The sequence below is a fragment of the Mauremys reevesii genome, linkage group 3 (genome assembly GCF_016161935.1).
Source record: "Mauremys reevesii isolate NIE-2019 linkage group 3, ASM1616193v1, whole genome shotgun sequence".
Classification (NCBI taxonomy): Eukaryota; Metazoa; Chordata; order Testudines; family Geoemydidae; genus Mauremys; species Mauremys reevesii.
Genome location: NC_052625.1, coordinates 88,350,423 through 88,422,511, shown reverse-complemented (window position 1 = coordinate 88,422,511; position 72,089 = coordinate 88,350,423). Strand labels below are relative to the sequence as shown.

Here is a 72,089-nt window from a genome sequence, read left to right as displayed (position 1 = left end):
TTTGCAGTCAATTAGAAAACTCTGGGGATTTTTTCCTCCATTGGAAATTTCTCAGAATGCAAAAACCACAGAACCAAAATGCCCACCACATCCTATAAAACCACAAAACAAAGTCTAGCTAATAATCAATGCATTTGGGATGCATGTAAAACTAAATTAAAAATGTCAGGTTCACAATCCCCTTAGCTAGATGGAATATCTCCTCTGTGATTAGCTGCTGCCTTGGTAAGCATGTGGATTGTGTTACCACCAATATGTAGGGCGGTATCTGCCCATCCCTTTCTCCCAGGCTTCCCATTCTTTATCTCCAGGTTCTCATGCATGCACAGTCGAATTACATTACTGCAATTTATAGCTGGCCCAAAAATGTTTTCAGAAATTTGAAATGTTTACCAACATTCCAAGTATTCTATAAAGCTGGTTAAAACAGCCAAGAGGGTTTGTGAAAAATTGGTCATCAAAATTTGAAACATTTGAGAATTTTCAGCCTGAGATTCTAGCTTCACTCTGCACAATGTACAAACAAAGAGTAAGAGATAGTCCCTGTCTCTCTCTCCCCCCCCCCCGCCACCATCCGCTTGAGCTTATGGTCTAAATAGGCAAAACAGACACTGGGTGGGAGGGGAAACAAGCGTAAAGAGGAGAGTGATTTTCCCCAAGGTCTCACAGCAGACCAATGGCAGAATGAGGTGCTGCTCCAGAGTGCCAGTCCCATTCTGTGGCCACTGCACTATACTGCTTCTCAAGTGATGTGGGGTAAAATGGGAGAAAAGTGATGCTGTTTTGGTCAGTTTTTACTTTGTACCTTCTATAGTCTTGTGTTTTTTTAAATGCGTGCCCAAGGTGGTATTTGGGGAGAAGCTTATACAAGATTGAAATCTAAATAAATATAATTCATTTCTGAACTAGGTGGCTTATTCCTAAGATTTGCTCTTGTATGGTGGTAATTATATCTGTAGAACTCATAAGGAGTAACACTCAAGAACCCAGAGATGTGCTGAAAGATCCTCTTTCCTGATGCATGTTTTATTTCTCTTTCAGAGGCCCCTGTTCATGAAAATATTGTTATCCTGGAAAGATCGCTTCCAGAAAACAATGCAGCTTGGCTGTGCAGCACACATGGCATGTGGGTGTTTTAAGGGCATGATGCTACTTGCAGCAAAAGTTAGTTCATTCTTTTTTATCTTTAAATAATAAAATTCAAATAATGTAATAAGATGATTGAAAAGGGAATTTCTTCCCACCTGATTTAGCCCTATGAACACTAATGGTCAATGCTTTTTAAAAATAAACCCACTTAAATGAGGGGACATGGCCAGATGATCTTATACTATATAACTGATGGGTGATGTACGTATTACTATATGCTTCCAGAGCTTCATCCTAAGCCCACTGAAATCAATGGGAGTCTTGCCATTCCCAGACACATGTAGCTAGTGTTCCATAATCAAATGGATTTGTCTTCACCAGACAATCATATTGCTAGAGGATTTATTTGACCGTGTTCATCTTGCTTGGGGTATCATCACACCAGAGCTAGCCATTTGGTTTATAACAGATTTAAATCACATCCATCATTATTGGCTGATCTCTGTTACCTGAAACCACAGCTCTTTTGAGCATGTGTGTCACTGTGCCATGGGCATGGGGTGGAAGATCCAATTTATTTAAGAGTGTCTGAGATGTGGTCTCAAGTCCCCCTCATTTTTAAACAAGTTACATTTCTCTTCCTTGCTTTATATTTGGGGACCATTTGCTTCTCTGGAATGTGGTTCCTCCCCCTTGGATTTTGCACTTCTCTTAGGAGGTCTCTAGGTGAGGATGAAAGGTTAGAAGTGTTAGCTAACACATTGTAACTAAGGGTATATCTATACTTAAATCACTTCAGCAGCACAAGTGCAGTGCTTCAGATATTACCTACGCCAACAGGAGGGGGTTCTCCCATTGGCATAGGTAATCTAGCTACCCCTTCTTGGGGAGTTGTGTCAATGGAAGAATTCTTCCATCAACTTAGCACTCTCTATAATAGGGGTTAGGTCATCAAAACTATCACTCTCAGGGAGTGGGATTTTTCACACCCCTGAGAGACAAAGCTATACTAAAGTAAGTTCCGAGGGCAGACGAGGCCAAACATGTTCTAGAGCGCTAGTGTAGACGTGGCAAGTTGTCCTTTAGCAAGTGCTAGCTGGTTGAGCTGCGGGAGAGTCTCAGTTCATCTTTACCAGCTAACATGTAAAATAAATTTTCACTGACTATACTAGTTTTTCAAAACACATTGAAGGTTGGAGCAAACACATTAAAAGACCACACACCCCGCTTTTATCCTAGTTTTGAAAAAAAAAAGTAGGAGCTTTTCTAATCACAAAGTGCCTGGTTTTTGGGGTGTGACTTCCAGTGTTGACTTTGCTACCTACAGATCCTCCTAGTTTCTCTTCATTTTTCTTAGCCTTCATTAAAATCTGGGATTTGTAAAGTGGGGGGGGGGGGGGAAGAGAAAGAGAGCCAAACTGAAAACACAAGCCAACAACATTAGTCATAAATTTTAGCACATTTTCTTCATTCCAAACCTATATAAATTATAAGGTTTCTGAGTCATTAGTGCACCAGTGTGTGGCTGATCATAACCTTTGTCCTTGCCTTTTTTGTGATCATTGCTGCTGATTTGTATTTCAGCGTGTGGGGACTAGAAGCAGAGACAGTACTGAAATGCTGTTTGGGAGGCCAGATTCTGTTCTCAATTGCAACAGTATGAATCTGGAGTAACTCCACTGAAGTCAGTGGAATTATGCAGACTTAGAAGTCTGACTGAGATCAGAATCTGGCCCCAAGTCTGCAAGATTTCCTTTCCACACCATCTTGCTGATGAGGGAGATAAATACATATTCATCAAAATGTCCTGGCTAAATAAAGGATTAAATAAAAAGCTGCAATAACAATATATTTATTTTTTAAAGCCAGGATTCTCAACCGCTTCAAAATTATTTCCCTCAGTTACTCATTCCTAAAGAACTCTTCTCAATAAAGTTCAGAGAACAGACAAAGGCAAACAGGAGGCTGTAAGTAATGGATGTCTGTGAAAGCTGTGTTTAAAAACAAGTACACCTGTGAGGAGCAATTGGCAGACTGTTGGGACTTTATAGGTAATTACATTACATGGGCTTTCATAATGTCAGATGTAATGTAATAAATAGGCTGCTCATTTTGGTGTTCCCTATAGTGAGCTAGAGCTATCGCAGAGACAATGCCTCATTTTTCCCCATTTGTCTGGAAATTATGGCTTTTAGTCTGCAGCTCTTTACTTAACAGAATATCACACACCCCAACATTTCTTTTCTCTCTTCACAGTCTTAATTAGATTATACCAAACTGGCTGCACTGAAACACTGGTGCTTGTATTGTTTCAGTTATATTCCTGGACTCCCTTCAAAATTGTTTCATTTGTCACAGTGACCTCTACGGATGAAAGCAGAGATACTCAGATGCAGTGAGCTAACACCCAATCTTGAGAGGTTCTGAGCAATCCCTTGTAAGGTGCTGAGCCCTCTCACATCCTATAGGTGCTGTACGGAGTTGAAGGTGATCACTACCTTGCAGGAGGCCCTCATTGTCTTGCAAGATTGGGTCCCTAATCTTGTTCTTTCCCCGATGGAGACCATGAGCTACTCTAATGCCGTGGTTCTCAACCAGGGGTACATATGTGTACTCTGGGGGCGGGGGAGGGATAGGCAGAGGTCTTCCAGGGGGTACATCAAGTCATCTAGATATTTGCCTAGTTTTACAACAGGCTACATAAAAAGCACTAGCAAAGTCACTACACACTAAAATGTCATACAGAGAATAACTTGTTTACTGCTTTATACAGTATCCACTGAAACACAAGTACAATATTTATATTCCAATGGATTTTATAATTGTATGGTAAAAAATGAGAAAGGAAGCAACTTTTCAGTAATAGTGTGCTGTGACACTTCTGTATTTTTAGGTCTGATTTTGTAAGCAGAAGTTTTTAAATGAGGTGTAACGTGGGATACGCAAGACAAATCAGACTCCTGAAAGGGGTACAGTAGTCTGGAAAGATTGAGAAGCAGAGCTCTAATGGTTTTGTTTTAGCTAGAGTAAGGCTATTGCATAGAAAACAGCCTGTGAAATACATAAGCAAATAATCTCAATTTTAAAGATAGGAAAACTGCGGCAGAGTAAAGTGACTTGCCCAAGGCCAGAAGATAATTCAATGTCAGAGCAGAAACTACAACTCAGGACGACTTCATGACTCTTACCAGGGGCTATTCTAGCTATAGGCAAACTTGGCAGCTGCCTAGGGCAGCAAGGCCAAACCGGAGTGGCGCTGTGACCCCACACGCCAGGTCACAATGTCACTCACTCAAATTTGGCCCCGGCCACCTCCCACCACTGTCATGGTAGAGGGGCAGCTAGGCAAAACCTCAGTGAGTTGCACTGCAACCTGGACCTTGGCCTTCCCATTTCTAGCAAAACTACTGAACCATCAGAAGTCTCATGTGCTCCCACCCACAGTTCAGAACCTCTGTTCTAGGGAAGGGGCAGCACAATGAAGTTTTGCCTAGGGTAGCAGGCCTCTGCCTCTTACCAGTTTCCTGGCTCCCAGTCCTGTGTACAAACTACTAGACCATGCCTCTCAAGAAAACATGTGGGGAGAAGTAGGTCTCAAGTCCTAGGCTACGACTTGACATAAGATTAGTTGAACATGGACAACTCAAACCCAGACCTCTCATCCTCTTTTGAGAGCTCCAAGAATGGGCTCTCAGGATACAGAAACCTTGTTGGCCAACCATAGCTGGTTGGCTAAACAAACAGCTGGCTGTCTTCTCAGCTGAGTGCTGAAGAAGAGTTGCTGGAGTATGGATAATTAAATGTGCAATATATACATCCAGTTGGCAGTCTCTATAGTGACTGGTTTGTGTTTCCACTTGAACCACGGCCCAGCCCCAGAAAAAAGGGGCACTGCTCTGAAAAAGAAAGCTGGAGTAGAAGATAGCATGTGCCCTTGTTTTAATATGGAAATGTTGGCAACATGCCCAACAGCAGCAGCAAATCAACCTACCTGCTCTTCTCCTCCCATTTCTTCTCTACCCTATGCAAAATAGTCACATTATTTAGTCCGATGAAAATCAGCTCTTTCCAGTTAGACTTAGCTGAATTTCAGGCCTCTTTGGAATGATGCCATTGTGTATCAGTCTGGACTCTTGTGCACTGGGAATGGCATTTACTGAGAGGGCTTGAAGACGGAGAAGTCTGTTTTTTAACTACATCTAGCAGTCAGGTGCCTTTGAATGTTGTAGACCTACAGAAACAGCAGGCCCTCATTTCACCAAGCATTCATTAGAGTTAGACACTTGCTTTAGGCATTTCGGAGAGCTGTATAACGGAGGGAATAAAACAAACCAAACCATCTTTCAGAGTCTGTTTTAGGAGCCAACTCTTTTTTATGGCGTGATGACACATGCATTTAATAAAGATATACAATATTCTGAGCAAAGTAAATCTACACCCTTATATTACAGAAACTTAGAATGAGGATTTCATTTAATTGTGGCAGATTGCTGTGCACAATTTACCAAAATGGCGTAAACAGCTATTGAACTGTAACATCTAAAGATGTCTAAGTGCTTAGATAATTTGTGTCTTATTTTGCAGATATTAACAAAATAGATAAAAATAGCAGGAAAATCTAACAGAGGTGCCCCAAGACAAGAGGAAAATGGGGAGTGGGGTGGGGGAGTCACAAAATATGGGGTTATTTGTTGCACTGTCCCCAAATTTGGTAGATGTTGTCTAACTACTTCATTTTTTATTAGTTAATTCTTCTTCACAGAGCCATAGGTGTGCATTGGGAACTACCGGTCAGTAAGATGACAAGCATGTACCGCAGAAAATGACAGTCTAGATTGTATACATTTAGAATAGTTCCATACAGCACCTAGCACACTGGGGCCCCTAGGTTCTACCATAATATAACTCAGCACGGGATGGCAATAAAGCAAAGGGCTGGAGGGAAGAAAGCTAAGCGACAATAGAAGTCCAGCAGGGTATTTCCACTTTTAAACACATCATAGTTCTTGGCTTGCTCCTCACTCAACACCACATAAGCACCTCAAGCTTCTCCTGCCAGATAAGGGGCTAACTATAGGACCCATAATCCTTTATCCTAGCCCACACTTGTAGAAATTCTTTCAGAAGTCAGTAAGAATGCATCAGAAACTTCCCCAGAGCCCATTTTACAGGGTCCCAGCCCACCCCCCAACTTCCCTTCCCTACAGCAGGACATGCCACATTTTGTATCAACTGCAGCTGTACCTGGGTCTGTTCCTTCACACACTCCTGAAACAGTTGCTGCTGCTCCGCCTGCCAGCCCAGCTTGTCACTCTGTCTGTTGGAGCGCCTGCAGCATCCTTCTGTTGGTCTACCAGCCATTGCAGCAGCTGTTCCAGCTTTTCCCCAGTTCAGGCGGTCTTCCCACAGTTCCCCCACTCAACCTTCTTGGCTCTGGCTGACAGGTGAATCCCACACAAGCCCCCACTTGTGAATGAGCTCCCCCCTCAGCTCCTGGAACCCTTGGTTGATAATCTTTCTTTGTGATTTAAGCAGCATGCCTTGTCCAGTGGGACTCCACCAAATATCTTTATTGCTGTTTATACTCCAGCTCTAACCCAATATATTATCAAGCCCCCTAGTTCAGCCTTTTATAGTGCTTGCTTTCTTCTCAGTGCTGTCCAGCTGGTGAGCAAATTAGCTCATCAGGCTCCCTACAGGTGCAAGTGATCCCTTCTGCCCTTCTGAAGCCAACCAAGCCAAGTCCCTCCTATTCTAACTACATCCAGTGTGCCCTGCGTGGTCTAAGTTACCAGGATGCTCTAAGTCACCAGAGTGCTGACTTTCAAAGGACTCAATTTATAGCTTCTAACAGCTTGTCACAGATATGCTGATAGTTATGAAAGCATCTCATTAGTCCCTGAGATTTTTGGAGTTGCTGCTGGTGTTTTTTAATGCAGGAGGGTAAAATTCAGGATACTTTCCAGAAGGAGGGACAGGGAGTTGGGAAAGGAATGCTTATCTGCCAGTAATGCTACATATCTATACATACCAGCAAGGGGAAAAAAAGGTTAGGTAAAGGACACTAATTTAAGAACTTTTCTTTGCACATATAACAGCTACCTTTTTATCTATAAGGTGGGAATTTCCATTGTAGCTATTAGACATAGGCCAGGCCAAAGGTATTTAGTATATGTTTCAATGGCCTTGTCTGAATTTGTTTCTCAGTAGCTTGGGGTGACAACTAACAGAGTCTGTGCCCTTTGATTTATGCTGACTAATGCAAAATCAGTAATCAGTAAGTTTAACACCATGAGTGATTTAATTGTGGGTGACCCCACCCACCAGTTTTGCATGGCTAACCGAGACCTATCTGGATGACACTGCAGAGCCATTTTTGGCCCAGATGTCTCCCACTGGGCATTTGGCTGTGTATGAACCAAAAGAGCATCATGGAGATGGTATGGCCATGTTGGTTGCATCAAGTATCAAATGGAAGGTGAGGTCCCACTCCAAACCTAGGTCTAACAGCGTGTGTCTGCCTAATGTGTGAGCTAGGGGATGCAGTTAAGATAGGACCAGTGTTATGCACAAAGGAAGGAGGAGGAGAGGGAAGGAGAAGGGTTATAAGCAAAAGGAGCAGCCTGGAAGATGGCACAAAGATGAGAGTGGGAGAAGGATACAATTGGCTGTTGAGGAAGGAGGTTTAGGAAGAGTGTATCCATGGGAATGGGAGTAGGAGGAAACAAAAACAAAAATGTAAACAGGGCAGAGTTCTGCAGAAACTTCAAGAGGCCGTACTGGTGTATGATCACCCAGTTCCTCCTTTACCTATAATTGGCCAATTTGACAGAAGTAAAAAAGCAACAAAGAGTCCTGTGGCACCTTATAGACTAACAGACGTATTGGAGCATGAGCTTTCGTGGGTGAATACCCACTTCGTCAGACGCATGTAGTGGAAATTTCCAGAGGCAGGTATAAATATGCAAGCAAGAATCAGTCTAGAGATAACGAGGTTAGTTCAATCAGGGAGGATGAGGCCCTCTTCTAGCAGTTGAGGTGTGAACACTAAGGGAGGAGAAATTGCTTTTGTAGTTGGCTAGCCATTCACAGTCTTTGTTTAATCCTGAGCTGATGGTGTCAAATTTGCAAATGAACTGAAGTTCAGCAGTTTCTCTTTGAAGTCTGGTCCTGAAGTTTTTTTGCTGCAGGATGGCTACCTTTAAATCTGCTATTGTGTGTACAGGGAGGTTGATAAGCATAAGATGAGGATCCCTTAGAAGCCCTCATGTGTTGACTGGCAGTGCATAGCACATACTTAGGTCACATGGACTGTACCATGCATGACATCTTTGAAATGCAAGGAGAGAGTACACACTTCTGTAAGGCCATATAGGTATCAGTATTCAGTCTGTGATTTTCAGATCCACTGGGCATTGAAAGGCTAATTACAGCCAGAGTACATGCTGTTATGCTAAATGATGGACCCTTTATTCATAAAGAGGATAAATGAGGTACTTCCAGCACCTACCAGTCCACTGGAGTGAAGAACTGAGTCCCAAAATCTGGTAGATAATAATGTAAGCCACCACTCTTATTAGGCCAGTTATCTATTCAGTTCCCAGACACCTGAGTATTGTTTATCAAGGGTATTATGTTGAAACATAGTGCTAAGACTCTGTATCTTTCCTTATTCTTATTAAAAGGATGTATAATCCACCTCTCAGAGATAACAAAAAAGTAAAGTTCATGGATATTATTAGCTTCCACTATGTGCAGTCAGAAAATTACACACTGAAAGTTATCTCACATTCATGTAAATTACATTGAATGGAAAATATCTAATTATCTCTCCAAGATAACAAATATATATGTAAATGTTTTAATCTAATGATAATAATATGTCTAGGGAGGGATATTACAATTTGAAATCTAGAGTAATCACAAAAAGTTGAACTGTGATTGTATGAACTTCCTAGGTAATGGATCTGAACTCTTGTTTGTTGATGAAATAAAAGCTATGGGGTTTTGTTGTGTTTAGATCATTCACATGCTTTGTTATTTGCTCCGTTTAGCATTCAAAGATAAATGGCAAAGTTCAGAGGCAAAAACAAACAAAACTCATTCTGTAGCAAGAGCTGAATTCCATTTTTAATTATGTCTTGGGGGCTGGAGTAGGACAGGACTACATACCCCTTTCCTTCCACAGTGAATTTGCCAGTTATGTCAATTTACCTCTCTTCCCTTCCTTTGGAAGCTCATTTTATATATTTCCCCCGCAAGAAAATGATGGATTCATATCCCTCCCACTTTTATTACAAAAGTGAAAAACTAAAGATAGGTGAATAACTAAAAATAAATGAGCTGAATGATTAATCTGAAAAAAATATTGTGAATATTATGTGAAAAATTTAACAATTATTTCACCAGCCCTATGGAAAACTATCCTGCAACACTGAAGAGTGTGTGTGCAGGCATAAAATTACAAATACATGCTGATTTTAAAGCACCCTTCACCTGTCAAGACCTGAGATCAGGATTTGCTTTTTCCGTTGTGTTATTAAGTGGATAGCATCCAGTCAAACAGTGGGAACAAAGCAGGAAGGGAAGGAAAATGACTCCTCTGTTTCTTTGTGAACGTATTACATTTTTAGTGGGGATGAAAGGTGCTAGACTGACATCCCTGGAAACTAAAATCCTTTATGCACACAATAGGTACAGTGGAAGCATTCATATAGGGTCTTGACAATGAGCCTCAGCCCTGACCTGGAGGGATCACCTCTATTAGTGGCAGAGTAGTTCCATTCTCTGTGGCTCATTCAGTCCTTGGCTTCATTCAAATACCCAAAGTTTTTAATTAGTGCCAGTTTTGGTGCTGGTTTCTCTGATGTAGACAACTGGCCATTGGAACCTCCTGAACCCACCAAACTTGTGTCACACAGATCCCCAAACAGCCTTCAAATGCTTACAACCTACAGTCACAGCTAAACAGGACCAGATTTGAGACAGCTTCCTAGAGATGAAAGGCTCGGTATGCTATTGCAGCAAAGTTTTGGGTAATAATTGTCCAAAACCACATTCTGATTGGATGGCTGAGTCTTTTCTTGTGATATTATGACCATTCTCCCACTCCCACCAATGCACAGCACAAGCAGCAGTAGCATAGTCAAGGGTAAACTTGGATAAATGGAATTTACCCACTTCTCATTTGAGGAATAGGGAGTTTAGTTCAGGATAGTTTAACCCACTTCTTTTTTTTTTAAATCACGACACACTGTGAAGTAGCCTACTCATTAGCAGTTTCTGAACTTTCAGACACTGTTAGTTCACTTTTTCATGTAACACTGAAGGCCCTGAACTAGCAAAGGAGTTCTATGTGGGGTTTTGGAGAGGAGGAGAAGGGGTTAAATAGTCCTGGGGACCCTAAAAAAGCAAACTGATTAGAAAAAATATATATATTCAAAATTGTAGATGAAGGATGGTTTATACATAATAGTGGAATGCAGCATGGGTCTAATACTGCAAGAAAGTGTTTACATAAATGAGCTGAGTTTCCAAATGGTTCTTCAGTTTAACCTCGTTTGTGCCCATTTTACATTCATGTGATGTTTGGGAACTGCCTTTTTGTTTTTTTAATACAGATACCTGCATTTGCATGTGAGCAAAAGTACTGGTGAAGAACCAGATGTGAGATGCTGGCCCCACTGGAATGTATAGGAGTTATGCCGTTGATTTCAAGAGATTCAGATTTTCACCTCAAGAGTATTCTGTATTCAGTAGACATCATTAATTATTCTCCTGTTTAAAAGGTTTTCAGTCATCCATGGAACAGAATCTATACTTACATGACCAACCACACAGGTATTAACGAATAGTGAAAAGTGCACAGTTCATGAACAACTCCCTGCCAAGAATTTGTTCAGTCAAGAATTACAAAAAGAATACATTCTGAAAAAATAAAGTCTGTTCATGAGCACTGTGCGACCAGAAAAAATTAAAAGGATGAAATTCACTGAATAATTTATTTGCCACAAATAATGGAACCAGAGGATACATTGAAAAACTCCAGCACATTTTCCAATAAAAATAAAAAACATACAGTAGTGTAATAGCAATAATCCATGCCTGGATGTGCATAGGCTATTTCTATACTTCTCAAAAGGCTATTACCCTGAGGCAGACAAACTAAAACCATGTACAAATAGCCTTCTAATTCAAGACCTTTTGTGCCTCACAACTGTATTACTATTCCCTTGAGCCATCGGTCCATCCTCCCCACTCTTCATGATGACATCAGCTGATTCTGGTGAATTAAACAAAAGAATCGTGAGCCAAAGTCTTGGCAAGTAACTGAAAGAGAATTTGATTTTCAAAAAAAAAAAAAAAGTTTCAAATGTATTTAAATTTTGATTTGCGGATCTACACATTTGCCATTGGCTTTGAAGATCCTTCCGATTCTCTTCCCCTTTCTTTTTTTTGCTCTCAGAATATTTTGGCTACAGCAACTGTGCAAATGAGAGAGTTTTCTTCCTGTCCTCTTTTCTTCCTTAGCAAATGGAATCTATGTTAAATTAGTAGCTCTAAAAGGAGATCTGTCTCTAACAGTTGCTTTGGAAAGTTGGACTCTTTATCTAATAACTGACATATTAGCTGTTATGTGTAGTGTTGTTGTAGCCGCGTTGGTCCCAGGATATTAGAGACACAAGGTGGGTGAGGTAGTATTTATTAGACTAATTTCTCTTGGTGAGAGACAAGCTTTCAAGCTACAGAGAGCTGAGGAATATTGGCTGCTGACATTTTGGCTGCCATCTGCGCTGACTGCCGATGTGTTCCATGATCTGAAGCAGTGATATGTTTTATGCATGTGTTATAATGAGTCTGTTGCCCTCAGTTATTCTCATGCAATTCCCATGGATTGCAGCGGAAGTCACAAGCATATATCTGAAAACAGAGGGCCTGAGTCAAAGCCCATTGCTGTAAATGGGAGCATTTCCATTTAATTCAGTGGGCTTTGAACCAGACCCAGAATAAGGCCTCATTGTATGCTGTATGTATGTATGTATGTATGTATACTCCACTGTAATTAGTACATTGTTCTATGTTCCCTATAAGGAGAAGAACACAGGCAGAGAGAGCTAGAAAGGCCTCAGAGAAACAAGTCTGGAGAGGGAATGGTTTTCTTCTTTGCCTTACTATATTTGTTTGTTAGTAATAATTAGCACTGTTCAGGGTGACAAACACTGCAAGGACTTGTCAACATGTAGAGCTGCACTGGTTTAATTTAAGGTGTGAGCATAAACTGATTTAGTTAAACCAGTGCAAAAAAACTGTGTTGACACTCTGATTTCCGTTAAGTCTAAGGCAAAATAAACTGGGTTTAACCAAAATAAAAGGGTCCATGCAGTCGTTTCCACTGCTGTAACTAAACTGGTTTAAAAATCAATTTTAGGCCATGTCTTTACATACAGTGCTGCAGCAGCACAGCAGTACTGTGTCTGGTGAAGACACTCCATGCTGATAGGAGAGAGCTCTCCCGTCGGCATAAAAAACCCCCACCTCCACGAGCAGCATAAGATATGTCTGTAGGAGAAGGTCTCCCACAGACAGTAGCACTGTGCACACAAGCGTTTGTGTCAATGAAATTTATGTCTTGCAGGGGGGTGGAATATTCACCCTCCGCGTAACAAGTTTTAGTGTAGACATAGTTGAAGTTAAACAAGTGCCAACTCGGTGTGCAGACAAGGCTTAAGTTATGGGGCCTGGGGAAGGGAGGTGGAAGAAAAGTAGTAGGCAGCAGAAAGGATCCACTGTATCCGCTTTTCCTATTGAGAAAAGCCAATAGCTAGCCATACAGGGTTGCACTCCTCAGCATCCCAGGAGTGAATAGTGCCTGCTGTTGTGTATGCAAACATATGAAGCTCATCCTTCTAAACTGGAACTAATAAATGAAATGGAGTGTGGGGAGTTTTAAATTTCATGCACAATTACAGCACGTATACATTCAAATCATTTTCCAATGCACACAGAGTTTTTGGCACCTTGAAATGATCTTACAAACAGGAGTAAATCATCAGCCATTTGTGAGGCCTGTCCGAGTAATCTCATGAAGGAACTGGTGGTTCTTATGAGAGAGACATAAACAAAAGTTCTCTGGATTGCAATAAAGCCCTTATGATGTATATAGAATATACCAATACATGTGATACATCTGGAATTGCTACTCCTAATTCTTTTGAAGCTACAACCAGCTGGTAACAGTTTTAGAAAGTGTCACAATTTATATTCCATTGCATTTGAATAAGCTTAAGTAGAACCCATTAATTTTATAATTTGTTTTTATTGCTGTTACTGAATTCATATTTAGTTAAAAAAGATTACATTCTCTATGATATTTTATGATCTTATTCTGAATTAAAAGAAAAGTATACTGTTTGCTCCACAGATAAAATATGGCTACAAATGAATATTTCCCAAATCTTTGTTGTTTAATAAAAATTATGTTAAATACAAGTTATTTTTAAAAAAAGAAAAATTGACAATATACTCAAGTTAATGGTCAGTTTTCAGGCAGAATTATTAGCTAACTGCACATAAATTCCCTGATAAGTACTGGTATAATTATGAAAGCTCATATCATATAACATGTATGGGTAATTCTAATGTAATTAAGCATGAATTACTGGCCACACTTTTTTAAATTCAGGTGTTACCTATACATACTGCAAGCAGAACAATTAAATAGTAATAGAAGCCATTCACACTGATTTATACATCTCTGGTTCCAAATAGAACAGAATCCCAGGTGGGTCACAGCTTTAAATTGTACTGTAGCAAAAATGAATTTACTTTGTTCCATTTCCTTGCCCTACTTTTTTCTGAGAGTACATGATTTCACTGTCACTTGTGGTTCTAATGCACAGCACAGGCTTTTTTATCCACTTAGCAGTGGGTACTCATACCTCATAGCATGTGATGTGCTATAGAAAATACCAGTTAGTGTTCATCCATCAAAAAGCATGGTAGTATTTAAAAAAAATATATAGGAAAAAAATCAGAAATAGTTTGCATTATTCTAAAACTCAGTGCTCGTATATACAAGAAACACCAAAGCCTTTTGTTGTGTTCTTTTTATTGTGATTGAAATAAAAACTGATGTCATCCACTTTTGCTTTGTTCTGTTGTTAATCTGAGCATATGTCATGCTTTGTATGGGAGCATAATGTAGTAAAATCTCATTTGGGGGCAAGTTAGTGGTAGAAAGGTAAGGGAGATGTCATTTGGTTCATAAAACAGTCTACAAAATCATAACTTCAATGGCATCACTCTCTTTGGTATGGCAAAGGAGAGGGAGTTGCTGCTCTCCCAGCTCAAAGCTCCAGATCCTTCAGTTGGTGGGAATTTTGATAATACAATGTTGTCAGAAATGGGTCAAGTTGAGTATCAATCACAAGTCACTTCTCCCAGGAACACAATGGTACCAAACATGACAAACCTAGAACAATTATATAGATATATATTTGAAAAAAGTGTTTAAAAATCAGCTTTAAATTATACTTTAACACAGGGATGCACTGCTTTCCTTGAAAAGGACATTGATCTTTGGCAATTCTAAGGAATTGACATATAGGACTGAAAACATACATTCAAAGTCATCATCAGTGTCATCTCCACCTAAGGCACCGCAGCTAGACATGTTGTCACACTGATCCACATCCGCACAGCACTCACATCTCTCTACAAGGCAAGCTGCTGGCCAAACATTTGCAGATTGTAAGCATGTGGTCTTTGCATTCAAGCATTTGATTTGCTGAAGGATTGATTAGGGAGTGGATGGTATTTCACACGTAAGTGGTGTGGTCAGTCCATCCTCCAAGAACCTTCCATGCCCAGTAAGGGAGGGTAGCTTTGGATGAACTTGATCATCCTGGAGCCATTCCATTGCCTGATCATTTGCCCTCTTGATAGCAGGTATAAATGTGCCCTTTGCTGGTGGCAGTTCATCTTCATTTGTCTGCTTCTTGGAAAATATCCAACAACATAGCTCTTCAAGTGTTGTAATGTTGGTCTTCAAATGGTAAACTCAGCATTAGAACACTCCCAGTGCATTTATGGCCGCCTCAGTGACAGTCTCAGCCATTCCAAGTACCTTCAGAACAAGGACAGTGTCTCTGGAGGCTGAATCAAATGCCTTCCAGTAAGATAACTTGGTCTTTCTAGCCAACCTTCCAGCAGTGTCATATCCTGAAAGGGCATGAAAACTTGGCAGTCTGGCAGCATTTCATGGTGAAAGTGATAGGAGCACAACTTTGAAGGATGTACAGTGATTCTGTTCCCCAGCAGCAGGCATAAAAACAGAATCACGTGGAAGTCTTGGGTTGCATATCCAAGAAAGCACTAGAACATCTGTTATTTTGCAAAATTCTGGAGTTTAGTAGCACCTCTCTGTGGCCCTGATGACATGCAAGATAGTTTTAAGTATCAGAGGGGTAGCCGTGTTAGTCTGGATCTGTAAAAGCAACAAAGAATCCTGTGGCACCTTATAGACTAACAGACGTTTTGCAGCATGAGCAAAAGATAGTTTTAGTGCCAGCCTCCTCATGGGAACTACCAAGAAACTCCACTGAAACCTCAGTCATCAGCTTTACTACACCATGCAATGACAAGATTCTTCAAGCAATTCTTCACATGCTGGAGCATTTTTCCTACAATGTATGCTATTAACTCAGCCTTTGTGAAACTATGAGATAGTGCCTTCTTCATTGTGACATTAGAGATGTTTATTGAGTCAATGATTTTGTGTTGGACAAGTGAAATACCATAGACTTGCTTCTTTTTATTAAATATTTTAAATTGATTCCTCTGCACACATATCAAACACAAAGTGGACTTCATCATAGGTCCAGAATTTTCTTGGTAGCCTCAGAATGAAGTGTTTAGCCAAATTGCAGAAGATGTTAATTTCTGATTTGTCAAGAGCCATGCCATCTATGACTATTACACTGAAAGGCCTTTGCTGGCATATGGTACTGGCCACATTGTCAATAGGTGCTGTCTTAGGAAGACCATGCAAGATGTGTATTAGTTTGCTTGTCACCTGGCACACATGTATTGTTCTAACACATTCAAACATTGATCATGATACCATGGAGAACTCGTACTTTCCCAAAGTCTCATGTAGATCAACATCACGCTGAGATCTGGACATGACCAGGAGACAAGCAAACAATGACCTGTCTGTGGTTAGCTCTGTTACATTAATTCATCTTTGTTAGCTCTGTCCTTCATTCTGACTTTCTTCTTTGCTTTCGAGCACAGCTTTAGCCTGTTCTTCATTGGAGCCTATACATTGATGGAGCCTTGGATTTTGAAGGCTTCATACAAGTCATGACCCATAATATCCACTCAACTGATTTCTTTAGCTATCTTCAATCTCCCTGGACACACAATAGCAGATTTAAAGGTAGCCATCCTGCAGCAAAAAAACTTCAGGACCAGACTTCAAAGAGAAACTGCTGAACTTCAGTTCATTTGCAAATTTGACACCATCAGCTCAGGATTAAACAAAGACTGTGAATGGCTAGCCAACTACAAAAGCAGTTTCTCCTCCCTTGGTGTTCACACCTCAACTGCTAGAAGAGGGCCTCATCCTCCTTGATTGAACTAACCTCGTTATCTCTAGCCTGACTCTTGCTTGCATATATATACCTGCCTCTGGAAATTTCCACTACATGCATGCAACGAAGTGGGTATTCACCCATGAAAGCTCATGCTCCAATACGTCTGTTAGTCTAAAAGGTGCCACAAGACTCTCTGCTGCTTTTACAGATCCAGACTAACATGGCTACCCCTCTGATATTTAGCTATCTCGTCACTGAAGACTGCTTTCATCGTGATATTAATTAGCTCTGGTCCATCATTCTTGAATGGGTTGCCAGTGCCAGTAAGCTCATCCTATAGCTTTAAAATTGCCCCCTCTTGGCATTTAACAGCACCTAATGAGTCTAGATGGTGCTTAGTTACTTTTGGGGAAGTCATCCCCAGCCATGCTTAATGTTTCATTTGAAATTTAATGGAGTTCTGGTGTGAATGCTGTGTTATGCCCACCAATCCCCCATGACTTTTAGTGCTCTGTTTTCATGTTCCAGGGTTCGTCTGAACCAAGTGCACAGAAGTCAACTGGCAATCTTTTAACAACCCAGTTTCCTTTTAGAAATTCCTCCCATGTGCCAGGGTCAGACTTTTCTACACATCTTATTTAAGCATGGTATCAGGCAATCATTTCAGAATTGTTGGTTAAATCTAAAGCAAAAACATATTTCTCAAAGTCATTCAGTGCTGAGAGGTGCAAGTTCTAATTAGCAACCCTGACAGATCAAATAAAGAGCAGCAAAAACTCAACCATCTTCATGTATTACTGTACCAATTATTTTGAGATTGGAATTAATTATGTTATGTTATGTAACTATGTGCATACTGTTTGCAGATGGATTCCAGTAATTTCTAACTGGATACTGACATCTTAACCAGTGCCTTGTTAACACTCTTTTGGCATTATGAGCAAAGCTGATAATAAATACCACTGAACCACTTTTTTGCCAATGATTGCAAATCAAGTTGAAACACATCTTCCATTTATAGTAATTTGTAACATTAAAATAAAATCAATCAGGTTGTGACCCAAGGTACATAGGATAGCCCACATTGAAAATGCTAAGGTCAGAGCATGCTGCAAAAACGAGAGCAGATTCTTCCAAAACTGGTGGTTAACACTGTAGTTTGTGCTTTTGATCTCCCACCCTGGTTATCAAAAAGCTAAAAAAAGAAATATCACATCCCCCTTTATTGCGTTCCAGTTCTCTGGTTCCCAATCAGCAAATAGGTCCAGTAAGGTGAGGAATTATTAAAAACCTCTGCTCACTAGACAAAGTGTTCTTCTGATCCCCAAAGGGCCAGCCACATTACCAGATCAATATTAGTTTGGATCTTACCCAAAATACCAGGCTGCCAGCCAATCCTTAATATCTAAAACTAAAGGTTTTTATAAAAAAAAGAAAAGAACTGGAAGAGAATTATTAAATAGTCGAGGCAATCAGATACACACACAAAAGACTTCAGAGTCCACATATCAGGTTCTTAGCTGCATTGGTGAGCTGGCTGGCTTGTAGAGTCCCTCTGGAACACATCCAAAGTTTGGAGGGGGTCTGTCAGTCCTCTGATCAGTTTGTAGAGACGTTACTCCAGAGGTAAGAAGCAGGACTGAAGACAAAATGGAGAAGATGCAGCTGCTATTTTATATCCTTTGCCATGTGGCTTGTACATCCTCTGTCCCAAAGATAAGCTAAGAGCACATGGGCAGGAAAAAAGTACTTGGGAGTCCCCTGTCCACAGGCATGCCCCTACATGTCCTGCTGCCTCATAGGCATAGACCCTGGCTTCTTTCATTAGGTTCATTGTATAGCTGATTTCCTTGATGGGCCATCAAGCAGGAGCAGGTTTAATGCGAATGATAATCTGTCTGGGGATGTCACCCAGATACACAGCACAAGTTTGAAATACAGATATACCATACATATTTATAACTCAATACAAAGAGGATACATATATATAAATGTGATTATATTTAGCGAATCATAACTTTCCCACTGATTCCTTACATGGCATATTTTATATAAGATTATTGCAATTTTATAATATTGGTGTGATATTGCAGTCTATATGATTTTATAAAATATGCTAATTAGCGAATATAATGTAACGGGAATATGCTTCATGCAAAAGGTCTCTTGTAAGGTATCATTACAAAGCTTATAATCTACTGAGTGTGTTCATCCTATATCGATAAATGTATCACTCTTATATCTAAAACTAGAAATATGAAATAACACTCTGAGGGCCTATTGTAATTATGCAAAGTGTGGGCAATGAATGGTGGTTTGGAATCTTGATGGCTCCGATCAACCAGGACAATTGACTATGGATGGCCCTGTTTGCAGGCAAGCCTTCCTGTGAGTCAGGCTGGGATGAATGAAGGCTTGGGGGTCTTAAAGTAGGGTGACCAGATGTCCCAATTTTAAAGGGACAGTCCCGATTTTTGGGTCTTTGCCTTATATAGACTCCTATTACCCCCCACCTCCCGTCCCGATTTTCACACTTGCTGTCTGGTCACCCTCTCTTACAGTGACATGTGATCATGTCACCTGAACTGGAATCCATCTTTAATCTGGTGCTTTTCCAGTGAGGAGGGGTGGGAACCCAGAGGGACAATGGATTCCCACCTTATGCAAAAGATATATAAGTAGGTAGAATAGAACAAAAGAGGAGCCATCATGAGGAATCCCCTAGCTACCACCTGAGCTGGAATAAGAGTTGTACCAGGGGACAGGATTGTGCTCAGACTTGGAAGGTGTCCAGTCTGAGAAAAGAAATGTATTGAAACATCTCTAAGGGTGAGTTTTTACCTGTATTCAGTTGTAATACTGTATTAGGTTTAGATTTGTGTGATTTATTTTATTTTCTATGGTAATTCACTTTGTTTTGACTGTCACTACTTGGAACCACTTAAATCCTACTTTCTGTATTTAATAAAATAACTTTTTACTTATTAATTAGCCCAGAGTATGTGTTAATACCTGGGGGGCAAACAGCTGTGCATACCTCTCCATCAGTGTTATAGAGGGTGAACAATGTATGAATTTACCCTGTATAAACTTTATACAGGGTAAAACGGATTTATTTGGGTTTAGACCCCATTGGGAGTTGGGCATCTGAGTGTTAAAGACAAGAACACTTCTGTAAGCTGCTTTCAGTTAAGTCTGCAGTTTTGGGGCAAGTAATTCAGACCCTGGGTCTGTGTTGGAGCAGATGGGTGTGTCTGGCTCAGCAAGACAGGGTGCTGGGGTCCCTGGCGGGGAAAATGGGGGCAGAAGTAGTCTTGGCACATCAGGTGGTAGCTCCCAAGGTGGGTTCTGTGATCTAGTCCATCACAATTGGTATCGGTAATATTATAAATGGTCACTCATATTCCATACAGTATCCGCAGGTATCATGTTCTGAGCATTAACTGACAACAGCACTGTCTGTTGAGGGCCACAATTTAACTCTGTGAGGGCCGCATGTTTGACATGCCTGTGTTAAAATAGAATTTTAAAAAAGTTGATTTTTAAAAATATTTTCTATCTATCTATCTATCTATAAATATTTGTTCTAGGTTTGTTATCTTTGGCACCATTGTGTTCGTGGGCGAAATGACTTTCAAATGATACTCAATACAACCCCTTTCTGATGACACTATATTATCAAAATTTCCACCAACTGGAGGACCTGGAGCTGGGAGGGTGGGGGGCAAGTGACTCCATCCAGCCACACTAAAGAGGGTGACAACGTTGAAATTATGATTCTGTACATGTTCATGAATCAAATGATACCTCCCTTACCTTTCTATCATTAACTTTCCCATGGAATTACACATGCTCACAGGCTAGCTCTTGGGGAGATACTCTCTTTTCTGGCCACCTTTTTTGTGATTGTGGTAAATCTCTTGTCTTACTGGGCTTTGCTGAAAATGTCTGAGTGAAATATTACTGAAATAGCACAGCACTGCAGTGACTGTCAAGTGCTGCCTGTAGCTCTCTGGGAATTGGGCAGACAGGGATATGTTTCTTTCAGACATCATTTACAACTTGCTGTTGTGATGCTAAAAAATCAGGCAGGTAGCTTTCCCCACCCCCCTTGTGTGGAATTTTGGAATCTGCTCTACCAGACCCCATTGAAGGATGAGAGCTTAAGTTGCTAAACAAATAGAAAATACTAAATGTGATGTAGGGTTGAGATATGTTTGGACTCTGTTGCTTTTTTCTTAAACTTTGATTTTTTTAAACTTATTGTGTAGTGAAAGGTGCTGATTCAAAGCCATAGAGAAAGAAATCCTTTAGCCTCAAAAAAATGCAGTAAATGAAGTTTTCTCCACACTGCCCCATCTGTAGGCCTCAACTCTGATCTATTGGGATGAGGGTCTGTATACTCTACAGACTCATTCAATCCTTGGATTCTATACTGAGACACCCCATAAAAAGCATACCAATTAGCATTACTGTTATTTAAGAGGTGAACACCTTTGCAATATGAATTGCACATGGACCATCAACTCATTTTATATAGGTTGCCAGTTGGCTATTAGAGGATCACAATTTTAGGTCATTGGACATATTCAAAACTCAAATATTCCTTGGTTATCTAACTTTTTCAACATAAGCATTTCCTCAGAAATCCTATTATAATGCACCTTATACTGAGATAACCCATTGGAGGAATGTGAGGGGGTGAGAGGGAGGGGAAACTGTTTCTAGCCAGAGGACTTCTGCTGTCCATATGTGAGAGGACAATCAGGCCTGATTTCTGCTGCTCAGTTAACATGTCTGTCTAAACCAAATGTTCATTTTCACTCTGACATGTCATGTGTGAGCTGTGCTCCCTACAATGTGCTAATTAATGGCCTCAGTCTGAGCATGCTGTACACCTTCAAGTCATGAGGGTTGCGAGTACTCTGATCATTTCAGAATCAGATCTGATCCTCGGAGGCATCCTGTATCCCTAGGTATTAGAATAATTCACCACATCCTAATTTTGATTTGCTACACCTCATTGTTGTGCATGAATTTAACTGGCCTTTGAGAGCAGCAAACTTGGACCTAAAGGCAGCCTTCGACTCTGTCAATAGTGCTGCCTTGTGAAAGGCCCCATGAGGCATCAGCATTCCACACGTCCTCCTAAGGCTAATTCATGATGTAAATAATGACTCAGGGGCAAGGTTGCATTGGGGGACCCATAGGTTTGACAGGTTTCACACCAATCTGGGGTGAAGCAAGGATATGTCTTGGCCCCAGCCCTGTTCTGCTGCACAATGGATTGACTCCTTGAATGTATCTCCACAAACATGGGTCTAACTGTCAGTTAAACCTCTGTTACCAATAGATTGACCAGACAGTAAGTGTGAAAAATCAGGGTGGGGGGTAATAGGAGCCCATATAAGAAAAAGCCCCAAATATCGGGACTGTCCCTATAAAATTGGGACATCTGGTCACCCTAGTTGTGCTCTCTTTGATTGGGATGCAAAAAAACATTGTCAAAGCTCAACTAGAGAGCTTCCATCACAAGGAAGCTGCGCTTGCGATAAGGGTTTCTTGGGCAAAAACATAAAGCATTGCCACAAAAGTTGGGATACAAGACATCTGTGCTTCCAGACAAACCATGGAAATAGTAAATAACTTCCTCTGTCTAGGCAGTATGCTGTCCTCAAACGGGTGCAGCCAGGCAGACTTCCTAAGGAGAACTAAAAGGGTAATAATTGGAGATATACCAATCTCCTAGAACTGGAAGGGACCTTGAAAGGTCATTGAGTCCAGCCTGCCTTCACTAGCAGGACCAAGTACTGATTTTGCTGCAGATCCCTAAGTGGCCCCCTCAAGGATTGAACTCACAACCCTGGGTTTAGCAGGCCAATGCTCAAACCACTGAGCTATCCCTCCTCCCTGATTTAGCAACCTCAGCCATGAAGGATCTGCATAGAGTCTGGAGCCAAAAGAAGGTGAAACTATATACAAAAGTACAGATTTCTCAAGCCTGCATACTTTGATCCTCTTAATTAGAAGTTTAAGCAGCGTCCATGTTACACAAGACACCAGGAGGTTGGAGGCAGCAGCAACTACTGGGTATAAGATGGTTTGATTTTTATCAGTAATAGGGCTATACCACTGAGAACTGTATTGTTGAGAGGACTGAAGCCTGCTGGCCCTTTTTGGTCATATTGCCCGCCTCAGGAGCAAAGTCCTCACATATTGAGCCCTGTAGATCAAACCTGAAGTCAGGAGGGGACACTGCCCAGTCACGCAGTCACTGACAATTAACCTGGCTGCACCAAATCAACGATAGCCCTGCGGAGCTCTTAGACTCCTGGAATAAAGCTGTGCAGTGCGGTAATGGACATTCAGTGCTATGGACCTCCACTGTTTAAGTGTATTGTTGATGGTGGTGATAGTTAGAGACAGACATTGTGGCTACTTTATTTGCATTTCTAAATACAGTCACTCCTCACTTAAAGTCGTCCCGCTTAACGTTGTTTCATTGTTACATTGCTGATCAATTAGGGAACTTATTCATTTAAAGTTGTGTAATGCTCCACTCTTACGTTGTTTGGCTGCCTGCTGTCTCCACAGCTGGCAGCCTCCCTATGCCCCTCCCTCCTCCAGCGCCTCCTGCCTGCTGGCAGACCCCAGGGATCAGCGCCTTTCCCCTCCTCTGCCCAGGGCAATCAGCTGGCTTGCGGCGCTCGGGTGGCAGGGGAGAGAGGGGGAGCCTGCACGCCAAGTCCTCGCTCCTCCCCCCCGAAAATGGCAAGCCAGCTGATTGCCCCGGGCAGGAGGGAGTGGGGAGGACTCAGTGCGCCTCCCTCCTCCCTCCCCAATGCAGCAATCAGCTGGCTTGCGGCATTTAGAAGGGAGGGGAGGGAGGGGGAGGAGCCTGGATGCAGCATGCGAAGTAAAGGGGGAGGAGGTGGGTGGAGGAAAAGAGGTGGGTTAAGGGTGGGGGCTTGGGGAAAGGGGTGGAGTGGACGGGCTGAGGCTAAAGCCCCCTGCCCCTGGTGCTTGCAGAGTAGGGGAAGCTGCCCTGGAACCTAACCCCCCCTATTTACATTAATTCTTATGGGGAAATAGGATTCACTTAACATTGTTTCACTTAGAGTCGCATTTTTGAGGAACATAACTACAACGTTAAGTGAGGAGTTACTGTAATGTGCTAATCTTTCCACTTTGGGCACATTTCCACCAAACTACAACAAAAAATCATACAAAATCATCCAAATAATAGTATATTAATGTCTTCCTCAGGGATGTCTGTTTCTCTATTTCAGGATTAATAAACACTGCTCCTTTAATACATTTACACTCCCCCTATCTCCATTTCCCAAAAGCATGGGGAAATTCTTTGCTGCATACCCTAAAAGTCAACAGATTTGGGTTCTGTTGGACCAACGGAAGATGCAAGCTCTGGCCTCAAAGGCCATTTACTGAGGAGCCATTGTCAGCAGCTTAATTTTACTTAAACCAAGACACAGTTAACTCAAGCTCCTCAATTCTTAACTGCCAAGATACTACACAAAGGGAGAGAAGGTCGAGCAGGTTGTCAGGATCAAAACTACTCAGGACTTTAAAAACATAACACAATACCTTGACAGTGTGGCATACTAGCAAGCATGCTGAACTAGGATTCTCAAGACCAAGGTTCTATTCCCAGGTCACCCCATAGCCTGCTGGGTGACCTTGGCAGTTGTTTCACCACCTGTAAAATGAGGATGCTTCTCTACTTTGCAAAGCACTTTACAATCTACACATTAAATGTGTGACATTTGGACTTGAAAATGAGTTTTTAGCTAGTATGGATCATGGAGCACAGGTATAAGGTGCTCTCTGCTAAATAAGAGGACCATCACTTTCTGCACTAGTTGCCATTTGTAAATCATCTTCAGATGCAGACTTACCTAGAGAACATTACCCAAAGTCTGTTTCAAGGTGACAGATTCATGATCCACATCCAAAAGAAAAGTTCACAATCTTCTGTCCAAATACAAATGAAAACATATGTTCCTGGCCACAGCTGTTTCTTTATCTGGTTATACAGAAGCACTAGGCAGGGTGTGTGGGGAATCCAACAAGACCACCAAACTGTGAACCTGTATCACAAATGGTGAACAAATTTCCCAATCAAATCAACTGTAATAAGTTCTAAATTACTTAAATGGCTTCAACCTTGTCTCAGCCAACTACACTTCATCCAAATGCCATCTCTGTTAGGCACTGGGTAAATTTGTTCAACCACAAAGACAAGGTGAGATGAAAGAAACGGAAAACCATGCGCCATCTGCATCCTGAAGACACCATAACCCACATCTCACTAGCTCTCCGAATGGCCTCATGTCCCCATTGAATAAGAGGCATCACCCAATGGATCCCTGTAGAACCCAGCATAGAAGAGCCTTTGGGGAAGATGAGCAAGTGCCCCATCCTACCCTCTGGAGTTCTCAGAAAGAAAGGAATAGAGACGCTCAACAGTAACTCTTCTTATCCCTGCTAGGATCTCCATCTGAATCGAGAAGTAACTCAGCAATGGTGCTGAAAACAGATGACCAAATCATCTGGGACACATGATCCTCAGCCATTTCCAGAAGGGGACAATGAATATGGCCATGATGTACCATTAATGACTTAGCTTTGCCAGAAAACCTTAATTATTAATCATACATATTACAGCAGTGCCCACAGGACCCAAACAAGATTAGGGCCCAGCTGTGTTAGGTGTTGCACAAACCACAGCAAGTCACGATTCCTGTCCCAAGTTTGAGTCCTTAAAGCAGTGGTTCCAAAACTTTAACAACCTGTGAACCCCTTTCACAAAAATATCAAATCTCTCAAACCTCCTCCTAAAAATGAATAGTTCCAGGGATTTTCTCCCTTAGCTGAGCATAAATTATAGAAGCAGTGATCTTGGAAATTATTTGGTTTTTTTTAATGACATGCTTATTACACACTACTTATTATTAATTACATTATTAATTTTATTACATTATGAAAACAGCAATACTCTTCCAAGATTTCACTTTTGTAGCTCATATCACTTTGATTAAGCCTCCTACATGTTTCATCAAGGAGTATCAGATGTGAAACAGCATGAAGGTATTTAAGAAGCCAGCTCAATTAAAGAGTTCCTCCAACAAGCATTTGGGTCTTGAGCAGTCCAGGAAAACAACACATGACTACAACAAAGCTTAAACTTGTTCTGCCAGGAAGTCATGGGGATCAGGCTGCTGGCCTCCATGCCCGGGGTCCCTAGGAATGGCTCTGTTTGCCATTACAGAATTTTTTTCTGAGAACCCCCAATACATGTCGCAAACTCCAGTTTGGGAACCACTGCCTTAAAGGTAATGCTGTTGTAGCAACAACAACAAAAAATACACTAGTTGTTTGCAGTTTTTATTGCCTCAGGATAGTTACTGTAAATTAAATAAAAGCAAATCCAAATTTTCATCTAACTGAAGCCAATATTTCAATGGGGACCCAGTGGCTACATTTTTCACACGGTTATAGGGAGGGAAAGAAATCTCTGGGCAACACTTATTTTTGATTCTTATAGGTATTAATTCCATACTCCGATAACTATCTGCCTTGGGCTTTCTGGTTATTGATCTGTGCCAAAAAGCAGATCTCACATCTCCAGCAAGTATTTTGGCTAATATATTTTCCTCCTAACATTAATACTCTCTTTAATTTCAACCTCAAGAAGCAGCAATAAATTGCAGAGTCCGTGGCTTTTAGCTTGTAAAAGCAGAGCAGACGTTGTGAATGTGTGTTGGACAGCTTGTCACAGTCTGCTGCAGAATCCAATTAATTCTCTTAGGTTGTTATGCCTTTCTTCATTATATCTATTTTAATTTGTGGGGGGGGGGAATAACTTTGGCTGTCCACCACAGAATTAAAAAATTCTTAATCCAAATTAATGGCAATTCCATAACACTTGCATATATATGTTGAAAATGTGGTGGAAAGTCTGATTTGCTATCTAAATTTATCAGCAGGAAGCATTAAATGTCCTTCCACGTATCCCACAAGTAATTGATGAAAGCTACCACAATAAACAATTAGATACTGTAATAAACAATTGGATACTGTAAGCTGGCGTGGCTGTTCCTCCGCTTCCACTTCTGAGGCAGGCCATTCCTCCTTGCAAAGGAAAAAAGGGGGGAATTAGCAGCTCTCAAGGGGCCCCTGCCTTCAAGCAGGGCGAGGCCATAAACAGCGTGGGCTCTGACCTGCAACCAGGCAGAGCTACAGCAGTTTATTCACCCTGCCTTTAAGCAGGGTTCTGGCTGGGGTGGGTGCCACGCACAGTCTATGGAGCTCAGGGAGGGGTCGCTAAGGGGTGCAGGCCCCCTGACCTAAGGAGGTCGAGTGGCAGAGGGGACACAGACCATCCCAACTCCATTACGTCCCAGCCCAGAGCCCTAACAGTGGTGGAGTGGTCTGCCACTGGATCAGCGGGGATCCACCCACAACATGCTGACCTTTTCGCCAGCCAGCTCTTAACCAGACAGTTGCCTGGTTTCCCTGGACTGCTTCCTACTCTCCCTTTGGAGGTACCTGGGTCCGGTGGTTGTCCTCAGTCTCCCCGGGATATATGGCCAAGGGTAGCAGTAGCAGCTCCTCAGCATTGGTAGTTGCAGGGCTCTCTGAAGGCTCATACATGCCCTTGGCACAGCCACAGTTCTCCTCGTCATCCTTCTCCAGCAGCAGAGAAGATGCCTAACCTCTGAGGGTAGGACAATAAGCAATGGGCTTAAATTGCAGCAAGGGCGGTTTAGGGTGGACATTGTCCCTGCCAGCAGGTATATGGGATCTTGGGGAGCAATTACCACACGGGTGGGGTGCAAAATAAACTTTATTAAGAAAATGCAAAAACAGGGAAAATTCAATAGTGAGGGGTGTGGGGTTTGTTAAGGTAGACAATTGGGGAGGGGTTTCTTTTGGTGAACAGTATAGGGGGTTTCAATAGTGGGGTATAATACAGTTGGTAAACAATTAACACTGAGGTATAAATGTAACAGGTAGCTAACAATTCCTATGTAGAAAGGTGTGTCACAGCAGCATATAACCAACTAGCAGTTATGGAAAAATATGTTAAATAACAAACAATTTTAGGTAAAAATGTGTCACAGTGGGGTAAATGTAGAATGTGAGGTGTATCAGAGAGAAAAAAGTAACCAATGGGGTTTTATGCTAGATTGGGATGGGGGAAGAGGGGCACATGGTGGAGCAGAGGGAGATTTAAACTTAGAGAGACACAGAGAACATAGAGACTGTAAGGAGTCAGAGGGACACAAAGAAGCTGGGGTTGCAGTGGAAAGACAGACTTAACCACAATTATGCAAAACACAGCAAAATCTTATCTATGATCTAACTTAACCAAGACTACACAAATTAGCAAGTAACAAAACATAATGCAACAATTCTCTAAGCCTAATTTACAGAGTATAATGCTAAACCTAACTTAACCTAATGAGTGCACCTTATACTAGGGGTGGTTCTCCAAGGGTGTGGCTGCAGCAGTGGAGCAACTGCAAGTGAGCTGCCCAGGATAGAATCCAGGGAGGCACAGGTTTATTTCTAGCAGCAAAGGAGCTGCAGAACCAGAAACAGATTACAGATGCAGACCAAGGAGTTAACTTGGGTCTGTCTGTTGGGGAAAGAAAAGCCAGCAGCTAGAACAGGGAGGGTCTGCAAGAGAGAGTTCTTACCAATCCCCAGGACAACAGCAGGGGCAGGCACAGCAGCAGCATCAGAGGACACAGAGAGGACGCAGAGAGGACTCAATTTGCTCACAATAATCAGGAGATCTCCAGGCAAAATTCGTTGTTCGTGGGAGGGGAGTTTAAAAACGGGGGTACGCTCAAAAACAAACGAGAGCGGGGAGAGGGCCTCCCAAAGACCCCTAGCTGATCAGACCAGGTGGCAAAGCAAGGACCTTCTCCGAGGTCTGCTTAGAAAATGTCTGGTTATATAGGCAGACTTAGGCAGTTTCCCGCCAGTAACTTTGATTGGTTCCCCTTGTTAGAGGGGAGGAGAGAAAGCAGGGAAAAGTCTTCAGGTGTGCACAGACGTGTCCGGGCTAGTCCTAAGTCACAGGCATGACTTACATGCTCAGCTATGTGGCCATATAAGGTCTCGCATTCTTGGGCAGTGCCCCCTACACCGAGCCCAGGTCTGAACAAAGGAAGCAGAGCAATGGCTCCGGTTAGTCTGCAAAGGCCATTCCACTGAGCAGGGCCAGGCTATGACTCTTGCTAGCCCCATGGCCGGGAGGGGCGGCCACACAGAGAGGAAAACAAAAAAAGGAATGCAGCAGGGAGGCAGCTGTAACAGACAGACATTAGGAAAAACTTCCTGTCAGAATGGTTAAGCACTGGAATAAATTGCCTGGGAGATTCCACAGTCTCCCAATCACTTGGAATTTTTAAGAGAAGGTTGGACAAACACCTGTCAGGGATGGTCTAGATAATATTTAGTCCTGCCTTGCATGCAGGGGACTGGACTAGATGACCTCTCGAGGTCCCTTCCAGTTAGATGATTCACTTGCAGTTGCTCCAGAGCTGCCTCCCAGCCTTTTATAATTCTCCTTCCTGTCCCACCCCCCTGCTTCCAGTGTGCAGAGGGTGGTCCTCCTGGCTCTGCCCACCAGGCAGCTTGCGGCGTTCCCTCTGCTTCTGCCTCTGAGGGAGGCCATACCTCCTCGCTACAGAGACCTTTAAATTTATTAGGCCAAAGCTTGGATTCCATATTAAGGGAAAGATTAAGGGTTCATTGGAGGGGGATGTCTCTGTTGAGACACTACCTGGCTAAGCTAAGCTAACAATCAGCTCAGTTCTGCAGAGTCTCACATACAAGCTCCTTCCCACCACTGTTTGCTCAATGGATGATTATCAGAGGGCTTTTCAAGCATCTTTCACTAGATAATCTATTCATACCTCTATTATCTTGGTTTCCATTGGACAGGGTGGGGCTCAGCAAGGTCAGGGAGTAGTCATTTGCCTTCCAATTGTAAATGATTTTTCTCCTTCAGCTTGTACATTAGAATTTAAAAGGCTGCATTCTCCTGGACAAAGATTCTTGTACTTCAGGGGGGAGGAACAGAGATAATCAGTATGTTTAGGAGTGGAAATGTGCCATCTTCGGAGTGAGACACATGATACAATCTCTACAGTCTAAGTTCCTAACCACAATAAGGAAGTTTGCCCTAGTGTAATTATGTAAATGTGCAAATCCCGTAACTAAAGTGCATCAGTCTGAAGCAGGGCTTTAATCCATTAAACTGCTGTAGGGAAGGACCTTGAGTCTATATTTGGAGTAGAAATGGATACTCCCGAATAAGTGTCTGATTAAAACAGTCTTGCTGCCCACATCTCATCACCAGCCGTATCAACACCAGACATACTACCTATGATGGATAGGTTGGATATTAGGAAAAACTTTTTCACTAGGAGGGTGGTGAAGCACTGGAATGGGCTACCTAGGGAGGTGGTGGAATCTCCTTCCTTCGAGGTTTTTAAGGTCAGGCTTGACAAAGCCCTGGCTGGGATGATTTAGTTGGGTTTGGTCCTGCTTTGAGCAGGGGGTTGGACTAGATGACCTCCTGAGGTCCCTTCCAACCCTGATATGCTATGATTTTATGATTGTAACTCACTCTATCACAGGTAGTGGTATGGCATATAGAGCAGCCTCAACAGACCCACTTCTTCTCCTCTGGCATAGCTGGTGGGGAGCTGATGGGCTGGTAGAGTGAACAATGCCTTGGCTCTTCCCCACAACTCACTTGCCAGCACAGAGTGGAGAGTAATCTGCATCAGATATAGGTGTGGTGTAATCTAACCCCTGAAGCAGACAGAGTGAAAAATGGATTTTCTGAACTGAAAAATAAAAAAAACCATTGAATCAGAAAATTAGTTTCAATATGGTTTTTTCCCCAACTGTAATGTTTTGAGATAACCCAAAACAATTTTTAAAAATTCATTCATCTACTCAGAATAATATTGAGTTTTTCATTTTGATTTTGAGTGTTTTTCACCCTTGTTTGTACATTTAAAAAAGTCTGTCCAGATTTAAAATTGAAATTGTTTCAAATCAAAATATTTTTAAGTGAAACAGTTGAAACAAAATATTTTGATTCCTTTCTTTCCTTTTCTAACCAAAACTATTTTCCAAATTCATCCCAAATTCAACATTACCAGGGACCAGACTATGAGTCAGAGTCAAAGTTTGGTTCCTGATCTTTTCCAGAGACTGTGCAGCTATGTGTTATCTCTGACTCACTACTCGTGGCAAAGCCACAGCTGTGCCCTCAGTTTTCCCTCAGTCAGAACTCTCCAGTGAAATAAACCGGAGCTTTGCCCGAACAAGGACTGAGTAAAAATTGAACAAGGACTTCAGGATTTAGCCTCTGAATGTCTGATAAAAAGCTGAGGCAAGCTGTTCTTCCATTTTTTACATACAGCTTTCATGAATTACTTCTGAGATTTATGGAAGAATATTTAATGCTTCCCGGATAAACATTTAAGTAGCAAATCACACAGTCCCAGTACATTTTAAATATACGATATGTACCAGTGTTATAGAATCCTGGTTAATTAATTTGAATTAGTTGCTTATTGCTATTTCTTGGGATTTCACAGAACATAGCTTAAATTCTAAACAAATCTCTTTGACCTGTTAATGGGTTTTTATAAGGGTTGTTTAAGAACTCTCCTTGTGTTTGTCTACGTATTTGAATGTAATTTGAATAGAGTTTTTCGTGCTATTGAAGTAGATACAAAGAAATATAACTTCCAAAATCCACAAAGTGAGTATCAATCCCAACATTAAATAGGGTTACAATGCTCTGTTAATGATATTAATACTTTGTAATTCTTCCCAGCATTTCTATAGTACCTTCCAATGGTACTATTGTCAGAGCTATAACGTAAAGACAGTCCTGAAGAAGAGCTCTGTGTAAGCTCAAAAGCTTGTCTCTTTCACCAACAGAATTTGGTCCAGTAAAAGATATTACCTCACCCACCTTGTCTCTCTTAGAGCTATTATGAAACATTCTTGGGTAATTGTAAACAAGTGGGCTGGCTCTTGGATGAGGTCAGTCTTATGGATATGATTTGGAGCCTGGAAAAGGAGTTCAAAACAATCTAATCTGTAAATTGGATATAACTCCACTGGCCTTTGCTTAGCTTGATGTTCTCCTCACTTCATTCACGACTGTGGAAAATCTTCTCCAGAGAGATGGAAAATTTAGGTGAAAGGAATCTGACAAGGAGACAATGACAATTCAACTGAATCTCTTCCTATTCATCTGCATCTTTATGTACTATAGCTTAATTATCACTAAACAACTCATTTAGGGCCTGATCTGAAGCCTATTGAAGCAACAGAGAGAATCCCATGGAATTTTATGGATACTGGGTGACATCCAGGGATTCCTACCTATCATTCTTCTGCATCTCTTTCTTTCAGTGCCACCAATTGCTACATCCGCTTTTCAGTGCATTTTCATAGTCCACAGTAGCTCTCTTCCAATACCAGGTAGCTGGTGAGCCACAGAGCATAATTCCTTAAAAAATAAGCTTCTGAAGTCTGTTCTCATGTCTTATAGATACAGAAGGTATAAATACAAATGTACTGCACAGATTTTAGGAGCATTCTCTTTCCTGTGGCATCATACTACCGTACCCCCATCCCAGCTGCTAGGGCTTATTCTGAGCCTGCCAATGTCCAAATGTGGGACAAACTTCAAAAATGGGGGGCGCTGGACAAATAATGGACCAGAAAGGTGATGGTTATGTGTGATTTGATTTTCAGTAAATGTAACATTTTCTATAACCTCAGTCTTATTGTTCTGCACTGGAGAGAAGCATTTTGCATCCAAAACTGCTACCCTCCCTCACGTTGAGTAGCACTCGCTCTGTATGTAGTCCAGTGGCAGTAGTCACGGTGTCATTGTGAGTAAGAATCTGGCCTCTCTCATTAACAGACAGGCAACACTGCCAATTTTGTGTAGGATGCAGATAAATTTAGGTTTCATATGAAGGAGATCTTTTGGAATGAGGGACAGATGAGAGACATGACAGATATGAGTAGATATGACTAGAAACTTTCAGGTACCTCTAAGTAATAGGATGATGGGAAGCTGGCAGGTAAATGGAATAGTTTACCTCTAACCAATCCTCCTCAACAGCATAAACACTGACATATTTCTTCTTCATTCCTGACAGGTGGTACAAGTTGAGCTTGGAAGTTTGCTGGATAACATTCATTTTAAATTATTAAAATTAAATTGATATTAAACAATTAGCACCAATATTTGTGTTGGATTATCCCTATGCCCAGTATTTAAAGGATCTGCTAGATGGCTTAGTTTGTTTATATTTCTGGGACTAGAAGTCATCTTAATTGTGGCTTGGAGCTTTAAATACAATAAGCCCAGATCCTGGTTCATCTGATATAAAGCAGCATTGCCAACTGCAGATGTTCAAAACTCTTGAGTAAGGCCCCTCCCCAATTCTGAGATTATTTTAAAAATCATGAGTTTTTTTTCTTTTAAATATTGACTTTTGGGAAGAGAAGGGTTATTTCCCTTCTGTTATTTAAGCCCTTAGAGATCATGTTTTCAAGCTTTTTTCCTCTGGCAGGAGGGCTAGAAATTTATATTTTTTTAATGAAAGCCAAGACTCTCAATCACCTGACTCCAGGAGCTGGGTTAAAAAGAAAAGACACCAAATATTGTGAGGCTTCCAGTTAAACCAGACGATTTTGCAACTGAGAAAGCGACTTCAGTATCCTTGCGTACAAAAGAGAACAAAATAAATAACTGAAATCTGACAGTGTGACCCTACTTTGAGCATCTTTTTACTCAGACATACATTTCTCTCCTCTGCAGAGAGCTGGGAGAACATTCACTGAATCATGTATTCAATAAATTGTGAGACTTTTTTTCCCTTCAAATAAATTACTTGCTGAATATTCATTATCCACCCAGCTCTGACAATGAAACGTGCCTCCAGCGCACACTGTGTATTTGCCAGTTGCCGTGTGAGTTGTGCCTTCCTGGTTTCATGAAATACCAGTGTGTCAGGAATGAAGACTTGCAGCTGCACCTGCCCAGTGTCCGTGCAGTCTATGAGCACAGCCGAGCTCTTAAACCGAACAACAACTGCTCTCTGGCTTCTTAAAGCTCATGCCTGCAGCTGTGATCTCTCTTGTGTCTACCTTGCTCTAGCTCTGCTCCTGCCTTGTTTCCAGCTTTGCTCCTACCCTGCCCAGTCCACTCCAGATCTGCTCAGTTCCTGACTCTGGCTCTGACTCCTGGTTCCTGACTCTGACCCTCTGCACTGACCACTAGGCATGATGACTGCCAGTGCTCTGACCACAGGCCTGATTGCCCACATCCCAGTTCAAGACACACTGCTGCTAGCATATGCGGCTTACAAAGCCTTTTAAGAGACAAGGCCTACAAGTGTTTTAAGTTCACAAGTCTGAAGCAGAAAATATTTTGCCCTTACAGCAGACAGTGTGTACAAATTATTGTCTGAGCAAAAAACAGAGCTCCAACCCTAGACATAAGTAAAGAGGCATGGCTATGGGACATATGCCTGACCACCTGGCTCCTAGCCACTGTCAGCCCACAAGTAACGTAGGAGTAGACCATAACTGCTGGAAGCAACCATCAGGAGCTCTCTAGATACTGGAAATGCATGCTAACAGTGTGTAGGCAGGCTCCAGAAAGAGTCATGCACATTTTCTTTTTGAAGAGAAAGGCATCCTTTCTGCAGAACTCATCAGTTCTGATGGGTGATGGTTATGTGTGATTTGATTTTCAGTAAATGTAACATTTTCTATAACCTCAGTCTTATTGTTCTGCACTGGAGAAAGCGTTGGTCCCTCCAGACAAACTAGGAAGTGGGGTTTTTTTTGGAAGCTTTTAATGTTATCACCTTCCTTTTTAGCTGCCTGCTGTTGGTGGCCATCTTGCTGCAAACCAGCAGCATTTAAATGTATGAAAGTCTAGCCTCGATTTTCATCCTGCTTGTACCTTGGTTTAACAATGAGAAGAGTTTGACAGTTTAATATAGTCCAAGGGGTGGCAGATAAAAGGTGTTTCCATTTGATGGCATACTAGTGTCAGGAAGAGACCAGTGCAAGCTGCCTCAACCCTGACCTGGACTCACCACCTGTGTGGGGGAGAGGATAGTTCAGTCTCCATACACAGACAGTATGTGAGGTCTTGGTTTCTCTGCTGAGGCTGCCAGATATGGACCGAGACCATCAACTCATTTCACTGAGGTCACCAAACTGCCATCAGGTCGTAATGACTGTCAGTCATTAGTGACCTATCTGGATTCAAGTCAGTGACCTAGAACTGAAAGAGTCTGTAACCCATTACCAGCCTCTTTGCCACCTTTTACTTAAGAAATATCAAGCTATAGAACAATAGAAGGGGGAAAAACTCAAAGGGAAGCAGATGGAGCAGAAGTAATAATGAAATAGGTAGAAGCAATGGGAAATCGGGACAGGCAAATGGTGTGGGAAGATATAGACCCTGGGATTAGTTTCATATTTGTGTCCATCATCTGTGCCTCATGGTTTCAACATTGAGAGACCATTTACACTGCTTGACTTTCAGATTTAGAGGGTTTTTATTTTGCAGCAATTTAGTTTTGTAACTTGCAAAGAGAAGGATGCTTTTGGCTGGCAATTAGTAAAATTGTGGTGAGTCAACCCTTCACAGAGGTGACTCACTCACTACCTCTCACAAATTCTTCTATAAATAGCTGCTGCAGAAATACCTTTCCAATAGGAAAGCAGACCAAAATAAAGAACTTTGTTCATAAAAACTTAAAGTTCTAGTTTGGCAGTTAGGAAAGAGAGCAGACAAGAATAAAGATGCATCCAAACAATGTGGTGTGTGCTCATTTACTTTATTACATAGATGTGCACTAAAAAAAAACACACACAGGAAGAATTTACTAGGGATAATGGTACAGGCATATTTCCATAGGCTCAGAAGGTCAATAGATGAACTATAAGTAAAACAGTGCTAATGTAGAATACCATAGAGAGAGGCAGCATAGTTTTTCCTGCCTGACATGATGGATTTTTTTTTTAAAAGCATGAAGCAAGTTCAAGCAGCAGGGAGGGAAGTCTTGGATATGTGACTAGGATGGATATGTTTTTTACAATGTGCTGAATTTTGCTGTCAGTTATGCCATTGTAATGCTAGAATAACTATTACATTCAAAGAGTCATTTTGGATTTACAATGGTGTAATTGACAGCCAGATGTAGCCTAAAGATATCAGTGACCAATCCAGTGTTAATTTGGCTCTCTTATATAATGGTGTATGTGTGTGTTAAACCAGCATTCTCTTAAGAGCCAGAACTGTTTCTTGGCTGAAGCATAATACAGCAGAACGAATTGGTTTCACTGTTCATCATGAATCAACATGAGAGATTGGACAAGATCATGATTTGTGATAGATTAACCTCCAGAGGTCTGGAAGCAGTAGGCTTTTCTGGAAGTAGCCTTATTGACTTACTCACCCCACCAAGGGGACATGAAGGTGGCTACTGGGCTTGCTTCCTTTATCTAAAGCAGTGGTTTTCAACCTGTGGTCCACAGAGCCCTAGGGGGCTATAGACTATGTCCAAGATTTCCAAAGGGGTCTGCACTTCCATTTGAATTTTTTTAGGGGTTCACAAATGAAAAAAAGGTTGAAAACCACTGATCTAGAGCATCAAGAACTTAACTCTTTTGTTGCTCTGGGCTTTCAATATTAAATAGCACCCCAGAGTTTTATGCCCCCTTATGCTTTGGGACCCCAATTCTGTAAGTAGTTCCTTTGAAGTCAACAAATGTGGAATAAGGGCTGCAGAATTGGGACCTGGGATGCTGTGACCTACCTAATCTCAAGTGAGCTGAGGTATTTTTTAACAATTAATATTTAAGGGTCAAAGCAGCAGGATCCCATGGAGGAATTTCTTGGACTATAAGAGATGCAGAGGTTGAATGGTCAAGTCTGCTCCTGGAAAGACACCATGAAGGGTGAGGAGGCTGCCCATCCCCAGTTCCATGAGACTGAGAAGAGATTAAGTAGCCTGTTTGAGGGGGTGGGAGGAAGCATGTCAATGACAAACACAACAGCTCCTAGGCCATTTCACTGCCTTTGTCTCATGTTGAAACTAGTTGGGCACAGGAGTACAAGTCGCTGGTTCCTCTCACTCCAACTCACTGACCTCAAGCTCTGTATGTTTCCTGCTGTCCACCTGACCCAAGGCCCTACCTGGAGCCCTTAAACTTCCCTTTGTAAAAAGGAGTCTGTACTTGGGGCACTGCTAATGACATTATCCATCTCATCATAGTACAGGTGCATCCTGGAGGAATGACCAGACTGGAAGCTATGGTCCTTTATTGAAGAGCATCTTAATCTTTTTGATTTTCTCCTGACATTGAGGTCAAATTAATTGGATTCCACGCTCAGCCAGCTTCGTTGAAATGTCATCATACAGCTTGGCATTTTGCTTCTTGCTCCCACAGTTCTGGGCCTCATTAGCATCTCAGAGATCTACCAGTAGCTAGGTGTTGGCCTTTGGCCAGCTGGCAGCACACACATACAATGACTTCTTGGTTACATTCTCACACAACAGAGCTCTGTATTGGAGATGGATCAGTAGAGTTGCTGCTGATGGAACCTGAGTGCAAATGTGGGGAAGGAATGCCAAGCAGGAATATGCAGTGGAAGGTGACTTCCTATCACAAAATGGGGTATAGGTAGAGGGCAAGAAAAGACCACAGGGCAGGGCAGCCTTGGATATTGTAGTAAAGCACTGGAAGACTGACATAACAATTGAGGACTACTACAGAGCTATCCTATGCTCTATAATAGATAGGTTATGCCGATGGCTGCCAAGGAAAATTCACTTCAAGCCTACCCTATATCCCTAATCACTCCCACACACAAGTGACACAGCTTTGGTGTGTGGACTGGAGTAGATCTAACAGGAACATTTGAGCTGTCTCCTGTTAACTTGCTAGTGAAGACAAACCCAACCTTTGATAAAGATTCAACATACAAAAATTTAAAAAATGAAAACTATCTCCTCATTAACCTCTTGCCTTGAGCTTGGCACACTTGTCAACTTTTAATTATTGCCATGCTCAGCTTCAGGTTAGAACATGGAGGGTGGGATGTAATCCAAGAGCAGATCTATAAATCTTGGGCAAGAGCAGAGAGAAACAGATCTGTGCTGCCACCAATAATTTCAAAGCAAAATAACTGGGTAAATACCATATTTTTCCGTGTATAAGACGCCCCCTTGTATAAGACAACCCCACTTTTCTAACCCAAAATTCAGAAATCAATATTTTAAACATAAAACAGAACACATTTTTATTTAGTAATTAGGCAACATTTACATACCAGTACTATGATATTATGCATCACACTTAGCTTTGAGCAAATCACTTTATTCAGCCTCTATTGCATCACTGCTTCTTCTTCATCACTATTAGTTTCGAACATATCAGTTTCTTCAACTTCTATTGCATCACTGCTGTCTACTGAGTCACTGTCTATATATATATATATATATGAGATCATCCTCAGTTCCGTCCATGGCATTGCTGATTCCACATTTCTTGAAGGACTTCACAATCACCTTTTGTTTGACGCCATACCAATAAGCTTGGTTGACACACATAAGCCACTCTGGCGCTGCTCCATAATCCAAGTCTTAAGCCTCTGCTCCAAGTTTGGCCATTTTGCTGGTTTTCCTCTTAAGGCCTTCTTTTTTGGCATCTTAAGGAGTTGTTCTTCCTGTTTTCTCCACTGTCTGATCATACACTTAGTGGGAGGAGGTCCAAACTGTCTCTCTGCAGCTCTATTTCCATGCTCTTTTGCATAACTGATTACATTCAGTTTGAATTTTGCAGAGTAAGACATTCGCTTATTTATTTTTTTATTTTCCCAACATCTTTATGGGCTCAGAACGCTCCGACATTACCGGTCCCTGTCGCATCTGCGCACTGCCTACACGCTCTCCACCTCCAACGGGATGTGTTCCAATTGGTTTGTTCAGCATCAGCTGACGTCAGTTACATAAGGCTCGTGATTGGAGGAAGCCCGTTTGCAGAGACAAGGTATGGGCAGTTTCGCAACCGCGCGGTTCTCTCCTCGGCTTACTTCCGTGTATAAGACGACCCTCAATTTTTAGTCTAACGATTTTAGGAAAAAGTATTGTCTTATACACAGAAAAATACGGGTAGCTAAGCACTAATTCATGTTAACACAGAAGCATTTTGTGTGCTCCTCTGTTGTATCTAAGAGTCAGGAAGGCAATATGCAGGTGAAAATAAAATCATTCTGTGTGCATCTGTTTATGGATACAGAAAAGATGGAGCTGTAGGATTCACTGTATAGGAATCCTTCAGTCTTATAGGGTGAAGTTCATCCCTGTGCAGAGAGGCCCACAGAAGGCCATATACACCCTGTGTTAAGTGTTCAAGTAGTTAATTAGTGCCAAAGGCAATCTGCGGATGGGCTACAATAATTTACAAGGATAAAATATTGCATGCTTCTAGTGACATCATAAATGCATAATATATGATTATTCTGTGATGTAGTTAATACCAATAGCAACATGACTTGGATGAAAGCTGTGATCTGAGTAATATTCAATTCCCAACTTTGTGTGTGTTTCAAAATGTTTTTTTCTTAGTGTCTAACAGTAAGAGTTACCCTAAAGAGCTTTTTGTATGAATGGGGTATGGACTACATTTTTGTTCTGTGTTCGTACAGCACCTATCACATCAGTGTCCTGGTCCATTACTAGGTCTCCTAAGCATTATGATGATAGTAATAAATAATAAATAATAATAATAATAGTAGTAAAACAATGAGATGATAAAAATGGCAATAGATATCAACTGAAAATAAAAACCAGGCATATCTGAATGTGAGACCTTGTCTATGCTTGCGGCGGTGTGTAGGGTACATGTGGCTACTCACATCAGTGAAACGTTCTGACAGTGGCAAAGGATTCTGCAGTGGGGAGATGCTGGTCGCTTTCCCTGCTGCCTCTCCTCTGCCAGAGGCTTTCCTTTCACTGAGAATGGGAAAGGTTCCAGCAGCAGAGAGGCAGTGGGACACTATACTGCTAAAAGTAGCAGTGAAGATGTGGGATGCACTGCTTAGATGTATAGGGTACATATCCTAGGGTTCAGGCATGAAAGGCGCTCTACATGCCTAAGCAGTGCCTCACCATCTACTCTACTATTTATACCTGTGCTAGCTGGGCATGCAGTATCTGTACTCTACATACTCCCGTAAATGTAGACCTACCCTGAGAGATACATTGAGTCTCACTGATAACAGTAAAACAGAAAATGCCAGAGTTTTTTACTATATGGGAAATATTTATATAGCTATAATAAGCCATGTGCATTACGTAATCTCTGTAGTGTGGCACATGCTCCCCAGAACTAGGTTAAACATGACCTATGAAATGATGTACAAACAAAACCAGATGTATTAGAAATGCAGACAACCTGCATCTTAAGAAAACATATTTGAGACTGCCAATTTTAAAAGATATAGTAAGATTTGAAAAATATTAGCCATATCTGCAAACACCCACACTCTAAATCATACATACTGTATGCTGCTTTGCAGGCAATTAGCCTGGAATTTAAAATAATGACTGCATTTAGAGATTATGTTAGGCAATGCATTATATGTATATGACATGGCTGAATATTAAAATACTGTACTCAGCTGATCGCAGGTACCGAATGAATATGTGAACTACCTGTGTAGAACAAGAGCAAACAGTTGCAGTCTTGAGCACTATCCCACCTTGAACACCATCGCACCTAACTGATAATTTTTGGAGTGATGTAATAGAATTTTGGGAGTAATATAGAATTAGCCAGTCAGTGATGCCTAACATTGTGACTTCCTTCCTCAGCGTGTCACTGATTAATGTCCTGATGGCATTTTTTGTAACAGAAAGTGTGGTTAGTCATGGTGTCCTGTCCAAATTCCACTTGGGTAACTGCATTCTACTTAATTCATTCCCCAGTGCTCAGCATAAATAAATCGTCTATGGCCTGTTTAGAGGCTCTTGCACACACCCAGAGTGACAACAGAGCCGCTCCACAGAAGCTACCCTGCCACACATTTCACAAGGGAAAAGCATTGAAGAATCCATATAAGGGAGGATCCTCTGACCCTGCACACTCTCCTCACCTGACCTACCATTATTTCTTCTTGCTCCACCTACATGTGGCTGCGTAAGGAACCTCTGCAGAGCTGGACTTGATACCACTCATGGGGTTTACATTCCTTTCCCAATCTCCCTCAGTCTTGCCTGGGTTCTGTTTCTAGAAGGCTGCTAGCACTAGGGCCAGCCAGAAAACAAGAATTCCATTTCATGAAAAATTTCAAGGTTTTGGCCTTTGGTTTGCTTTCTCTCTGGATGAAATCAAGACCCTTCCAATTTTTTCCATGAAAAACTGGGCAGGGAGACATCCCACCTGGAGGTTGAATGAGTGAGTGCCCTGACCACTTGGCTGTTCTGGGGTCTCATTCTGACCAGAAATTCCATCCTGGATTTCAGAAGCCTTCCTGATGTATCCGTTTTGCCAAAATGGATACATTTCCACTCAAAGTTTTGGTTTTGATGAATCAGCATTTTCTGACAAAATTCCCAACCAATTTGACTTAGCACCAACATCGTGGCATTATGATTTTCACATTCCTGCCCTGAACTGTTGTGTAGCATCGTTGTATGCTATTTAAAAGACCCATTCTACACCAGATGTGGCTTTGTTGCTTAATGGGTGACGTGGTGCCTGTGCATATCAAGCTCAATCCTGAATCACTGAAGTCAAAAGAAATTTTGCCACTGAACTGTATGGAGCAGGAGCAGACCCATAATTAGTAATCAAGTGTTGGGATTACTTTATGATTTTTGGACGAAAGTTGCCATATAGTTGTCACTTATTGTCTGGTAAGCTGTATATGACTAAAACACCCAAGGCCAACTGTATAGCTAGTGTGACCCCATTGAAATCAATGAAACTACTCACAGAGAAAGGTACAATTTAGTGTGAGAAAGGGTGGCAGAATCTGGCCCAAAGAAAATATAAATAAAAGGAGAAATGCTACATGTAAATATATCAGACAACATGAATGTCTAATGCTGGCTATCTACCCTGCCACTACAGCTTCAGGAACACCAGTGTCACATGCAACCCTAAATTCATATAAGAACATAGAATGGCCATACTGGCTGAGACCAAAGGTCCAATCTAGCCCAGCATCCTGTCTTCCGACAGTGGCCAATGCCAGTTGTCCCGGGGGAAAGAACAGAACAGGTTCCCTGTCGCCCATTCCCAGTTTCTGGCAAACAGACTAGGGACACCATCGCTGCCCATCCTGGCTAATAGCTATTGATGGACCTAAATAAAAATTCATGGAGGATAGTTATTTTTTGAACCCTGTTGTAGTCTTGGCCTTCACAACATCCTCTGGCAAAGAGTTCCACAGACTGAAGAAATTGTGTGAAGAAATACTTCCTTTTGCTTGTTTTAATTCTGCTGCCTATTAAATTCATCAGTCAGCAGCAGCACAACTATCATCTGCACTACATTTGATACAGGTCCTGTTTGATCACCACCTGCCTGCACCACATCTGACTAATAACAGATTGCCTTCGCTCTGCTCTCAGAAAAGACTGACTGGAAATTCTTAGAATCCTCTCTAGCAGCAACACAGCACAACTCCTGAACTAAATATTATTTGACTTTAATCAACATCACTGACATCAGACAGAGAGGTTTGTGTTGCAGCCTTTCATGTGAACCTAGTGAGGAGGTACTCCTATATAACTTGCTGTATCACAGTATGTGGAACCTACTAGATAGACCCTGTCATCATCTTCCTCCAAGTTTATCCTTCATAGTGCCAAAAGGACAACTTTATTGGACTAAGTATTGGCATGTATCCGTGTGGCCCACACAGCTTAAATCTCTTCTCGGGCCTCATCTGTGTGTCTGAGTCACCAAGTGTGGGTGTAACAACTGTACAAGTTATTAATCTTTTTAAAATGTTTTTTCAGTAATTAAGGGAGTACAGTATGTGGGCACTCAGCTCTGTGTGTTGTAGCCAATGAACAGCTATCGAGCAGATTTTGTTGGCTCCTTCATCCAAATTGCTCTTTTCTTGGCAACTGAAGTGTACATCAACATAAGTATAAAGTCAATTTTCCATTTTTTTAAAAAGAAGTACTTAATCATTACTCAGGGACTACGCAAACCACCGAAATGTGGCACTTAATATAACCAATAACGTATCCAGTGCACAAGTGTGAGAAGAGAAGATGCATTGCCTTAGCTGGAAAAAAACTAGGTAGTGTCACATTACACTTTCCTTTTTTTAAAAAATCTTAATCTGGGCTACTCATATCCCTGTGATTGCACAAATCTCTTCTGTGAACTGACTATACTGAAAATCAGAACAACGCAATTATTTGTCATGGGATCTAGGTTCCTAAGAGAGATTTGTCTTGAGCTCAAGTGCTAAAGGCCTATGCCTTTTGGAGGTGGGAGAAATGAGTTCTAACCTTGCTATCACCATGAAGTTATATATGGCAATGGTGTACATCATCATGGAATCATAGGGACTACTGATTTGTCACACTGCATTGTGGTTGAAAAAGAAAATGTGAGATTCCAGACTTCACTAACCTACAGTAGTAGCCCTTTTCCTGGCTGAATTCGAGCTTTTCAGGTTCTTTAGAATTTATTCTGGCAGTTTTGGCCTCCCCAGAGCATATTGGGCAATTTTCTTTGCCTCAGGTTCTCACCTTGTGGGAACATCCAACAAACAAAAGCTCCTTTAAACATGCCCCTGCCTTCTCCCTCCACTGTACCCCTCTCACTGTTGCTGTCCTTGGTCAGTGGAGACCCAGAAGTCAAGGTGCTTTTGTATGAGTTTATCTCCCACCCTGCGGGGGTGGAGGGGAAGAGGGAAGGAGAGAAAGCACCTTGCTCGCTCTGCCAGCTGCTCTGCTGGCATGTCTTGAGGTCCCACCACTTAACACCACTTAATACAACTTTCAGTGATTTCAGCTGTTAGTGGGGGAGCCTTACTGCTAGTGCAGTTGGGCAGTCTCTCATGAGAGACACTGTCCCATAGCAGGCCTAATGCTTAGACCTGATTTTCTGTGATATCAGCTCTACTGATCTGCAACAAAAGACTCAATTGAGTCTTAAATAGTTCTCCCCTTCTCCTTGGGCTGCCACTTTGATGTGGTGGAGAAGCTTGCATATACTTAAGATCGAAGGCAAGGTACCAGACAAAGTGCAGCCCAACACAACCCAGTATAAGACCTCAATGGCAGAACATGCGGATGAAGCAAGATCACCTCTCAATGGTTGCAAAGGCGGATGCAATGGAGGAGAAACCCCCGGTCATCTTCGATCTCCTTTCCACTGAACACAGATGCCTCTTCTGGCAAGATTTGTGTGACTGGTCGTGCGCATCAGCTCCTCCATGTTAAACTACTCATGCACAGTTTTCTTTCATAGGAAGAACTTTTTCCCCACCCCTACCCCTAAAAGTCCTGCAGTGATAAGTGAGTGGTGACAGGGATAGGTGAAGTGATCACCAGGAGTCCCTAGTCACAGACCTACATGCAGGCGGTGACCACAAGATGGTCATCATGTGCCTCTGGACTGGGATAGAGGAGCATTTTCAGCAGCAGTGGTCATGACTGAGCAGGCCTTTGTAGGAACTTCTCTGCTCACCCCATATGGGGAAGGAGATAGAAAAGGTTCTCCAAACATAGGCTATCCCACCATACCTGACTGGATAACCGTGTCCAGAGGGATCACTCCCAATGCTGTCAAAAACCAAAAAAATGTCTTGCAACTTGCAACATCTGTACCCTACTAGATGAATCAAAAAGTGAAAGACCCAAATGCAGAACAGCAATAGTTGCTCTGAGCAAAACAAGCCGTGCAGATGAAGGCTACTTGAGGGAAGAGGGCGGTGGTTACACTTTCTTCTGGAAAGGAAAACCACCAAGCGCCAGGCAAATACAAGGTGTTGGCTTTGCAAGCAAGAACCTTCTAGTCAATTGCCTGACTGAGCTCCCCATTGGCCTCAACAAGTGCCTTATGATCCTCTGCATCCAATTGGTCAATAAGTCATTTGCCACTATCATGAGTGCATATGCACCAACACTTGACGCTGAAGAAGAAAAGAAAGAATCCTTCTACACTGACCTTGATAAAATTTTGTCATCCATGCCAAAAACAGATAAGATAATCCTTTTAGGGGACTTTAACGCAAGAGTTGGCCAAGATTCTAACATATAGAGTAGCACCATTGGGAAGGAAGCAGTGGGCAAGACCAATTGTGATGGGTATTCACTCACGAAAGCTTATGCTTCAATACATCTGTTAGTCTATAAGGTGCCACAGGACTCTTTGGAGCTTTTTACAGATCCAGACTAACATGGCGACCCCGCTGATCCTTAGAACCTGACACCTGAGGAGGTCTGCAAAGCAATTAAACAAATGAAGAATAATAAAGCACCAGGTCCTGATGGCATACCAGCTGAAGTACTGAAAGTGGGGTGAGAAACTCTAACAAGCTTCTCTTGCTGCTTCTCAAAATCTGGCGCACTGAAGAAATCCCTGCCCACTTACATAATGCTAACATCATCACCATTTTCAGAAAGGGAGACAGGGCTGACTGTGGCAACTATCGAGGCATTGCCTTCCTCTCCATCACTGGGAAGATTCTTGCTAGAATCTTACTGAATTCCCTGCTCCCTCTTGCAGGGAAAGTATTTCTAGAGTCCCAGCACAGCTTCAGACCATCATGAGGCACCAAAGACATGATTTTTGCAGCCAGGCAAATCCGGGAAAAATGTCAAGAACAACACCAGGAGCTGTATATGGCCTTTATCGATCTGACCAAAGCCTTTGACTGTGTCAACCATGAGGCTCTGTGGAAAATCATGTCAAAGTTTGGCTGCCCAAGCAAATTTATCATCATTGTAAGACTCCTCTGTGACCAGATGACTGTGCAGTGGCTCTACCTCTGAGCCCTTTGTCATCCGAAGTGGTGTAAAACAAGGCTGTGTACTGGCACCCACCCTTTTCCCCATTTTCTTAGCAGCAATGAAAACACTAACCCAAGACCATCTACCACAGGACATTGGCATCCAATATTGGACTGACATCAACCTCTTCAACCTCCTCATCTCCACGCCAGAACTAAGTAATATTGGCAACAATAACCAAACTCCAGTGTGTAGATGATTGTTCTGTAGTTGCACACTCCAAGGAGGGTCTACAAACAGCTTCTCTGAAGCTTACAAAAGCCTAGGGCTAACTCTGAACATCATCAAAACAAAAGTTCTCCACCAGCAGTCCACAGTCAATCATCAGACCCAGCAAGGAAGATCTACATTGACAAAGAAGAACTGGAAAATGTAGAATACTTTACCTATCTTGGCAGCCATCTCTCACAGATGGCAGACATAGATGTCGCGATTCAGCTCAGAATCTGCTCCGCCAGCCTTGCATTTGGCAGACTGTCTCCCCAGATGTTCAACAATCCCAACATCAGAACACATACTAGACATTTAGTTTATAAAGCAGTGGTAATCCCAACTCTCCTCTATGGCTGTGACACTTGGGTGACCTACAGAAAACACCAGAAAAACCTGAAATGCTAGCAACAGCACTTCGGAAGATCCTCAACACAGAGTGGGAGGATCATCACATTAATGTTAGTAACATCTTCAGTGTTGTGGCCCTGATTATCCAGCACCAGCTTAGGTGGAGCAGGCACACGCCTGACATACACTTACCAAAACAACAACTGTATTCCCAAAGGAGAAAGGAAACAGGGAGACCAAAAGAAAGGCTTTAAAGACACCCTCAAGGTAAACATCAAAAGATGTGGCATTTACACCACACACTGGGAGACAGCAGCTCAAGATAGGGATAACTGGGGAAGATTTGTCAGAGAGGGAACATCCACTTTTGAGGAAAATTGCCTTGCCCCGGTCGCAGAAAAGAACCAGAAAAGAAAGGAAAGATAACTATCATGCAACAATCGTGGCCCAATCCTGTCTTCCAGCAACACCTGCAATGTCTGTCAATGAGCCTCTGGCTCAAGGAGTGGACTGCTCAGTCACCAAAGTACCCATGAAAAATAAAACCTGTGAAAGAGATCATCCTTTACCTCGAGGGGTTGCCAATGATGATGAATTAGTTCTACCATTACACAATGGAGAGGGGGAGGGTCAAATGGTGTCTAGGATGGAGCCCACATCACCAGGCACAAACACCTTCCCCAACCCTCTGATCTCTACTAGGCTTTGGCACTCCTACCTACCAAGCACAGTTCAGTTGAGGGTGACCAGTTCTGCTGCCCTTGATTGACACAACAAAGATAACAATCCTTTATTACCCCTGCACCGAATAGCAAAGTGATTTGCAATCCAACACCCGCCAAAAGTGATAATTTAGGCAAAGCAGCTCCACCTGCTGCTCACCTAGGCAGCGTGGGTGTGTTCACGCAAACACAGTTGGCTCCTGAAGTCGTCCTCCCCAGCTTATCACTAGATGTCAGGGGAGAGCTCATTCAGACCCTGCTTACATCTCTATCTAGCAGAAAGTGACTGTATACAAAACAACTTTAGGAATAGCTGTGGGTAATCAAACAAGAGAAAGACAGTGACAAGCTGAATCGTGTTCTAGACCTGTCTGTTACATAAGGGCCAGTCCTGAGGAAAACAAATTTGTGAAAAACAGAGGTTCTGAACAAACACAAGTAGCAAAAGAAGAGAAAAACTGGGAGCAGATTTTTTTTTCAAATAGATATTTGGAGCTCAGTGTCTTGCTCTCCTGATTATTCTTAGCTTAAACTACCTGCAGTAATGCTTTGAATTACCAGTTTTGCCCCATTAGGTAATTAATGTTGCAGTTATATACAAGTTTCTCCTGTATCATTGCATTCACTTTATCTCCTATGGTCATCATTTCAGCTTCTACTGCATGAAAGTACTTTTTGTCTGTTTAATTGGGGATATTTCTTCTCTGACTTGTTCCATCTGTGCAGTGTGTGTGTTATTACCTTCTTTATTTCTGGGGAATGGTGTTGAGATCCAGTGCCTCAGCAAGGCCTTTTAAACTCAATTCTTTGTTATGTAAAGACAGCAAGCTCACTCAGATGGTGGCAAAGGCCTTTGCTGTTTTGATTTTAGGCAGATTACGTGTATCATACACGTCACATAACCTCTCTCCCCCTCAGCTTGTGGTTACAACAGCATTTTGGGCTAGATGATGTCATCTACACGTAGGCCTGAACTGGGGGCAATATAGAGATGAGCTACCCTGGGAAGAACTCTGGGTAGGAATGTACCTCAAAAGGCAAATTTTCTTTCAGAGAGTCCTGCCACATAGAGGAAATGTGCTTGCTGCACCAGTTCTGGGATAATGCCAAGTGCTCCTCTCCTTGCATTGCCATCTGTGCTGGCCACTGCATGGCCTTGCCTCATCTGGGGTGATTTACACTCCCAGGAGTAACAGCAGGAGTAGTGGCTGGCCTTGGCCTTTGCATGTGGGGACAAGGTCATAGTGGGAGAAAGAAGGCTCCTGAGGCCCTTTCTTCCTCCTTCACCTACACAAGGAGCGAGGACAACCTAGCCCTGTATGTGTGGCTTGTAAAGTGCATTGAGATCTTGGGATGAAACTCAAAATACTATTACAACAAATAGATTAAATGACCTTAAAATAGCATGGTGGTAGTAAAGAGTTCTATACATCCTCTTGCATGCTGCTATCGCATGACCCCCTCCTCAAGTTGATATTATTTTATATAATAGTAGCATCCAGAGGCCCCACTCAGGATCACAAACCTATTGACTGGGCTCTGTGCAGACTTCTCCTTCAATGAGATTTCTGTACATGAGAGGACAGACCTCTTGTATGAACGTCCTCTGCTCAGAAGCAAGAAAAAAAAATGTTTCCACAAGCAAAAGTTAAGAAATGGCAGGAAATAGCAATGGCCTAGCTACTAGAAGAAGAAAAATATGCTACCCAGCCAAAGCGTTCAAGAAATTTAAAAATACAGAGAAAGAAAAGAGATAATAATCAGTCTGCTAGAAATGAGATGTATTAACAATTGCAGGGAAATATTTAATAAGATCCACTAAAAAGAAAATCTAATAGAGAAATTCAAACTATCTAAACAGAGAATCTTACAGGAAGAAAATTCCTCTCGCTTGTGATTTCTGAATCTCTATGTGACGTCAGTAAAGCCTTGTCTGATATTAGAAATAAATATGGACAGTAGATAACAACCAAAACAGCAGCAATCTGTCTCTGCTCAGTCTTCCACTAATGCAGTTAGGACTTTTGTGATTAACTGGTATGACTAATGATTTTATAGCTGTTGCTGTCTGCAGAAGACCCAACTGCAATGAAATTGCCTTCTTCCTCTCGAGAGGCACAAAATTTAACTTGTATCCATCAAAGATGATGCCTGCAGAGGCCAGAAACAGTGAGCCATATTAGCACTGGAAAAAAAATGCAATGAACAATTTGTGCTTCACATAATTTAAATCCATTTGTAATTATTACATCCACCGTAGCTTGAAAGTGCCATTTGTTAATTTATTTTATGTTCTTTAAAAAAAATTGGAAACATTTTTCATAATTAAAAAAATTGTTTGATTTACTGCTGTAAGCCCCTTGGAAGCCTGAAATGGAAATCTGCTCCCTTATCAGACTGGAGACAGTTTCTAATCTCATTTACCCCAGTGTAAAATCAAGAGTAACTCCATCAACCTCAAAGGAATAACAGATTTACATCACTGTATCAGAATCTGTCCGTCTCCCTCTACAGCATGTGTGTATACCCATTTGTGGGGTTAATTATGGGTTCTCAGCAGCTGATACTTACAGTGCATCGATACTGCAACCAGCAGTGTGATTGTGGCATGTGTAGGCATACCTGAGCTAGTTTGGATTTCTATTTTTAGTGAGCTAGTTCAATGTAGCCATGGCATCGTGGGTTAGCTGCCTGAGTACAATCCTGCCTGGCACCCTGCATACTGGGGTGGCTAGCCGAAGCTGCCATGACTACACAGTTATTTTTAGCAAGCTGGTTCAATCAAAGCTAGCATGGGTATGTCCACACATACTTCAGTCACACCTCCTGATTGCTGTACAGACGTACCCTTAGGGTCAGACTCTGTCACCCTTATTCATATTGAGTAGCACCATGCTCTGAACATTCCCATTTCAATCAAAAATGCTACTTATAAGCTCTTTGGGTTGAAGACTGTTATTATGTATTTGTACAATACCTAGCATGATGGGGTCAGGGCCTGGTTGAGGTTTCTAGGGACTACCACAATATAAATGTTAAATAGTAATGATTGCAGAAGAAGGTGTTATGTAATGTGAGTTAAAAGGGTAGAATCTGGCCCTGTACAGTGAAAACATTGAGGCATTTTGTGCGTATGTGGAGATGTGGAGTTTGCAAACTCTAAGAGTTTAAAGAAAAAACAAAATAGGTCAAATTTTATGCCACCAGCTTTAACAGTATCTCTTTAAAAATGTTTTGGTCAAGTAGCCTCATTTTCTATTTATAGCATAAATTGAAGATTTTCTCACACAAGAAAGATCTTCCAAATACATCAGTTCTTCTTGATCTGTAATGCCATCTTTCAGTCTCTCCAGCTACAGATTATTCATATTTCTGAGCAAGGCTCAGAAGAATACTGCATAGTAATACCACAATATGCCAGAAATATTGTACATCTCCTAGAAAGGTTGCATAATAATGGGCAACCAGATTTTTCAAAGCAACCTAAAGCTCATTTTTAAGATGCTAAATGTTTCTTCCGTTACTGTTCTGAGATTGTGTTTCATTATAAATGTAACTGAGGGAGAATTGGGATTGGAAATGGGCATCATTTGCCTGTGTTTTGACAGCTAACCTTTGTCAACCACTGGGAAAAAAACAACAACCCACCACACCTTAAAACTAGAACTATTGTAATTGTGTATTTATCAAAAATGAAAAAAATAACTGCATCTCTGACAGCCATCCATCTTCAACATTAGTCACCCTCAAAGAGATGTGCAATATCAGTCTGTCTTAAAATAAATGAGAGACTCCTAGGCGCTTTGCTACTATATCATAAATCTATCCCAAGCAGCTCACACACACCATCTTTGGTGAATCTCTGTATGGTAGCAGACAGCTACAGTAAGCAGGGATGTGTGCAGGGCAGTGGTTTGCCTCCAGGAATATGATGAAGTCATAACACTCAGGCATGCATCCGACGAACTGGGTATTCACCCACGAAAGCTCATGCTCCCAAAAGTCTGTTAGTCTATAAGGTGCCACAAAACTCTTTGCTGCTAACACTCAGGCAGATTTTAAACAACACAGGTGCCAACATTGCAACTTCTGAGAGCTGGCACTTTTGCTAGCAGTCTTGCTAAGGAATGAATGAGTGTGGACACTGACCTACCCTCTCTCTCTCTCTCTCATAGGGTGATACCTGTAACCTGCAGGTCAAAATTGATACACATTGGAAGAACCATGCAAAGAAGCTCTCACTGCTGCTGCCTAGCATTTTAGGGCTCGACCCTGCAATGTGCTGAAAGTCCTCACCTCCCATTGAAGTCAGGTAACTGTGGGACTGAGTGCATGTGTGGCTCCACATGGGCGTGGCTTTGCTGGGTGCCTGGAGAATAAATGGTTCTTTGGCCTTGCCTCTCTGGTGAGTCTAGGTCAGGCAGTGGTACCAGCCCTGAGCAGCCCTATGCTCAGGGAAGCACTGCCATTTTGACCATCCTCTGTGAGGCTGTGCAAACAGAAGCACATTTTTGTGTGCCCTGCACAACTGCTCTCCTGTACCCAGCTTCATCACACGCTGGTCCTACCTGGCCAGAAAGGACAATAGAATTCAAAGTGTTTACAGGAAATTATAAAGCATAATTGCTCAGTTAAGTTGTGTATTTCAATTCAGTCATTTGGTAAGTATGTTTTTTTTTTCCTGGGGAAGGAGGAGGGAAGGGAAGGGGAAGACGCTTCATTTAAACCCTCCAGGCAGTTAATAACCAAATTTCTAACTTTTTAAAAAAAAGTTATAGAATTACTCAATAGGATTTAAAAATATTCTTCTGCATTTCCAGTGTTATTCCTAGGCCATCATATACTCCTGTGCAATGTGGTTTGCTGAGGTCTCTTGCTGTTTCATACAGAGTTGTATGGAATATATAGCAATTAATTACCCCAATACTTTCATCTGGTTTCTAGCCCACATTATTAGGTGATTCCTTTTCTGCATTTGCACTATAAAGTCTGTCAAACTCCAATTGTCTTTACACAAAAAATAACTGAACTATGAAACCAGACACCAATGTTGAAATGTTAGACACCATGTGTGTGTGCTTGTGAGGGAGAGAAGAAAATGTTCTTTCAGATCTGCCTGAACAGTTTTGGGAGAGAACATACTTGTTGCTGCAGTTTGGCAAATACATGCATAGCATAGATGCCCATAGGTGAGCTGTCAGCAGCAAGGATAGAACCTGGAACCTCTGGATATTAATACATGAGATCCTACCATCTGAGCTAAAAGACCTTGTTCTCTTAGCCCAGGGTAGCTACGTCTATACTAGGAGCTAGGGATGTGATTTCTCTGCTTGTGTAAAAATACTTGCACTAGCTATCATGGAACTAGCAGGAGTATAAATAGCACTGTTACTAGGGTAACATTGCTAGCAGCAGCAAAGGCATGGATGGGCTGTGCAGAGTACAAACCTGTCTGAAACCAAGTATATATTCAGCCCAGCACAGCTATGCCACTCCTACCTGTACTACTGCAGCTACATTGCTATTTATACTATAAAAGCTAGTGAGAGTATGTGTACATTAGCAGGGGAATCATACCTCCAGCTTTTAGTGTAGACAAAGCCTAAGATAAGAAAATAGCTAGTAGTAAACAAGAAAGGTATATCATGTATTTTCTGAATGTTATGTACTTATGCAAAGTTGTAATTGTATTCATGTTAAACTTTTCCCAGAATTCTTTTTACTTATCCTAAGTTGTTCAACCAAGGGAAATGTGAAGTGATGTAACTTCAGTGCTAGGTGCAGACACATACCAAAAAACACAGGATAAAATGGATGTTGTTGATGATGCTTTACTAACACACTCTCTGTACAAAGTACAGCTAGCGCAGATGTCTTTAAGCTTTGCTGACTTTGAAATCTTCTTCATTGCTACTTCCTTATTTGGGATCAGTGACTTTTATAGCTTTCTTCCAAAACTCATGATTGTACACCTGGCTGTTGAGCAGATTGGTGTTTTTAAGGTCTGTTGATATCTGGACAACATACCAAATCTTTGGACTCCTCCTTAGTTATCTTCTGTCCATGACCATTGCAAGGGCCATCCTACTCCTATAACTGATGGGTCTCTGATGGAGTTGTTCATACCATCCTAGCCTCCCACAACCTGTCTTCAATTGGGGCAACCCACATTACACCCTCTCACAATCTCATTTTGTTGCCTATCATGGATTGTTCAACCATTTGACCATCTCAACATCTTCATTTCAGTAGTGCAGAGAATGCGGATTTCTAGTCTTGTGGCTGACCAGGACTCTATTCTGTACATCAGGATGGGTTGAATTACAGTTTTATACACTCTGCCTTTTAACTTTATTGGTATCTTTTTATCACAGAACTGGGATCAGCTTCCAACACTTACACCAAGCAGCTTTGGTAAGAGGCTGGACATCACTCAGGAGGGCACCACTGTATTTAAATTCTCTCATTCTTCTAAGCTCTCTGCCTTCAGTATCCTTTAGGGTGGACTGTTCTCCTTCATTAGCTATCAAAGCCTCAGTCTTACCAACATTTACTCTAAATCCTGCCTGAACAAAACTGTGTTTGCCACTGTTCAATCTTCCACACATATCACTAAGTCATCAGCAACAATATGCTCCAGTGTGACTCCCTTCATACATTTCCACTTGTCACATCCATGACAACTGCAAACAAAAGAGGGCTCAATGCTGACTTTTGAAATGCTATGTTCAAAACAAGATAAGCAACAAGAACAAACTGGTGTATAAATCTTGGATAGTATGAGTAGAGTTGAGCTGGCACTTTAGGACAAACTGAAATATCTAAGTGCTGTGAAACGGTTCTCCAGATTGGTTTGTAATGTATTGGCCTTTCTGAATTGTGCTAATCTATCTTTGATTAATAAACTGATTGAGCCTGGGTTATGCAATATTGTATCAATAAAATAATTAAAACCTAAAACATTTGCCATATTACACAAAGTAAGGCCAGTAGGAAATTTTGCTCAGAATTATCAGGATGACAAACTATAGTAACATGACTGCAGGTGTCTTCACTTTTTTTCTTTTATTCCTTATTTAAATAACCTTATTACCTTTTCTCTCTTCTTCTCCTCATCAATTTTCTCCCTCCTGCTTGACTGCCCTCTGTTCTGTCTTCCCAACTGATAGGAGATCTCTCATTTTAGAGGAGGCACTCTGCCAAAGGCAAACTATTTCAATAGGGGACATTTAGCAAGAAAACTATGGACTCAGTTGTGCCCTTATCTTAGTCAGCCAAACCAAAGTGATAGAATTCACAAAGCACCCTCCCACACACTTGGCAAAGCAAAATCCATCTGGATTTTGGATCTACTACACAGTTCAGACCTACTCTCCAGATACTCCTACTAGCAAGCAAATAGTCAAGGAGGGAGCAGAGCTTTGGATCTGCACTATCCCCCACTATTTCCCTGTAGTCTAGGGGACCTGTCCACCCAGGGGCGGATCTAGGCACCAGCGGGCCAAGCGCCCGCTTGGGGCGGCGTCCTGGGGAGGGCGTCATTTTGCTCCGGTGGAGCTCCCGCCGGCATGCCTGCGGCAGGTCCACCGGAGCCCGGAACGAGCGGACCTGCCGCAGGCATGACTGCGGCGGGTCCCGTCTTCCCGCGGCTCCGGTTGAGCTCCCGCAGGCCTGACTGCGGCAGGTCCGCTCGGCCCGGGCTCCGGTGGACCTGCCGCAGGCATGCCGGCGGGAGCTCCACCGGAGCCAAATGCCGCCCTCCCCAGGATGCCGGAGCCGCGGGAAGAGGGGACCCGCCGCGGGACTGGGGAAGGGCGGCGCAGCGCTCCGCGCTGCTTGGGGCAGCCTACTTTGTAGAGCCGCCCCTGTGTCCACCTGGTTGGGGACAAAACATTCAGCCACACCCAACTCTGTTTTAGCTTTCAGCACAGACTTTTTTATTCTTTTGCCACACAAATGCAAAAAAATAAAGTTAAAATTAAGAAAGAAGAGTAACAAATGTTATAGTCCTAACCTGGACTATATTGCAGGGTCCTAGCCCTCTCTTAGCCTCAGGGGGTTTGGGGTGATGGTCCTCACTCAGGGGGTGGTCAGAAAGTTTTGCCTAGTGGTCAGAGCTACAACCAGGGACCAGCAAGTGGATTGTAGGTAGATGAGCCCAGCCCCATCTATTCCACCAGGCTCTGAACCAGTGCCTTTTGGGTCTAACAGCAACCTGGCAACCAAGGCTGCTCTCCCTGGGCCACTTCCTATTTTGCCCCCTGACCCCAAGCCAGCTCAGTCCAAGGCTTTCCCCTGCTGGATTAGTCCAAACCTAGAAAATAAAAAGGAATTACCAATGTTCAACCCTTTGGGAGCAGTTATCTTAGACATTTCAGCCTTCTCATTGCACTGTTGGAGGTCTATCTTCCAGGTCTGCCACCAACTGAGCTGTTTCCCTGTCTTTTAATCCCTCCACCAGATGAAACATTTGCTGCAGGTGTGGCAGGGTGGGGCTGGCTGTAGGTCCTTAACCCCTTATGGCCCAGTGTGAGGTTTGTACAGCCCATCCCAGGAAGCTACCTGCCACATTGCAGCATGCTCTTACTGCTGCTCAGGGAAGTGTTTGTCTCTCCTGTCTCTTCCTCACTGAGGTTGTCCTCACTTATGTCATCTAGCTGGGGATCAAAGTCAATCATTATCTGCTGCTTAGCTGGATCAGGGTGTTCCCAACACTTGTCTGCTGGGCTTGTCCTTAGGTCAGGGCTTGCTGCTCCCTGGCTCTGCAGGCCCTTAAAGGTGTAGACTGTTCTACTACACCCCCACTCATTGGTGAGAGTAGCTGGCCAGACACAGCAGGGAAGTACTCTTCATCTCTTCAAAACCCAAGGAGCTCAGTCTATTTAGCTAAACAAAGTATCAGGGGGTAGCCGTGTTAGTCTGTATCCACTAAAACAACAAGGAGTCCGGTGGCACCTGAAAGACTAACAGATTTATTGGGGCATAAGCTTTCGTGGGTAAAAAAAACTCACTTCTTTTTACCCACGAAAGCTTATGCCCCAATAAATCTGCTAGTCTTTCAGGTGCCACCGGACTCCTTGTTGTTTTAGCTAAACAAAGAGGATGTTAAGGGGTGACTTGATTACAGATTAGAAGTACCTACATAGGGAACAAATATGTAATAATCGGCTCTTCAATTTAGCAGAGAAATGTGTCACATGATCCAGTGGCTGGATGTTGAAACTAGATACATTCAGACTGGAAATAAGGTGTAAATTTTTAACAGTGAGAGTAATTAATCATTGGAACTATATACCCAGGGTCGAGCTGGATTCTCCATCGCTGACAATTTTAAAATCAAGTTTGGATGTTTTTCTGAAACATCTGCTCTAGGAATTATTTTGGAGAAGTTCTATGGCCTGTGTTATACAGGACGTCAGACTAGATGATCACAATGGTCCCTTCTGGCCTTGGAATTTATGAATAAGGACTGTAGTAACTTTCTTCCTTCTGGAGCAAGAGGCGAGCACGGGAGGAATTGCAAGACGTCTCTGGAACACAGTCCTTCTGTGCTACTCCTGAGATGATGCAGCTTGCTCAGTGCTGTGCCTAAAGAAACAGTCTAGCCCCATGTAGTGTAGTTGTAGATGTGCTGGTCCCATGATATTAGAGAGACAAGGTGGGTGTGGTAATATCTTTTATTGGCTTCTCTCTCACCAACAGAAATTAGTCCAATAAAAAGATATTACCTCACCCACCTTATCACTCTAATCTAGCCCTGTGTAAGTAAGCAGGTTCATCAGCCCTAACTTATGTTCTCTTTCCTTTTCCTCTCCTGCTCCCTTTCTTTGTCTCCATATGCTCCCTTCTTACTCTCTTGCCTCAATACAGCTCAGCATTGGGGAGGCAGGACAGCCTGGCACTGGCCTCTGAATATATTTAAACACTAGCAACTCAGTGAGCTGGAAAATTGTAACTCTGCAATTTTATTAAAAATAGGCGGTCACCCTACTGTTTGGAGATAGGTTCAGAGACAGCAGGATAATTAATGGACCCTCATGCAACCCAGAGGCAAAAACTGCACATTTTAATACAAATCAGTAAAATGGGATTTTTACCTCTGAGAAACAGATTTTCTGTGTCTGGTTTCCTCATTGGTACAAGAGAAGAAAGGCTAGATAACATGGGCTTTCTCTGCAAAACCTGAAGAAGCACATCATTATTTTCATTTGAAAAAAGTTACATAGCTCCTTTTCTTTCCTCAGAACTAAGATGGGGGAGGCAACTGGCACTAAGGAACTGGAAGCGCATTAGAATAGCTTACCATGAGGTCCAAGAGAGGGATGTGTTAGATAACTTCCTGGCACTTCATGTGACAATGTTTCAAATCTAATAAGCAGATCTCCCTGTCACCATTACTCATTTTATTTATACAGCACATCCCTGCATGAAGTGCTGCTACGGGAGTTCAGCTATATAAACAGGGGCAAAGCCACCTTAAATACACACATAAAATGCCAGGGAAAAGGCTGACAAATTAAAAATAAGGGAGAGGGGCTCAGGGTGTTAAATGGGGGAGGAGTAAATAACTACAATAGAAGACACTTGGGAAACAAAATGTTTTCCATATATTTTAATTGGGGTGAGGTGGGTTGAGTTACATGTACTGGCACAGTGAGTTGTGTCCAAGGGACCACTGCAAAGGCTTGGCCAGGGACAGGACAAAGGGGCAGAAGTTACTGCAGCCCTTGCTCATAAAGTCACTGGTATTGCTGAAATGAAAGAGGGTCCCAGGATGGGTCCCACGGGGCAAGGAAGAGGAGGCAGACAGGCCCTAAATATGCAGAAGATGAGGCGGGGGGAGTGAAAGTAAGAGAAAGGGCACAGTGTAAAACAATTGTTATTGAAATAGCTTTAGAACAGACCCCGAGTTTGCAGGATAGCATGCATCTTTGCTTGACTATTAATCTTTTCAAAAACACCCAAATGAAAGGTGTTTGTAAGCATAGAAATTGAGTTCTGAACATTGTGTGTTCTTGGTAGGAGATATTCAGCGTGGAGACCAATGAAACTCCAAGTCAGAAAAAGGCTTTTTACACCATTTGTTTCCTTACTCTGCTCTTCCATTCCCAATGTTCCTCATTTCACTCTCTCTCTAGCACACCAATCACCCTGGATCTAAATGTCATGCTCTGCCCTCTTGACCTTTCCCCTCCTCATTTATACAACATGCATTGCAAACATTACTCATAACCAGTAAGAAGTTAACCAAATATATCTGTCAATAGTAATCATCAATACAGCACCATGAAATTTAAACACAACATTAGACAGCAAGTAAATATACTTTCTCACTTATATTGGGCTGAATCAGTACCAGGTCAGCCTTGAAACCTGAAATGCCATTTCATTGGGATCACTGGGTTAAACAAATATAATGTGATTACAAAAACCCCTAATCTATTTCAGAGGCCCAAAAGCCTAAGAAACGTGTCAAATGGCCTTTAGTTTTGATTAGTGTGATCCTCTGATCACTAAACTCTTTCAATTAGCTACATTTGGCTTGTTAATACCCACTGCAACTCTAGTGAAGACAATGGTGTTAGACAGGTTGTACATCAAGGCAGAATTTGGCACAATATTCTTCTTCACCTGTCGGCGTAGACTGTTGCATAGCATTTGCTGGTTTTAGGCCCAAAGTGATTGCATTTTAACTGTAGTAGGTGTATCTATTATCAAGGGTATGTCTACGCTGAAATCTGAGGGGCGACTGCAGCACTGGTACACATACCCACACTAGCACAAGCTAAAAACAGCAGTGTAGATGGGTGGCGTTGGATTCTGTACAGGCTGTACAAGGACACCAGGGATGCTGGGTGTGCATGCATTACTAGCCCATGCATCTGACACTATACTGCTATTTTTAGCCATGAGAGCTAGATTAAAGCTAGCATGGGTATATCACCAGTGATGCAGTAACACCTTTCATTGTAGCATAGACATACCCATAAGTAATCTGAGTATAGTTGGTATTTCAGTGTGGGAATCTTCAGATGAAAAGTTCTAAAAAAATGTGAGGTAGAATTAGTATTACCATACATGGAAATTTAAAAAAAAATTGTGCTATTGCTCTGTGTGTCATCTAGGGTGACCAGATAGCAAATGTGAAAAATTGGGATGGATGTGGGGGGTGATAGGTGCCTGTATAAGAAAAAGCCCCAAATATCGGGACTGTCCCTATAAAATTGGGACATCTGGTCACCCTAGTGTCATCCTTCATGTAAACAACATATCTGGGTATCTAACTTCTCTTTTCTGCGTGCGGTTAGTCAACTGCTCATCCTCCCTGAAAACGGGTTAATTTTTCTCTAACAATTAGAAAATAGCCCAGGACAAAAGGAAAAAGCATAGCAATATTGTGGAGGTCTGGTTTCTGGGTAAATGACTCATAAGATTCCTAGCACTAGGATTTTATGTATTAAGCTAACACATTTGCTGATTCAACAGCACTATTTACACATTGCTGCTATTTTGGTGAACTAATTAGTGCTGCACATTAATAGCTTCAGACAAATACTATGATTTTTTAAAGGAATCCCTCTGGAATTAGCCTCAAAGTCCTTACATTCTTATTCTCTTTGTTCTCTGGCAATTATACACAATTACAGTAAATCAGGCCTCATGCATCACAGGTGATTTTATAATTGTTTCCATAGTCAGACACAGTTGTCTGTTACAGGAATCACTCAGGCATATGGCCTGTAATAAACAGAGTTCCAATGAGTTGGAACCTCCCGCTTCAAAAGATATTTGGCCATTTGTTTTTCTGCTGTAGCTCTTTGATTATTTCCCTGCCTTTGACAGAATGATGAAAACTGCCACTGGGTTTATGTGCCACCCCCACAAAATGCTTCCCATATTTCAGTAATCGGGCAGAAAATTGGGGAGATGAGTGATGCTAAAGATGTGCATAGAGTCTAGCACTCATGAAAACTACAGAGCACATACTCATATAGCTGAGATGCTGGTGTGTACTACAATTAAAATATGCAAATAAATTAGAGTTGGATTCATGATGAATGCCAACATGTTGCTATTGTCCATACAGTGGTTTTTCTGAAGTTCATCCTTTTCTCTGCTCTTACACCAGGACTGGTAATTGTTTTTAAAGAATATTGTCTCAACAAGAATTGAAACCTTTAATTTACACCCACCCACCCACGGGAAGTCATTTGGATGCCTAACACATCAACCATCATCATCTCACACACACACACACACTTGGATGCCTTACCACATCATTTACAGTTAGTAGGCAACATGCCTGATGAATTGCCAGCGTTGAACCCAGGCTGAAAACTCTCAACAACCACGGAACCTCACACTGTAAATAACAAAAATAAAAAACAAACAAACTAGTTTTATACCTAGACCTGAAGACTGCCAGTGATATAATTTTGTGGGGAGAGATTTCCACAGCTGTGGGTCCTCAGCAAATAAAGGCCTGCTTCCCATCCTCTCAAAACTACTGTGGGACCGTCAATAGGTCCACCGTTGATTAACCTAATATACTGAGATACAAGGCAACAGTCATTCCTCCTGGTACTGGAGAAGGGAAGTTTTTTGGACATAATACAGAAGGAGTTAGTACAGAGGAGCACTGTGAGAGACCAAATTAGTATTGATCAAATATTTTCCATCAATTTTTTTTTCTGACAATCTCTGCTTTCTGTGGAAAATTAAATTTTTAATTGAAAAACCAAAACACCAAAAACCAAACACTTTTGATCAAAAAGAAATATTTACTGTCTGAAATACTGCTATAATACCTCTCATTCTTCTCTATGAGCCAGGTGCCCCAGCCAAATTTTATCTCAGAAGATGCACTGTGGCCTTATGACTGCTATGATGCAACTCCACACCTCACCAAGAGGGGAAACTTTAGTAGCTCATGGGAGATATAGTCTGACCAAGATGGCCTTATAGTAGAACCTGGGAGCTGTCGTCAGATGTTTGGCTGTGTGTGTTCTCCCTGTGTGTTGGCCCAGCTCTGCAAAGATAGCTGGCATAGCAGATCTCAAGCGAACTGCCCAATGACTATAAAATCCATGAAGGAGCAAAGGTGTTTGGTCAGGTTTATTGTCAGCAAAGCACAGTCCTAGCTCCCTGGATCAATGTCTACAGTTACACTAGCACATGTATACCCATGACAATGGACACAGCTCAGTGAGTGGTGGGACTTTCCATTGCACCCTTGGCTGGACAAAGACACTCCCTCTGAGATACATCTTTATACACCAATAATTACAAGTTACATATCACCCTTGACGTATCAGGCTGCCACCCTCTGATGTATTAGGGTGCCACCCCTTGTCTTGTACCTGTAGGTTTGATCAAAACATCTATATTCATCATGCTGTTATCCTGCCCTTATCCTTAAGATGGGTCAGAATGTTCCTGTTATCTTTGGGGAATGTGTTTTTCAGGGTGTTCTGGTACCCTTCTGGAATGTGCTTGCGGGAGTGCTTTATGCCTAGCACCTCTTAGGAATATGTGTTTGTGCAATATCAGACCTATGCTTGCCAAATTCTGTGAGCAGGGCCTGCCTCTTGCTCACAGCTTGACTTTGTTTCATATCAGCAAGGTTTTAGCTACCTTAGCCCAGGCCTCATACCAGGCCTCTGATACATGGACTTATGATTCAGGCCCTCTTCCTACTACGTTAGCATGAGCCACCTGAACTAAAACTTCCATGAGGCACCACAGTTGCTTTTCCAAATTGAAATATTTTGTTTTTCAGCCAAAATACTTCAGATTTTGATTTTTTTTTTTTTGCCAGAAACTCAGAATTTTGGATGCTGGAGTCCCAGTCCACTGCCCTATCCTGTACGCCATCTTTCAAGAAAGAACTTCTTTGAGCTCATACAAAGCCTAAGTTGGTTATTGCCTAGCAATTGAGCATCACTAATTTGTAACAAATCCTTAGGGCAGTTCATTGCTATACAGTGGAGTCACATCATATGCACATTTAACTTACGCGAATTCAACTATACACGCACAATGAGAGTATGCCCCAGAGTGAGCATGAGATGGGAGACATGAATCTGCTGTTCCCTCAGTCGGTCTCAGTTCCTGCGTGCCTCTCATAGCGTGCATCTCGCCGCGCTGAGTGTGATTCTAGTGTTTAAAGATACATATTTTTCGTACAACATGGCCCCTAAATGCAATCCAACTACTTCATCTGGTGCTCAACTGAAGAAACAGTGATCTGTTCCAACACTGGAGGAAAAACTGTCTGTGTTGAACTTATTGAGAGACAGTATGTCAGTATCCAACATGCTGCGTAAAGGAAGACGAAGATGATGACAATGAACAGGAAGAGCCAGGAAGTTGGAATCTTCATAAATTTGCTGAAGTGTTCCAAGCAGCGAAACACTTGAATGATTTAATTTCTGAATACAATCCCTCTATGGACCAAAGCCTCAAAATCACACGAAGTATTACGGACGATTTGAGACCGCATCAAGAAATGTTTGAGCAGTTCAAGAGACAATAGCGACAGTTGCTGATCACCATGTTTTTCAAGAAAAAACAACCAGCAGCAGATGAGCCTGGCCCACCATCTCCTGGATCAACATCAAGCCCTGATGACCCCACAATAGTGTCATCGTCGTAGTAGATTAGCAAGAATATCCAGGATGAATATCCAGGTTAGGTTCACTGTTTATTCTTTCATTCGTCCGTCTGTCTCTCTCTTTTATGTAATTAAAAATACAGTACAGTAAAATTATATTTTGCATATGTACTCTATTATACATTATACATTACTGTATGCATTATATATATTACTGTACAGGGTTGTATACTGTACACAAGGTTATGTATACTGTACTTCATGGGCAATTTAAGGGATTTTCAAGGGTAATTTTGACTACATGCAATTTTCGCCTTCCGCGCTGACTTTAGAACCTAACCCACTGTAAGATGCGACTCCACTGTACTTTTCAATTGATGCATATTTTTATAAATGCCCCCTTGCCACTGACTGACTTGCCTCAGACCCACTTCAGTGGTGTCTATTTCTATTTTTGTTTGGGTTTGCAACCTCTCCCTATAGCTTAGTTCACTTTAAGCCTTGGTTACTGAAGGCAGTAGGGAAATAAGAGGGGCCAGTGTGAGCAACTAGGGAAACTCAGAGGAGAAATTCCTTTCAAGCTAGTCACCTGCAATAGAGATTTTGCCCATGAAATGATGGAGGAAACGGTGTGGCAACCAAAAATGAATACTGGGCCAACTGAGGAACAAAGAGTGACTGGCTGTGAAAAGAAAGAAGAGGCCTCTGCTCTTGATTAGTGATACCTATGATGAAGAGCTGGCCATCTGTGATTGAAAAACAACAAGATGGCATGTGGGAATCTGATGCCCAGGATAGGAGATGAGACCAGAAGGGTCGAGTGTATTGTGAATCCTGGGGAATTCACTCTTACTATAGCCCACATGAGAGCAAATGACATGCAGAGAGAAAGAAGTGATCATCTTCAACATCCTTGCGTTGCCAAGCACAACTGAAGAGAGGAGAAGAGGATGGAACTCAACGGCTAAATGCATCAACTGTGCAGAGAAAAGTAGTTTAGATTACTAGGGCCAGACCCTTAGCTGACTTCAATGGAGCTATGTCAGTTAATTTGACTTGAGAATCTGATCCCTAGAGTACTGGAGTGATATCTGAGATAAGAGATGACTGTTCAGATAGACTCCACTTAGGCAGAAGGGGCATCAACCTCCAGGCATCAAAACTGACAAGGCTTATTCAGGGGAATTTAAACTACATAAGCAAAAACTCCCTGTATCAAATAATACGACATGTATGTCTAAAATGCAATGTAAAACAGAAAATGGAATTCTTCTGAAACAAGATGAAGACTCATGGGATGAATGCACTGAAGTGTCTATACACAAACAACAAATATCAGAAATAAGGAAAAAGAACTAGACATTACTCAAAGGCAGATATTATGAATGACTGGGCACCGTTGAAACCTGTTGCAATGACTTTCATAACTGGAATATCAGTGTAATCTATGTATGATGGGCAAAAAGAGAAGAGGTGAAGAGATGGAAATCCTAGGAGAACAGCTTGTTTCATTGTATTTCAGGAACTTCTATTTCTAGATGGTGCCAAAATCAGAACATCTTTACTTCTCAAAGCTGTTCAAACTTTTTTGAACCCCAGAAAAGGTTTGATTTGGGCTCAGTTTGAGGGACAGGCCAAGGTTTGGCTCAATACTTATCTAATATTCATTTACTCATCTCTCTGAACAAGGAAAATGACATGTTCTGCTGGTCAGAAAGGGAAATACAAAACAAATAGACAGTGTACCTATCCAAAAGATTACACTCTTGGTCTGAACCATGTAAGGGAATAGGGAATTTGGTGTAACAAGAAGAGGTTTATTGAGCTATATGACTATATAAGATGGCTCATGGGACAGCATGTTCAGCAGGACTTCCAACTTCTGCTCCAGAAAAGAACTGAAATGTGGGGGTCCTGGACATAACTGAAGCCAGCTGATTATGCCCCTTGTGCCTAGGAGTATTGCTAGGTACATCAGCGGAGCAGCCCTGGTTACCTTATGCCCATATACCCCGTTCCTGAGTGGTGCTGTAACACCCTTGCTTCTCAAGAGGGTGGCCCAAAAAGCAGTGGAAGTAAGAAGCTACCGTGAAAGCCCACTCAGTTACATGAGACCTGGATGGGAAATGGTACTTCCATCTCTCACTGGGACAAAAGCAAAACCTTTCAAAGAGTTTCAAGGAGAGAGAGAAAGATCCTAGAACTGCCCCTTGCCTGGTGATCAGGGCCCAGAGGGAAATCTCCCCTCCCCCCCTTGCTCCCACCCAGAAATTCCATCCTGGACCTGAAAACCTTCCTCAATGAAAGTTCCTCAAAACTGGCACAAGTCCACAAAAAGTTTATTTTGACTAAAATTTTTTGTCAAATTCCCAATCAGCAATAAATTACACATGTGTGAAGCTGACATAATTGAAATCAGACTCAAGCTCTTTATCTGTTGTAGAAAGAAATGGTTCAGCAATGGAGATGCTTCAGTTATGTAGTGCAGGTTAAAAACATTCGGGTATTTTGTAGAGTTTAAAAGATAATCTTACAACAATAACCCTTCTGAAGTTTGGAATTGAAATCTGCTTCCTGAATGCAACACGTTTTCCTTCATTGGCCATGCATATTAGTTTGTTATTGTAGGGTTGCTCACCAATGGTTTGGAGCTGACACTGATTTTATTTCACAATTATTTTTTAAAGAAAATGAGCAGTAAATCATGTGTTTGTTTTTTCTAAACACACCTCTATATTTACATAACTATAAAAAGGGGAAAAGGCAACTCAAACTTGGCCCTTGTTCCTGATAACTGCCCTTTAATCAAATTTGAAGTTTAAGCACAATTTTGTGGGTATGCTTTTCCTGTTATTTATATGTATTTTACTGGATCATTACACATTTAGACAGGCACTAATTACATCCCCTGTAACAGAATGACATGGAACGGTTCAATTCTGCATCCTTCATGCTGGGCTGATAAGTGAAGACTGCACTGAAGTTAATAAAAACTGCTCTCCAGGCTGCAGATAACTAGGGCTAGATAACAAAAGTCAATCATAAAGCTTCTCAAACATTCCTGTCCAAGTCTCCCAACCTCATCAGGCTCCCAAGCTATGAATTCAAACAAAGACTGCTGTTTGACTTATTTGTACAAAATTATAGATCTACCATGGCTGTGAATGTGTGCTCCAGTTCTGCAGTCCTTCAATAATAGCTATGCAGAAAGCAGCTGGAACAGTGGAAAAGTGTCTGGAATCACTGGGAAGGGAAAGAAACAGCTCTGCATGATACTGGGATCATTTACAATGCTAAGGCCATGGGCCAGTATGCTCTGCTTGGCTGCCACCTGTTGTGTTCCATCATGATGAGAATACTCAGTAGTTCAGATGCCAGGCGGGGGCTGCTGCGGCTGTGATCTTTGATCAGCTGAACTTTATATTTAAAGTGATATGAAACCAGACAGTTACTTAAAAATGTGAATATTGGCAGGTATTTTAGATTACATTCTATATTGACTCTCTCTCACACACACAGACACACAGAGAGAGTGTAATAGTGTTTTGGTTTTTTTTTTTATTTGACAACCCCTGCTGCTTCTTCCCTTTGTTTTTCCTGTGACTCTCAGATTACCTGGAGTTGGGCTATGTGTGAATGCAAAAGATAAATATAGGGCCTTTCCTATAGTCAGAGGGTTAGGGTCACTCTGAGAATGAGGTTAGGTCCCTTACTATTCTGGCTGCCAGACATGGATGGCCCTATCGTCCATGAACTTATCCGGTGCTTTTTTTTAAAAACCCAGTTATGCTTTTGGCCATTACAACATCCATGGCAATGAATTCCACAGGTTGGTTGTGCAGTGTGTGAAAAAGTATTTCCTCTTGTTTGTGTTAAACTCACTGCTTATTATTTTCAGAGGTGACCCTTGGTGTTTGTATTCTCTGAAAGTTTAAACAAACACTTATCTATTCACTTTTTCCACACCATTCATGATTGTATTGACATCTATCATATCCTCCCCCCTAGCTTTTTCTTTTCTGATCTTTTTAGTCTCGCCACATGTGGATGCCATTCCATACACTTGATCAACTCTGTTGCCCTTCTTTGAACCTTTTTGAGATCTATTGTCTACCTCTATTCACCCTCTTACAGTTTGTGAAATGTTACTCTATTAAAGATAATGTACATAGTACCATAAATTTACATTGTACTATACAGTTATAGATTAGAACATTTTCCCTGCCTACACTAGCTTAGAAATCAACACTGTGCAAATTCCTGCTGCATCTCCTTTGAAATACACCTCTTTTGAAGCACTGTAGAACACATCCCAGAATCCTTTGTGCTGCTTCCTAGGAAGAATGGTCACAAGTCGGTGAGTGCAGCATCATGGTACAAGAAACGATGAGAACCCTTGAATTAGACTTACTATAAACAGAAGTCTCTACACAGGTACTCTGGCTTGAAAACATTCTTTGTTTTTCATGGTCAGGTTTATTCTGCTATAAAAGGATTAATTCAAGCCGACAGCAGGGTAATGCACAGAGACTTCCCTCAGGGCACAAAGAGCAAGGAAGTATCACTTCCGAAACTGTGGTTAGCAAATCACAGTAGTTGTCAGTAGCAATGTTAATGCAAATTCCCCTATATATATGGCTAGCACTATGGAAACCTTACAAACATGCTATAAAAACTGTATAACATTCTCACCTCTCCCCTATATTTTCAAAGTTATTCATACAGATTGACACTGCAGCTTTTGATGGTCCTCTCCCTCAAGGCATTACAGAAAATCATTTTGCAGTTTCAATATATCCATGCCATTTGCCTCAGCAGTTCCTTTGAAGGGACTCAGAATATTTAATAAAACTAGTTCAAATGAGGCAATACTGCCTCCCCTTCATTATTTGTTCTTAGGTCATATATGATCCAGCAATCAGTACTGCTGTTCAAATTATTCAGTCCTAAAGTTTTCATTTTAATATTTTGTGAGGATATGTTTGCACTGGCTAATTTAGTTCTCGGCATGTGCTTTGAACATTTTTATAAGAACCTACATTGTTTGCAATGAAACTTATGGTGAAAAAAACCAATCCTGTCTCAAGGCTCCCAGCTTGGTTGACTTATGTGTGCCCTGATTCCAGCTCAATCTAATATTTAGGCCAAAGGGAATATTAAAGACCATTTATTTCAGGCCTTCCGGAGACAAATGCCAGCATGACTGAAATGTGCAAGTTTGCCTGCTCGACACTAGCAACAAAGAGGCAGACACCCTACAGAGCCAAGATGTCGAAGAGATGAGGACATTAGTCTGCTAAGCCAGAGAGACTTGACTGCAGAATTGACAAGGGAAAAGTGTTTTATTCACAGAGATATCATCAAATATATAAAAGCTTCAAACGTATATATAAAAAGGGTCTTAATCACATCTCCCACCCACACACAAAAATATTTCATTGCCTCCCTGCTACTGAATGCATTGCATAGTTGCCTTTTCTTGGATTTATGCAGTGTTGTTGTAGCCATGTCGGTCCCAGGATATTAGAGAGATAAGGTGGGTGAGGTAATGTTTTATTGGACCAACTTATTTATTTCCCCCTCAAACTAGCTTGTCTCTCACCCCAACAGAAGTTGGTCCAATAAAAGATCTTACCTCACCCATCTTGTGTCTCTATTATGCTGGCATCAATGCAACAATAAGCATAGCGATAATGGCTACACAATTTAGGATCATTCCACATATTGTAAGGAAAGAACAACATTAGCATAGATTGACCTCAGGACTTCCAAACTGTTTATGATTCAAAAATATTTTTAAAAAGTGTGCTGAAAGAAAGAAAGAAAGAAAGAAAAATTGTGGCTTTATTTAGTCTGATTTTTTCCTTCATGGTGGAAGTATAAATGAGCTTCTTGAATTTTCAAGAAACCAAATGCTAGTACCTGAAAGTTTTCCCCATTTCATGGTTGTTAGGTAGTTTCAACTCAGTTCATTTAGGATTTGATCCTATGCTCAATGGCAAAGCTCCCATTGACTTTAATAATGCAGAATCTGGGCTATAGAAGTCAGCTGTGCACATCCCTAAAACATCATCACTACTGGTGGTATCTACATAACTGTCTTACAAAGTGTCTACTGCTGTAGTGACTGACAGCCTCCAAAAATTATCCACTGTACACAACTATTTTTTAGCTGGTTGGCTTTTGTTGTTTCTGGGAAGGCTAGGTTGAAGCAGCTAGTTTTGCATTTTGCTCTGAAGTTCATGATCTCTTCCCCAAATAAATTCCAACTTAATGGATGAGTTGCTGAGAACATTGTCTCTTCAACACACACGAGTCTCACTACCACTGTGGACAGTTCCATGACTCTACTGAAATGTAGCTGTTGGTGGAAGTCACCATACAGGAAGAGGTTATATGTCAGGTACGTTGGGCTAGTGCCAGGGACAGCTTTGTAGATGAAAACCAAATACTCAAATCTGTCCAGCTATGCCAGAAAACTGAAGTAGTGTGCTTCTGGCAGTCTGTGTTGCTGAAGAGATGAGCTATGGTGTCCTAAACCAACAGTAGCTGTTTTACAGTTGTCTTGCATACTGATGTACTGAGAGTTAAAATAATTTGAACAGGACATCCCAGTGGATAATCCAAAGATTGAATGGGCATGGTGATTAAAGTATAGCTGTGAATCCTTTGGAGGAAGAACGGGTCATGCTGTCAGGTTTAAGGTACATCGGTAGGACAGTGGGGAGATGTTCCTACTACCTCACCCTCTGCTATAGCTTTGTATGGCTAAAGACAGATCCCAGTCTTAGTGACACTGGTATAAACCCAGAATAATTCCATTGACTTCACTTCTGGGGCCAAATGCAGCCAAAGACTTCAAGAGAATACTGCACTTGTTTTCTATCAGGGATGAATTTGGTCCCAATGAATACTAAATTAGTGCAAATTACCTTGGTTTTTACACACCTCCTGAATGACAAATTGGGGGAAGTTCCACTACTTCACCAGATATGCCCTTTTCCTAAACTAGCTTCAATGTGTAACTGAAACCCAATATTTACACTAATTTGCACCTCATTGCTGAATTTTCCCTATCATAATATAAGTCACAGTGACCTACAATAAGTTATAAACTGGATGGAGGAAATAGGGTATTTTCTTTAGTTTCTTGAACAGGGTACATGCCCTGTGAATGGAAATACAATAAAAGATAATTTGTAGGCACACAAAGTAAATGGTTTTGATTAAGGCTGTCAAGTGATTAAAAACATTAAGCGTGATTAATCACACTGAAACAATAATAGAATACCATTTATTTAAATATTTTTGGATGCACATTTTCAAATATCTTGATTTCAATTTCAACACAGAATACAAAGTGTACAGTGCTCACTTATATAAATATTTGCACTGTAAAAATAAATTTTCAATTCACTTAATAGACATACTGTAGTGCAATCTCTATTATGAAAGTTGAACTTACAAATGTTGAATTATGCACAAGAAATAGCTGCATTCAAAAATAAAAGAATGACAAAACTTTAGAGCCTACAAGTCCACTCAGTCCTACTACTTGTTCAGCCAATTGCTCAGGCAAACAAGTTTGTTTACATGTACAGGAGACAACTCTGCCCGCTTGTTTACAATGTCACTAGTGAGACCAGGTGTTTGCATAACACTGTTGCAGCCAGTGTTGCAATATATTTACATGCCAAATGCGCTAAAGATTCATATGTCCCATCTGCTACAATCACTATTCTAGAAGACATGCGTCCAAGCTGATGATGGGTTCTGCTCAATAAAGATCCAAAGCAGTGCAGACTGATGCATGTTCATTTTCATCATCTGAGCCAGATGCCACCAGCAGAAGGTTGATTTTCTTTTTTGGTGGTTTGGGTTCTCTAGTTTCTGCATTGGAGTGTTTCACTTTTAAGACTTCTGAAGTCATGTTCCACACCCCATCCCACTCAGATTTTGGAAGGCACTTCAGATTCTTAAACCTTGGGTCGAGTGCTGTTGCTATCTTTAGAAATCTCACATTGGTACCTTCTTTGCATTTTGTCAAATCTGCAGTGAAAGTGTTCTTAAAAACAACAACATGCTGGGTCATCATCCAAGACTGCAATAACATGAAATATATGGCAGAATGCGGGTAAAACAGAGCAGGGGACATACAATTTCCCCCCAAAGGAGTTCAGTTACAAATTTAAACACATTTTTTTTAAACAAGCGCCATCATCACTGAAGCATGTCCTCCAGAATGGTGGCCAAAGCATAGAAGGGGCATACGAATGTTTAGCATATCTGCATGTAAATATCTTGCAATGCCAGCTACAAAAAAGTGCCAGGCGAACACCTGTTCTCACTTTTAGGTGACATTGTAAATAAACAGTGGACAGTATTATCTCCTGTAAATGTAAACAAACCTGTTTGTCTTAGCAATTGGCTGAACAAGTAGTAGGACTGGGTGGACTTGTAGGATCTAAAGTTTTACATTGTTTTGGTTTTGAATGCAGTTATGTAACAAAAAAACCCTACATTTGTAAGTTGCACTTTCACGATAGATTGCACTACAGTACTTGTATGAGGTGAACTGAAAGATAATATTTTTATAATCTTTTGCAGTGCAAATATTTGTATTAAAAATATAAAGTGAGCACTGTACACTTCATATTCTGTATTGTAATTGAAATCAATGTATTTGAAAATGTAGAAAAACCATCCAAAATATTTAATACATTTTAATTGGTATTCTATTGTTTAACAGGGCAATTAAAGCTGTGATTAATTGCAATTAATTTTTTGAATTAATTGCATGAGTTAACTGCTACGAACAGCCCTAGTTTTGATGTTAATGAATGACTATTGTCAAATATGTACAAATGGAATATAGTACACTACATGTAGTTGTCCCCTTCACCTTTTAAAACATTTTGGATTGCTTAACATGTGATAACCTAAGATAAAGATACTGTTGGGTCAAAGACGACGAGAACAAGTATTGGCTCTATAAATGCTTTCATGTGAAGACTAAAGACAAATGTTCTAAATCTCTACTGGCAACATGTTCAGAGGAGACCAAGGACGGAGCCCTTAAGATGCACAGGCTTTTTCAGCTATGTGGTTATGATACTCCTGTAGAGCCATTTGCAGAACACAATCTGACTTGGATAGTAAGGAAGTAATACTTCAGCTAGATATTCAGAGACTAGGTTATAGATTGAGCATGAAATGCTTTTAAGCCCCGTAAGGGAAACCATAGAATGGATCACTAGGAGCACTGTAGCTTTATCAGCTAACCCACTCCCTGATGTTTTGGGGATTCTTACTAAATATAGTCTCAAACCCATGCTGCTTATCTGCCATGATTTCA

General features: G+C 41.6%; 1 long non-coding RNA gene across 4 annotated transcripts; it reads right to left on the bottom strand.

Annotated features, from left to right (window-relative positions):
* Window positions 1–13,875: 13,875 nt before the first annotated feature.
* On the bottom strand, window positions 13,876–55,527 carry LOC120400034. Of its 4 annotated transcripts, none has more exons than XR_005595484.1 (7): window positions 55,458–55,527; window positions 54,215–54,317; window positions 29,636–29,782; window positions 27,255–27,423; window positions 26,784–26,837; window positions 24,602–24,793; window positions 13,876–14,560 (listed from the first exon to the last, which is right to left on the bottom strand). It is a non-coding gene; the product is annotated as an uncharacterized LOC120400034 (long non-coding RNA). The 4 variants fall into 4 exon arrangements; XR_005595483.1 differs by having other exon boundaries at window positions 54,215–54,331; window positions 55,458–55,493; XR_005595481.1 differs by lacking the exons at window positions 54,215–54,317; window positions 55,458–55,527 and adding an exon at window positions 30,352–30,527.
* Window positions 55,528–72,089: the final 16,562 nt, after the last annotated feature.